The 71602-nt window shown below is 38.0% G+C and overlaps 3 protein-coding genes and 1 long non-coding RNA gene across 4 annotated transcripts; 3 read left to right on the forward strand and 1 right to left on the reverse strand.

Moving 5' to 3' along the window:
• The first annotated feature begins 1096 nt into the window (after nt 1-1096).
• On the forward strand, nt 1097-13852 carry LOC141514774 (keratin, type II cytoskeletal 1b-like). Its single transcript, XM_074225858.1, has 9 exons — nt 1097-1741; nt 5218-5432; nt 7067-7127; nt 7918-8013; nt 9192-9359; nt 9777-9902; nt 10972-11192; nt 11973-12007; nt 12228-13852. Exons 1-9 carry the CDS (start codon nt 1211-1213, stop codon nt 12548-12550), a joined length of 1776 nt encoding a protein of 591 aa, XP_074081959.1. The 5' UTR covers nt 1097-1210; the 3' UTR covers nt 12551-13852.
• A 378-nt stretch (nt 13853-14230) lies between these two features.
• On the reverse strand, nt 14231-19764 carry LOC141514775 (uncharacterized). Its single transcript, XR_012476115.1, has 2 exons — nt 19439-19764; nt 14231-18411 (listed from the first exon to the last, which is right to left on the reverse strand). It is a non-coding gene; the product is annotated as an uncharacterized LOC141514775 (long non-coding RNA).
• An 8656-nt stretch (nt 19765-28420) lies between these two features.
• On the forward strand, nt 28421-36646 carry LOC141514776 (keratin, type II cytoskeletal 1-like). The gene is made up of 9 exons (XM_074225859.1): nt 28421-29088; nt 31362-31576; nt 32621-32681; nt 33096-33191; nt 33335-33499; nt 33586-33711; nt 34504-34724; nt 35444-35478; nt 35599-36646. Exons 1-9 carry the CDS (start codon nt 28510-28512, stop codon nt 35949-35951), a joined length of 1851 nt encoding a protein of 616 aa, XP_074081960.1. The 5' UTR covers nt 28421-28509; the 3' UTR covers nt 35952-36646.
• An 11309-nt stretch (nt 36647-47955) lies between these two features.
• Nucleotides 47956-55284, forward strand: LOC141514779 (keratin, type II cytoskeletal 1-like). The gene is made up of 9 exons (XM_074225861.1): nt 47956-48567; nt 50656-50870; nt 51860-51920; nt 52379-52474; nt 52612-52776; nt 52890-53015; nt 53882-54102; nt 54770-54804; nt 54914-55284. The coding sequence occupies exons 1-9, from the start codon at nt 47956-47958 to the stop codon at nt 55282-55284; spliced, it is 1902 nt and encodes a 633-aa protein (XP_074081962.1).
• The last annotated feature ends 16318 nt before the right edge of the window (nt 55285-71602 follow it).

Here is a 71602-nt window from a genome sequence, read left to right on the forward strand (position 1 = left end):
TTCCCATATTCTCCTAATTTGCTTAAAATTTTTCTTTGATTTGGAAACAATCTCTCTGCTTTTTTACTAGCAGACTAATCTTCCTTATTTGATTTGGTTCATGTGGATGCTATCATAAACTTATATTTCCTTGAATTTACACTGGCTAATAATTGGCATATGCAGAACCCACTAGAAATGTCAATAATGCTTGAGATAAGTGATAGGCAGAAATGGAGATCTGGCTGCATGTCAAGGGGATACAATTAATTTATAAGGATTTCTTTATTTAGCATTCTCAACAGTACAACATATGTAATAGTTTCTTATTGAAATTCAATAAATGGGGTTTGGTGGCTGGGAGTGAGAAGCTTGGAGACATCAAGAGCTTTCTTAAAGATCACAAATAAGATCTGTGTGGAGTTGGGTCTGTTTACAAAGTCATGTATTTTAGATAATTTTATCCTTACAATAATCCTGTGGGAATGGACGTAGGTTTAAGGTAATTGAGGATTAGAGAAATTAAATGACTTGCTCCAAGCTATACAGTTAGTGATGGAGCTCAGGTTCATTCCTCTCTCTGTTCCACTACTCTACCTCTGACTCATATTGCTCAAGGCTCCCTATCCTTTGTGGGATATAATCTAAGGCTTTGCCAGTAATAACAACACACATTATAGGAGTGAGGTGGGAAAGACAGCAGAGGGAACCTACCAAAAATCTTGGGGAGGGGGGATTTTTTTTGCCAGAAGTTGCCAACCAACCCCAGCCCTATTTATCAGTACTCTCAAAACTTGCCCCAGATTTCAGGTAAGACCTCCAAACAAATGACTCTCTTAGGGAGTTGTTTGGGAAAAAATGATCTAATGTTTTTTGGGGAAATGATAGAAGAGTTTTCGGCCACCAGATCCTGGTATATCATTTCAGTTGAATCTCTAAACAGGTAAAGAGAGATGAAAGATAAATGAGCAAGTTTGGGAAGTCTGTCTGCAATGGAGTTTTTGCAACTCCTAGGTATTAGTTTTGAACCAGACTCATTATTGACAGGTAAACTAAATATTATTCCACTCCCAAGGGTTGAAGAATGGACCCAGCCCAATTGCATATATAAGGGGCAGTGCCAGTTTTCTTGTCAAAGGAGTTGTGTCTCCTTCCAGTTCTGATCTCCTCCTCTTCCTTCCTGATAGGGCCTCTTCTCCTTCTACCTGTCTCTCTGGATGCTTGAGAAACAATGAGCCGGCAGTTTAGTTCTAGATCTGCCTTTGGCCTGGGGAGCAGGAATGTTTACAGTACCAGTTCCTCTGGGGCCTTTGGTGGCAGATGTCAGGCTGGTGGGTCTGTGTGCGGAATAGGTGGGAGGAGTGGGAGTGGTGGTGGTGGTGGTGGTTTGGGGGGATACAGTCGGCTTAGGGGCAGTTACACTAGCCAAAGTCTCTATAATCTGAGTGGCAGCAGAAGTATCTCCAGTAACCCGGTAGGGGCTGGAACAAGTGGTTTAAGGCAGAGCAGAGGAGGAAGAGCTTTTGGAGGTGGTGGTGGTGGTAGACGAGGCTTTGGAAGCAGGAGTTTTGGGGGTGGTGGCTTTGGCCTTGGGGGTTTTGGTCCTGCTTGTCCCCCAGGTGGTATTCGTGAGGTGACCATTAATCAGAGCCTCCTTCAGCCTCTTGCTGTGGGTGTGGACCCCGAGTTTCAAAAGGTGAAAAGTCAAGAGCGTGAGCAGATCAAAGTTCTCAACAACAAATTTGCTTCTTTCATTGACAAGGTGAGTGACTTACTGCTTCTGGGAGTGATAGAGGGAGGTCCCAACTCCTGGGACTTGCCTGGCTGACTGGGGCAAGGTACTCCTCAGTGAAGATGTCTGCTTGTTATCTCCCCCCATTAGATTGTGAGCTCCTTAAGGGCAGGGATTGTCTTTTGTCTTTCTTTGTATCTTTAGTGCTTAGGATAATACAAGACATGTGACTAACTGAATAACCATCAAGCCTAGTCTGACAATAGATTATAGCATCCTATATTCAGAGCCAGAATGAACTTTAGAAGTCACAGAGTGCAGCTTGCCCATTTTATAGATTAGGAAACTGAGACCAGGAGAGGTTGAAGGTTTGCTCAATGTCACAGAACTAGTAAGTGTCTGAGGTATCTTTCTGGTAGGAAACCAGATCTGTCAGGAAACCAAGATCAGGATCAACTACACCAGATTTTGTGACCTGGGGGAAGCAACTCCATGCTGTAAAGCCTCTAATACTCCTCTAGGAGATGCTTTAACTTTGTTCCCCCCACCCCTCCCCATTCCCTTGGGAAGGAAAGGGCTTATTCATTGAGAACAATAGGGTCATCTCATCCCTCCCCCTCACTTTTCTTCTCTTTAAAATAGAACCTTGGACAGCTCCCCAGAAAATTTTTTTTTTTAACCTGGGATCCAAATATAATTATTTCCCTTTGTAATCTAATATATTTTATTTTATGTATTTAAAAACATTATCCTGAATAGTCCAGAGCACAACCAAGTTTAAGGACTTCTGTTATAAAGACTGTGATGATCTGTCAGGAAAAAGGATCTGGTTTCCTACCCACTTTCTTTTTTAAAAAATTTGATTTATTTAAGGAAATGGGGTTAAGTGACTTGCCCAAGGTCACACAGCTAGGCAATTTATTAAGTGTCTGAGGCCAAATTTGAACTCAAGTACTCCTGACTCCAGGGCCGGTGCTTTATCCACTGTGCCACCTAGCTGCCCCTCCTATCCACTTTCCTGCAAGGTTGGGAAGCTCTGATGGAGAAGATGGTTGACCTAGCAAGTGTCTCTGGCTAAATATAAGAGTTATTGTACACTTTATGAGTCTTCCTGTGTCTCCCCCTTCAGCTCTTTGAGGGCCAACAATATGGAATCTCATAGAAAGAAAGGGGGAAACATCTCTTTTTTCCTTCACCCTCCTCTTCCTCTAAGACTACCTACTATAATCCCATTTTGTGTGTGGCTCTAGAAGAGAAATTGTTAAGTGATTGGCAGTCTAGCAATCACAAAAGACCCATCCCTTTCTCTGCCTTTCCACTTTGTGAACTGGGACACAACATAGGTGGTTGTTGCACCACTCCTGGGAGGATTCCCAGAAGGTGGAGATGACTTTATTTTCTTCCTCCTGGCTATGGGGCAGTGAAGAAGCAGAGGTCTAGAAAGGTTCAATCACATCCCAGAGAAGTTCAGCCACTTTTCATATAGTATGACAGTGCTAGAGTCTAAACTGAGAACTAAACTCTGTATATTAACCATGCCTATAAATGTGCACATATAACTATTTCAGCAGCAGAATTTTAGAGGGAAATTGGAAAAGAGGAGAGCAGACACTGGGAACAGGACAGAGCAATTGGGGGAGGACATAGGAGTACATGGAAAGGAGAAGTCTGTTGGAAGTTTCCTTCTTGGTTTGAGTTCCCACTGGTGAAGAAGTTCTACTATTTCTTCTTCTCCTCCTCCTCCTCCTCCATCAAATTTACTCATTTCATAGGTGATAAAATTGTAGACAGAGAACAGGTTAGCACTACTTTGTGAAAATGTTTTGTAATCTATGTTCCATTTGATATTGGCCAAAATAATCTTTTTTTAAAGAAAGATATAAATTCCCTATTACTTATCATCTGCTTAATTCTTACCTATTCCACAAACATTTATTGAGTATTGTGTACAAGACTTTGTACTTAGTAGTGGACTTTCTAGGATGAAATAAACTGTATGATTCTTTATATCCATCTCTCCACACTTTTCACAGTGCTAAACATGTTGTAGAAGCACAGCAACTCTTCTGTTGATCAGATCAACTCTCCCTATGCATTTGTAAGAAGGCTGGGCATAGAATGCCATAAAATGGAACTACATTAAAATCTCTGCTATTTACAAGTCATGTGATGTTTGGAAAGTCCTTTAACTCATCTTGGTTCCATTTTCCTTCTTAATAAAAAGATGGATGGTTAGATTTATGATCCTGAAGTTCCCTTATCAGCTTTGACATTCTTCCTATGAGTAACTGCAGGATAAAAATAGGTTGTTGAGAACTGAAATTTCTCACGGAGTATCTTTGTGAACAGTCTCCCATTAAACAGATCATTCTGACACCACCCTTGGAAACCTCTTGCTCAATCCCTTTTCAAACTGAAATAAACAAGAAAGGAATCATGGGAGATTTTCCTTTATGGAATTTTTTGCTATCTCCAAACAATATTCGGTAAAACTCTATCCTTTCAAATACAAGGGACTGAGATTTAGGGGCTTCCTGGACTCTCTGAGTCTAGAAGTATTATAGAGTTTTGCTTGAGATGGGTGCCACCATTGTCACCTTCAATAACAAAGGGTTTGCTACTAGCCCTACTCCTTTTGAAGGGCAGCTTAGTAGTGCAGTGGATAGAGTACTGGCCTTGGAGTCAGGAGGATCAGAGTTCGAATCAGACCTCAGACAACTTACACTAACTAGCAGTGTGACCCTGGGCAAGTCACTTAATCCTGATAGCCTCGAATCCAGAGCCATTTCTAGTCATCCTGAGTCATATCTGGTCACTGGATCCAGATGCTCTGGAGGAGAAAGTGAAGCTGGTGACTTAACATAGTACCTCCTCACTCAAATCCAATTCATGTACTTGTCATGGCATCATCCCCTGATGTCATGGTCTTCGTTTAGAATCGATGACAAACATTATTACTCATTTTGGAGGATATGACTTGATGCTCGAAGGGAGAGGAAATGAGGATTGGGAAGAGTCTAGGAGAATGTGGAGAGGTGGATGGATACATTCTGAACCCTGCTTGGATAGGGAAGCAGTCATTTGCTGACCTAGGGAACTAAACATGAGTTAGTAGGGGCTGGAGATAGCTTAAAATACAGAGTTGAAGGGAAATAGGAGAGCTTAATGAGTAGCTAGGGAGAACAGATATTATGAACAGTTCCTATACTCAATAATAAGAATAATTTCTCACATTTCTTTATTTACTGAATACTTTCCCCATAAAAAGCTATCAAGTATTATATTCTTTTTATAGAGAGGAAACCAGTGAATAAAAGAATGAATGAAAAATCATTTATTAAATGTTTCTTTTGGGTCAGATATTTTGTTAAGCACCTGGGATACAGATAGAAAATGAGACAGTCCCTATCTTAGTAAGCTTTTGGAATGCATTTCAGGGGTTCTGCTGTAGGGCCAATTGGCAAGGCACAGAAAACTCCAGTACTATAGTTCTTTTGCCATTTTAGGTGCGATTCTTGGAGCAACAGAACCAGGTATTGCAGACAAAATGGGACCTGCTGCAGCAGGTGAAGACCTCCACCCAAAGCAATAACCTGGATCCCCTCTTTGAGACCTATATCAGCGGCTTGAGAAGGCAGTTGGAGAATCTGACAGGGGAGCGCATGCACCAAGACTCTGAGATAAAAAACATGCAAGACTTAGTAGAAGACTTCAAGGCCAAGTGAGCTTGGAAACCCAGGGTGGTAAGAGGTGGGGTATGGGACATGTTAGGAAAACCTGTCAGAGCAAGGAGGGAAATTTGGTTTTGGGGAAATACTAGTTGCATTATCTGTAGGTCACCTCCCCTTTATGAGGCTTTGTTCTCACCTATAGAATGATGATAATCTTTTCTGTCGAACCTATCCTCAGGACAGTTTTGAGGTTGCAATAAAATAATCTACATAAAAAACTTCATAACCCAAATAATACTCTGAAACCCTATCATGTCATGGAGGTTACCCCACATTATCAATTCAAGGACACTACAAGCAGAGGCAGCTAGGTGGAGCAATGGATAGAACATCCATCCTGGAGTCAGCAGAACTTGGGTTCAAATTTGACCTCAGACACATAAAAATTATTTAGCTGTGTGACCTTGGGCAAGTCACATAACTTCATTGCCTTACCAAAAAAAAACCCCTCTAAAAAATAAAACAAGTAGACTGCAAGCTCTATCAACTGCTTCCAAGTTAGAATGAATTCATGTCACATTAGAGGAGCAACCAGAGAGCCCTCCACCAGTTTGACTTCAACAAGATGAATTTTCCAGGCAGAATACCACAGAGACCATTTACTTGAGGATAGAAGGGTTTTTGATGTGCATTGACTGAAAGAGTTCCCTCACTCATCTTGGGAGGCAGAAAGACCTGAATTTAAATCCTGCCTCAGTCTATTAATAGCTGTGTGATCATAGAGAAAGTCACTTAGCTTCTCTCAGTCTCAGTTTCTTCAGTTGTAAAATGGGAATGATAATAGCACCTCAGGGTTGTTGTGAAGAACAAATGAGATAACATCTGTAAATAACCTTGTTAATTTTAAAGTACAACATAAATATTAGCTATTATTTTTTAAGAGCTATGATAAAAACAACCCAGTAATGCCTATGCATGATTTAATTATCAAGTGTTAATCTCATATTAACTTTCCTCTGTAACTTACTCCAATTTTGAACTACCTTTCATGGTGTGTTCTTAGGAAGCTTATCCTAACGAATGTCCCTAGAATCAGATAATACAACTATAAATATGTCATAGTGGTAATGAGTACATTGGAGTGTTTTATAATTACCCAATTATATAATAATAATAATAATAGTAAGTGAACACTTTCCAAGAGTATAATTGACATTTTTTAGATTAACATATTAGATTAACAGCATGATATAGTGGAAAGAATGCCAGACTTAAATGGATGATGGAGAAAAGAAGTATTTAATAAGTGCCTTCTATATGCCATATACTCAGTTAAAATATACTGAGAAGTGGTGTCTAGAGAGGGGAGACTTGGTATGGACAGGTCCAGGGATGGTGAGTGGAACCTTAATTTCCACTCTCAATTGTAATATTTATTTGGTTATATCTTCCAGAATAAGAGTGACTTGCCTAAGGTCACATAACTAATAAATGTTTGAGGCTGGATTTGAACTCTGATCTCCCTGACCTCTAGTTTTAGTCTAGAATGCCACCTAGCAGCCTCAGTCTGGGGATGATGTTCAATCCCATGGGCAAACATTTATCTGACTGTTGTATTTGAAGGGGATACCTCAAGGATCCATGGTTTGCCCATATATGTTTTTTTGCACCTCTATCTTTGCAGGTATGAGGAAGAAATCAGTAGGAGGACCAATGCTGAGAATGATTTTGTCGTTCTGAAGAAGGTGGGTGGCTAGAGAGGGCTAAGATGCCACTTGGAGAGAGACTGGAAGGTAGAGCCAAGAGTGAGAGTTGTGGATATGAAAAATAAAGTCATAGGATTTTGAGTGGTAAGGGACCTTTCATTTGGTATGAATCCCTCCCCACCCTCAGTACATGAGGAAATTGAGGCCCAGAGAATTAATTTTCTCAAGGCCACAGTGGTAGTTTAGAATATAGATGTTCTGACTCTAAATCTAGGGAAAACTATATTTCAAGAAACAGAAGGGAACACACTCTTAGATTCTGATTTGTGTGGTCCTGGTCCTGAGTGATGCCGGATTCTTGGAGTTGGGAAAATGAACAAGTTGGCTCTGAAGTATCTCTGCTATCCAAATAACATCAACTCCTTAGATGAGAAAAGTTGAATCTTTGTTCATTCTGAAGGTGGGACATATAAGAGATTGTTTTAAATCTCTTAATTCTTATTTCCTAAGAGCTACATTAAAATCACTAATAATCCTTTTGATTATGCAGATCTGGGGAGGGTGGTGACTATCCAGGTAACAGAGAATTAGGCTGAACTTAGTAGTACAGTTGCAAAGACTTCACCTTTTTCCTTCCCAAGGCCAGATCTTGGGTCAAAGCTATTTGCAAGCAGTCACACTGACAGATTTGAAACTTCATTTCTTTTTTTGTAGATCTTATTCCTATGTTCAGGTTCAAATCCAAAATTAGGAAGTCAAGAGATCTGAATAATCCACTGTTTGCTCATCAACATTATTGAGGTCAAAATATGTCTAATCTTTTGTTCAGGATGTAGACGCTGCCTATATGAACAGAACTGAACTGCAGTCTAAGGTGGACACGCTGAGTAAGGAAATGGATTTCTTGAGGTTCCTGTTTGAAGAGGTAAGGTCTTTGTCCATAGAAAATTAACTTTTCCTCTTATCAAAAATTATGATTGTGGTGTGATTCTCAGGGGGAAAGAGTCTCAGTCCTTGGGTCTTTGGGAATGCCCCTGGATTTATTCCATAATACACAAACTCAGAGGAAACTTTCTGAGTGTTAAGATGGATATCGGTATTGGGGTGGTGTTTTTACTTTTTTCTAGAAGTCTTTAAATATCTCAACAAGGATCTAAATCTTGGATATATTAGGAGTTGTTACCTGCTAGTCACTGAACTTCATTTCAGTCAACAAATATGTATATGTATAAAGATATAATATATAATTTAAATATCACTAGCATTTCTAACTTCTCCTATCATAAAATCACTCCCCAGCAAGAAAAAAATCAAGAAACATTTATTAAGTATCTGCTAATGTAAATATAAAGATCAGGCAGCTATACAAAGTAATATATGATGGTGCTCTCTTCTCAAAGAGTTCATATTCTATTAGGGCAGAAAAATATGTATACATGTAACTGTAATGCATGGGAGAATGAAAGAAGTAAAGGAGGGATATGGACAAAGGACTCTGAGAAACTGAAATAGGGAGAGAGGTAACCTCTGAGTTGAGCCTTGAAGGAAAGGATAGTTTCGAACAAATTAAATATGGGGAAAGGCATGATCAAAAGTAAAAGAATATAAGAAGACTAAATGAAAACAGGAGATGAAGGGTAGTCCAGTTTGACTGAAACACAAATATGGTAAAGGAAAGAGGCATAAGACTCTAAAGGTAGGTTGCAGACAGATTATTCAGGGCACGGAGTGCCAAGATCAAGAGTTTATACTTTATTTGGTAGGTAATAGAGAGATGCCTCCCTACTTTTATGTAGATCTTTGTCTCTGTTGTTGAGGTAGTGATTAATTAGAAACAAGTGGCAACATAATTCCTGCCCTCTAGGAACTCCCAGTCTGCTGGGGGGTGGGGGAGGAAGGGCACACACTTAGGGTATAGACAGAGAAAATAGAGCTATAGGTAAGTAGCAAAATGAAACTCTATAAAAGATTTATGTACTTGTTGGGATGGGGGGGGAGCTTCCTGGAGAAGTATGGAGAATGTCATTGGAGGGAAGATGGAAGTAAAAGTAGAATACATAGTGAGCAGCATCTGCTCTCTCACTCCCCCCCTCTCTCTCACAGGAGTTGGACCAGATGATGCAGACTACTACCACTGACACTAACGTCATCCTCTCCATGGATAACAACCGTAGTCTGGATTTAGATAGCATTATTCAGGAGGTCCAAGAACAATATGAACTTATTTTCCAAAAGAGCAAGAATGAGACTGAGGCTAGGTACCAGGATAAGGTGAGTGACCTTATAGCCCAAAGCCTATCTGTATCTTGGTTCAAGGGTCAAAGTGAAAACAGTTCTTTCAAATGCCCCATTAGAGGAGTGAGTAATAAGCATTGGTACAAATTTAAGGGGAAGGTCACATGGAAGAATGGTTGGTAAAAAGACACAGAGGTGGAAAAGGTTAGGTGAAGGTGAGGAAGAGGGATCCAATTTGCCTGATTAGAGCAGAGTCTGAGTCAAGGACTTATGGGATATAAAAATATTTAGGTCAACCATTTTAAAGACTGGGGACAAGTCTCAGTTGAAGGCAATCTTAGATAGGGCATTTGGCTGGTTGTCCCTTTGGAAGATTGTCTTTGATTCTCAAATTTAGGCTTAGGGCACCCAAGGTGAGCTGTCATTGAGTATGATGTGGTCTCTGGCCCATAGTACAAGGAGCTCCAAATTACAGCTGGCAGACATGATGATGACCTGAAGAACATCAAGATGGAGATTTCAGAGCTCAACAGGACTATCCAGAGGCTAAAATCAGAGATTGGAAATATAAAGAAACAGGTAGGATGAGTTTTCAGCTTTAGTTTACAAAATGGTCCATTCCTTCCTCCCTTCCTCCAACAAGATTTCAGAATCAAATGTTTTCATTCTTCTATTATCCTTTTCCAAGATACCCCATTCCTGTCTACTCCAGGACAATGGACCTGACTCCAAAACAAGAGTTGAGATGAATTAGGTCTTGCTCTCCAGGATAGAATTTCATGACTCTTCCTTTTAACAGATTGATGAGTAGTATTTTTTAAGGGTGTGTGATACCACCAAGGAAGTAACTATGGACACCTTGTAAGCAGAAGAGAGTGTATCCAAATACACAAAGGCACTACATGAAGCAATTAATTTCTAATTTTTTTTTCTATGGAGGAGATGGAACACAGAGAATCCTAAATAGTGAATCTCAAAATATACCTATTTCTATTGGATTTGGGGTTGTGGTTTTGCCTTCATGCATAAACATGAGAGATTTAATGAGAGACAGCTAATACCTCTTTAGATAAAAGACAAAATCACTTGAGGAGGTACTGACTGGGTTGATAAGAATTAGAAAGTCAGTAGAGAGCTTTACATCTCTTAATGTCTCCTACTTCTCTTTATTTACTCTCTCTTCCCACCAACTTTGCCCTCTAAGATGGAAGTGGACAGTTTTGGGAGCATATAAAAACAGAGCTGTCCCTTTCTTCTTGAATACTAAAGATTTCACATATATGGAAGGAGGATGGTAATAAAACATTTGGACATCAAAAGCATCCTCTAAATCTGTTGAGCTGCAGGGGAGGGAGTAGGTGCAAAAATGTAATGACTAGCTAGAAGAAGAGAACCTGTATAAATTATCTTTACCTACATATTTACTGAATCTAAAGCCACTCTCTAAGTCTTTACTCCAACTCACCCCCAGCCACTGAACAATTTTGGACACATCAGTCATGTTTGTGGGCCTTAGTTTCATAGTCTATAAAATTATTCTATTAGGTTCGTGATCTCCAAAGTCCCTTTAATGCTAAGAATCTTGGTTTCTGTGAATGATGCATGGGGCTACATCATTGGCTCCCTTCCTGATTATACTCTGACACAGAATGGCCAAGTGCATTCACTCATTTCGGATGCTGAGGAGAGAGGGGAACAAGCTCTCCAAGATGCCAAAGAGAAATTGCAAGATATGGAAGAAGGTCTCCAGCAGAGCAAGGAAGAGATGGCCCGCCTTCTGCGAGACTACCAGGAGCTGCTGAGCACCAAGCTGTCCTTGGATGTTGAGATTGCCACCTATAAGAAGCTATTGGAGGGAGAAGAGATCAGGTGGGCATGGGTCAGCCAGAAACTTGTCTCAGTGAACTGAGTGTACTCTTGGGAGGTCAGCTTCTCCATTTAGATGAGGTTCTTTCTAGTGTCTTATTATCCCTGAAGGATGGCAGTGACAACCTCTCTCAAACTCTCTAGTGTTCTCTAATAAGAAATTCCTCCTTGGGTTTAAAATTCCTGTTTTAGGTATGAATATATTCTCCAGGGATAATGAAAAACAGCATTCTGAACTAAGTTTTCTTGGATGGGGATGGGGGTAGGGTTATACACTGTACAATTAAAGTTTAACTATAAAGTTTCCCTATAAAGAGGAAAGAGCACTGGATTGGGTAATGAGAACTGAATTCTATTTGTTCTTCCACCATTAACTATGTACAAATTATTTCCCTGCCTTACTTTTTTCCATCTATAAAGATAAAATTTTGGACTAAATGATGTCTAAATTCCCTTAAATCTCATGATTCCATCCTGACTCTGATTTTTTGAGTCATTGTCTTATTTCTTTGTTAAGAAGCTACATCATGGGACTAGGAAAACCCCTGGGCTTTGATGCTTCTTTCCACATTTAATAGCTGTGTGATCCTGGGCAACCTGCCTAATCATTCCAAACCTCAGTTTCTCTTTCTATAAAACAGGGGTAATAATGACCTCTAATAGAGTGTCATGGGGATCAAATATGTCAGGTACTTTATAAAACTTCAAGCACCATATATTTGTGAGCTACTTTTATTTCAGGTTTTGTGGACCAAACTGATTTAGCTTTGTTTTGTTTTTCAGGATGTCAGGCGAATTTCAGAACCCTGTTAGCATCTGTAAGTAGCAATGTTTGTGTGTGTGTGTGTGTGTGTGTGTGTGTGTGTGTGTGTGTGTGTGTGTGTGTGTAGGACTTAAGGATTGTATGCAGCAAATATACCTCCATGAAAGATGCTACTGGTGATTGAGCAGTGTGAGAAGAGGGTCACCAACACATGAAGTGGCATCTCTGTGTAGACCAACTGTAAGAAGCCTTTTGGCCTGGTCTTTCCCTTGCAGCCGTGCAGAGCAGTAAAATCACCATCGGAGCCGGCGGCGGTGGCGGAGGCAGTGGGAGCTATGGAGGAGGCGGCAGCTATGGAGGAGGAGGCGGCAGCTATGGAAGCAGCTCGGCCCGAGGCTCCGGAACCTTCAGCAGCGGAGGGAGCTATGGGGGAAGCAGGGGTGGCGGCGGAGGGTCTCGAGGAGGTGGTGGAGGAGTTTATGGGGGGCGTGGGGGATATGACGAAAGCACCAGAAGCAGGAAAAGTGGGGCCAGTTCCTCCAGAGTGCAGATCATCCGAACCTCTACCAACACCTCCAGCAGACATGTCATCGAGTAGTGTAACAAAGGCCATTCATTGTCTGTCTACGATTTTCCCGTTTACTGTTGCCAGTTTCTCATCTCACCTACCCTTCAAATCTTTCCCCAGCCCCTCTCATTAGCATCTTCTTGATTAGCCCCAACAATTTTATATGTCAATGGTATGGGATATTGGTAAAATTAAGCTGCTGGGTGGAGGTGGGCTTGGGTGGAGGAGAGAAGTTAGAGGAGCAATATATGGTTGATCCCAAACAACAGAGAATTCAGAGAAAGACAGACACACACATACAAATTCTCAGACATGTGTCAGTCTGCCCTATCTTTCCATTTGAGCCCTTCCATTGAAATCTAGAGCCTAGTTTTGTGATGGATAAAAGGAGGCTTCATGCAATCCCCAATGCAGTTAATTGAGAGAAGACTGTATGTACGAAGTGTCTCAGCTCCAGAGGTTGAAATCCTTTGTGACTCTTTCAATTCCTTGGTCTATGGTTTGTATAACAACATGATTCATAGTACAGGTATGAACATTTACTTCAGGGGAGTTATTTGCAAGACTGGAGAAGGCAGTATCTGTCATTTCCAGCGTGCTTGAATTGTAATTAATTAACTTCTCACTCATGCTGAGGACCGGAGACTCTTCTACCCATATTAAAGGTTGAAAATGATCTACGTGATCCTGAGGCTTATTTGGGGGTAGGCAATAATATTTCCTAGGGGGAAGGATCCCAGGGACCATTGGTAATGGGTCTTTCTTCCACAAGGAAGAAATTCCGTTGTGAATAGGAGGGATAGATATGGGAAGAAAGAGAATAACAGATACTTGTCATTGAGTCCTATTTCTGCCTTGCCCTCATGTCATATCCCCATAGACATCCCCAATCTCCATATATGCCACTAGAAGTTTTGTCTATGTTGCTGTTATTTTGAAACCACACAGCCTTTTAGCTGTCTTTCCTTTTGCCTCTCCTGCCTGCTCCAGAGTTCTCTAAATAAGGGATATTTGTATGCCTATGTGGGGGGGGGGGGTCTCAGATGAGATTCTTGAAACAGTCTAAGGGATTCTGGGGATTGGGGGTACTGACTTTGAAATACGGAATATAGTTTAGTTACCAAGACATGAATTTACCTTCACTTTCTTTCTTATTGTGATATAATACCTCTTCTTTCTTCCTGAACCCCACTCCTGGCTTTGAACTCCCTTCATTGCTACTGATAGGCACAACAGTAGTGTACTGCCATTGGATCCATTTTGTTGTTCAGGCTTGGTCGTTGAAGCATTGATATTTTGGGTGCTTTTCCAATAAACTGTTCTGTGTATCAATCTGTTTGGTAACAAGAAAATCCTGCTTTTCCAATTCCCCAATGCATGCTGGGTTTTTCATCTCTGAGTACCTCTTTTTGGTCTGAAACACTTACAGGCATGATCCCCATTACTTTCCCTTGCATAGCATTGCAGCTCTGGCTACCATAATCCAAAGGTGGGAGGGATATAATTAGTCTTCACTTTTGGGTAACTCCTAGCCTGATATCAGAGATGGAGCATGTTTTAAGGGAATGCCCCACACATGTAAAGTCACTGCTCTGGATAGAACTCTTAGATTTTAGTTCAGGATGGGGGAGCATGTTAGGGAAGACTAGCTGAAGGAGGGATCTAAAGTAGAGAATGGAAAAATAGCAAGGACAGAAACGTTAGAGAAAAGTGGGAAAGGTATAATAGGTGGGAGAATGAATAATAGAAAGGCTAGGTAGTATTTGAGGGTGAAATATAGGTGAGGGATGGGGAGCTGTTTATTTTTAATTTTTTGTGGGAAAAAGGGTAGTATCTGAGTTGAAGAGTCAGTGAGTGAAGAGTGAGGAGGTTGGTGGGTGGAGACAATGGAGTCTGATAAATAGATAACAATCAGTTTTCCAGAAAAAAAATATGAAAGAAACATTTTTAAGTTTAATCTGCATCATTTAATCTCCATCACTTAAGTCTAGACAATTGACAAAAAAATAAATCAAGCCCTGAATTTTAGCATTTGCTATTTGGAGATACAATCCTTTCACTGAAAATCATCTAGAGCTGGCTCAAACTGGCTCCAGGATTAAGGGACTTTTAAACTCATGTTCCTAAAGAAGTAATTTATCAGGAAGGGAGAGGCTGGTAGTAGGGAAAGCCCTTTTATTCTCTATTCCATAGCTACTATTTTGGCCCACACTGTATTTCTTTGCAGTCACATGAAAGACATAATCTACGTTTTTTCCCCAGAGAAAAAAATACAGATAGAATACTGAAGCCACCCCAAACAGAAACAAAATTGATATTGATAAGATATTTTATTCCCAGACACACCTCATCATACTTTCAACTACCCAGCCTCCCTGAGAAACTGTCTAGAATCATCTGACTCAGCAGCAGGCCTGTGGGAGGATCTGAAAATAGAACTGATGGGCAGGAGTGAAGGGAATGAATAGGAGTATGAGTGAGTTTGGGTTAGAGCAGAGAGGAATATTATGTTCTTTTGGGAGAAAGTAGGACCCAGAGGATTTACTAAGTCATGTAGCAAACCAGAGTTAAGGCTGGAAATTTCTTTTGTACTAAATTCAATCAAGAAATGGAATGAAGATCTAGATAAGAACTGCATTACAACCAAATATCTCCAAATTAGTAATTAAAATAGTTTCCCTCAGATTAGCATTTTCTGTATTTCAAAGGGCATGCTTATCTAAATAAGGGATATTTGTATTCCCTGGGGGGGGGGGAGTGTAAGGGATTCTGGGGATTGGGGGTACAGACTTTGAAATACGGAATATAGTTTAGTTACCAAGACATGGATTTACCTTCACTTTCTTTCTTATTGTGATATAATACCTCTTCTTTCTTCCTGAACCCCACTCCCGGCTTTGAACTCCCTTCATTGCTACTGATAGGCACAACAGTAGTGTACTGCCACTGGCTCCATTTTGTTGTTTGAGGCTTGGTCTTTGAAGCATTGACATTTTGGGTGCTTTTCCAATAAACTGTTCTGTGTATCAATCTGTTTGGTAACAAGAAAATCCTACTTAGAACCCTGTGAAGCGAGTGTAATAGATTATGGAATTATAAACAGAGCTCAAAGGGATCTTAGAGACCATATTTTTTTTTTTAGGTTTTTGCTAGGCAATGGGGTTAAGTGGCTTGCCTAAGGCCACACAGCTAGGTAGTTATTAAATGTCTGAGACCGGATTTGAACCCAGGTACTCCTGACTCCAGGGCTGGTACTCTATCCAGTGCACCACCTAGCTGACCCTAGAGACCATATTTAATCCAACTGGCTCATTTTACAGATGGAAAATTGAGGCACAGAGAAAATTAAATGATTAACTGCTATATGTCATAATTATTTTAAATAGGATTTGAACTTGGGCACTCTGACTTCAAATTATTTTGAATCATTATTATTATTATTATTATTACTTTCCTCACTCTACCACATTGTATCATATTCATTTTACATCAAGGAAACAGACTGGGGGAGATCAGTTGGTGGAACTGGAACTAGGACTCTTTTTTTAAAAATACCTAATTTCAGAACATTTTTCATTATATAATAATGAAAAATATTTTCAATCTCTACATAATGTACTCCACTCTGCACTTCTTGGCTCCAACTTCATACTCCAGGGTATGTTAGCAAAATCTGGCTAGGGTGGGGCCAGGAGGGGTTGGAGGAAGAGACAACCAATCAATGTCCAAACCATTGGCAATCTCAAATCATAGACTGGGCAGGAGGAGGAGAAACTGAGCAAACAAGAAAAGGGAGTGCCTGGATAGAGAGAAGGATAGGAGAGGGAGAAAGGGAGAATAAATAGTGGTATGAGGGCAGAGAGTCAGCAGCAGACCCTTTTATGCCCTCACTTTTTTAGTCAACTTTTGAGGTGCCTCCCTCTCTGTCCAATAGCATTCTAAATATGGTGGAGAAGAGGGGGAGAATTCCTGCAGTTTTCCCCACAGCAAATGTCTTCAGGTATGCTACAGTTCCTGTTTCAGTGTTTAGAGTTTGAGGGACAGATGGAAATGAAACAGATTTGGGAAAATCTTGGCTAAAATCACAAAGAATGTTCCATATCTGATTCTACTATGGAGTAGAAAGTCCAGTGGAAGGAATATTAAGAACTGAGTTGGGTGAAGTGAAGATGAAAGAATTAGGAGAGATGGAAACAGTACAGCATAAGTTGAAAAAACACTAGAGTTAAATGATGAAGGGATTAAAAAATTTAGAGCTGAAAAGGAATTTAGAAATTATACAGTTCATCCCATTAATTTTTACAGATGAGGAGACTGAAGCACAGATAAGTTATATGATTTGTCTAAGCTAAAAACAGGATTTGAGCAATGTTTTACAATTCCAAATCATGTGTAAAGTTTCATTACTACTGGGTTAAAATCTTGACTGTAAACTCATTGCATATTGGTTTTGGTCTTAACCTCTTTGGGTCTCAGTCCCTTCTGTAAAATGAGGGGCAATCCAGATCACATTTAAGGTTTCCTCCAGGGTTACATTCAATGATCCCATAATCAGTGGAAGGAGTTTCAGAATAGAAATTATGCATAGAAAGCTGGACAAAAAAGAGACATTATACTGCCCGAGAAAAGTTTGAAGAAGGTGATTTTTTGATGCTGGCTATAGGATTGCTGGGTAAAAAGACAGATTATTCAGAAGGCATTGCCATCACCCGTTATGAGATAATCAATATCCCTCCTGACTTCAGTGGTGACCTTGGAATGCTTTGAGAGAAGGAAGATATTCCAAGGGAAATGAAGAAATACTCCTGTTGGACCTTGGAGAAATCCCCATTGAAATCTTCCATCCCTTATAAACCAATATAGTGCTGCAAGAGAGAGCACCAGGAGGCCAAGTCTCATAATTCATATGGGAGGTAGACAGTGCCCAGGGCAGTGTGAGTCCCAGGGCACAGCTTGCCAACTGCACCTCCCTGTCAGGCTGTTCTTGGGGAGGGGCACTCTGGGAATCTGCTTTGAATTCTATTAGCTTCCCAACTGAGAAAGTTTCTATCTTCAGAGGTGATTTCTTAGAGGGAGGAGTCCTTGTCAATTTGGTATACATCCAATTTCATCCAACCTCATCCAATATGTTTACTTCCTTGTCTGGAACATTTCTAAATAGAAGGAAGAGTATCTAAAAATTTATTTCACTATAAGCACATGTAACCATTTGGTCCTGGATCTGGTCTTAAAGTCACCAAGATAGGTGCTAAGGCAAAGCAGCTCCCATGATTATGGTCAGGCTGGCTGCTCTCCACTATTATCAACTTCTTAATTTGAGGAGCAAATAATCAGATACAAGTTCATGTCAATGGCCATGGCCCCAGGTATCTGGACTCTGAATCATCAAAATAATTAAGTCTTTCTTGACCTGTTTTTTCTTTCTTTTTTATTATTACTTTATTTATATCATTCTTTTTTTTTTTTTGCTTGCTTGCTTTTTGTTTTTTGCAAGGCAATGGGGGCTAAGTGACTTGCCTCAGGTCACAGGGCTAGGGAAGTATTATGTGTCTGGGATCAGATTTGAAATCAGGTACTTCTTACTCCAGGACTGGTGTTCTATCCACCATGCCACCTAGCTGACTTGATTTTAATCCTAGGAAGGAACTTCTAAAAAAGAGTCATTGAATCCATGACACAGATTCCATGCACCCTTTCCCTTAAAATATCTTGAGTTAGTTACTGCCCAGGGCTCCAAGGCTTCCAGGGAATTCATTCCATAGTCCTTCATTCTTTGGTCCTAATAGTCTACAATAGCCTTACTTATGGAGAGAAGAGTTTGGCTCAAGTGGATCCTGTCTACCTCTGGCTCTAATTTGCATTTGCTTCATGATGGTCCAATAAGTGGAATCCTGTGAATAGAAAAGTTATTTCTTTACTTTCAAATTCTAAGGTCAAACCAACCCAACTCATTTTATTTTTTTCATCAATTCTCCTTTCCAGAACTTCCATCGTATGTATGAATTTTCTTGGGTCCTCCCAATATTATAGCTCACAGTTCTCTTCAATTGGGGAGCCTATTCTTTAGAAGTTTCTTTATCCTTTCCTATCTCTCATGAAAGCATCAAGTACTAGATGCATAAGAATAATAATTGACAACTGATTTTAACTTTAACTTTAACCAAAAAACTCTAAGCTAAATCCCAAGAGGAAACAAATCAGATTCAGATAGTAAACCTAAAAATCTGTAGACATTTAGATGGTGCAATGGACAGATCAGTGATCTTGGAGTCAGGAAGACCTGAGTTCAAATATCACTTTAGACACTTTGATAACCTTGGGTAAATCACTTGACCACTATTTTAACCTCAGTTTCCTGCTTTGTAAAATAGGGGATTCAGTGAATTCTAAAATCCTCCTCTAAACCCATAATCCAATGTTCTAAATAAATTGTCCTACTTTTTGTTTCCCACAGTTGGCATCTTAGCACTCACCTTTGTGCCTAAATTGGATTGTTCTGCTCACCTCTGCCTCTTAGAATCTTTAACTTCCTTCAAAATTCAGTGTCATTTTCTATTTGAAGTCTTTTTTGACCTCCCTATTTGTTAGTGTTTCATCATCTACTTGTATCTGTTTACATGTAGGTATTCTTCCATAAAATATAAGTTTCTTGAAGGTAGGGGTTGTTTTTAATTTTTTATCTTTACATCTTCAGTATCTAGTGTAGTGCCTTTATGTAATGGATATTCCCTAAGTGCTGACTGAATTGAATTGCATCCTAACCCCAACCCATAATACCCTTAACTAATAACCAAAATAACCCTAACACTGATAACTCGGACTCTAATCCTAAGGTGATGATTATTCTAAATTTGGTAATTCTAACCTTGATTTGATCTAAACCTTGTAATCATGAAGCTGAAACTCCACAAGACTTACAAGATTTCTCTTCCGTCTTTCACCATTCCTTCTGCTGATTCACAAAGCACATCTCTCTCCACCAAAGTTGAGGTATCTTATCTTGGTGAATGGTTGTCTCAATGTAAGCTATCTTTCAATCCCTAAATCAGTGAAGAACTTTCTTAAGGCGAGAGAGGTTCCCCATTTCTGCATTTCTTTCTTGATTCTGTTTGTCTCTGTCTGTGAATCTCTTTGTTTTCTTGATTCTGTCTGTCTCTGTGAATCTCTTTGTTTGACTCTGTCTCTCTCCTATTTCATCTTCATTAGTCTCTTGGATCTTCTTTTCTCTCTGCATTCCTGGTGAATGTTCCCCCCAGTTCTCTGTCTCTGTTCTGATATCCCTTTCTCTTACAGAAATCTTAGCTCCTCCTCCTCTAGTTGTCATCTTTCAACATCGTTCCCCAGGCTGGCCCTCCCTGTCATTGTTTTTGACTCCCCTCTACTCCACCCAAATGTCATTTCTCCCTGATCCTTGTTTGTTACCTTCTCCCAACCCTGAGGCTGGGCCCCATTGGGTTGAGGTAGCCTGCCAGTGCATGTTTCTCACCCCATCTTTTTCCTCAACCTCTTCCTTCAAAATATCTCTCAAACCATCACCACACCCACTTATGCCCATTCCCAAAGTCTCCATTTGTTGCATCCCATTCAACAATGCCCCTGTACTGAATGACAAGCCCTGGAGACTGGAGGTAGAAGTTTGTCCACTCTCAAGGTTCTGTCAGTTTGTCAGTCAGTACTGATTGAGAACTCATTGCAAGCACTGTATTAGACACTCTTGGTGGTGGTAGCGGCAATAGTGGTGATTACAGTGACAAAATGAACATAATTTATGTTTTTATTTAGACATCCTTTATTTCAGAGATGTGAACAAGGCTCAATCAATGAAAATTACAGGAAGTTAGTACTCATCAGAATTGCTCACAGTGTCATAGACTTGCCAGCTCAAAGAGTTGGACACAATTAGTGAAAGAACATAATCAAGAGACCTAAGTGATAATTTCAGCTCTACCATTAACTCACATGTGAGATTGCATCTCTTTGGGTCTTTGTTTCTACATCTGTAAATGGATGGAGTTTGACAACATGACATCTAAAGCCCCTTCTAATTCTGGCTTCTTTGAGTCTATAAATCTGCAATCAGTCTAATGTGTATAAAGATCTTCCTTACACTAAGATGTCATCTCTCTCCCTAGTACTTCCATCTGTTGGTCCTGTAATTGAGCGTTACAGTGGAGTAGATTGCCACACGAGAAGGTGCTTGAGCACAAACCAGATGAGAGTTTGTTAGGGATGTTTGAAGTAGAAAATCTGAACCTTATATTTAAGTTACTTATGATTTAGTCAGGGAGCATAAATTGAACACACACAGGAAAATAGCTCCATATATCCCAAGTACAAATACATCTAGCCCTATCTGTTTAAAGAAGGACTACAAAATAAAATGCAGAATTAAGCTAGTAATTGGGCAGTCATAAGTCAAGGAAAAAGTAAGAAATAATGGATATAGATTGGTCAAGAGAATCTATTCAAAACCAAGGAGAGGAGGGAGAAAATTATGGATGAAGATAAAGAGAGGAGACATGAGCAGTAGATGAGGCTGGCAAGTCTGCATGAAGGGTTTTTGTTCAGGGAAAATGAGGAATAAATGGGTGAGGTGAATGGAGGGTGATATTGTTTGGGGAGCCTTGAAAGTCTAATCAGGCTGAAGAGATGGCTACCTAGTTTTAGTTAGGACATTGCTGAGATCTGGAAGTGGAAGTGAGATTTGGGGAATCTGTATAGGGCAGTACTAAAAGAAGAAAAGCATTAAAAAGGTTTATGTTAGGAAGGCATTCTAAAAGAGAAGATTGTGGAATAAGATTTATGGACATGATTCTGAGCTTCATCTTGAGCAGCAGTAGGCCATGAAGGAGATAATCCTCTCAGCCTTGTTCAGGCTAAATAGTAGAACAATTATCCCATAGGACCTAAAAATCATTGAGTGCAATATATAATTTAGATCAAATTGCTTGCCTTCCCAAGAAGAAGAGAGGGGAGAGAGGGAGAGAGAGAATCTGGAACTCAATTTTTTAAAAAAAATATATGTTGAAAATTGTTTTTAGATGTAATAGGGGAAAAATAAAATATTAAACAGAAAAAAAACTAATCATTGAGTTCACAAGAAAGCATAAGAACATTAGTTCAGAGCTAGAAAATATCTTGGAGATCATTTAGTCCAAACCCCTCATTTTATAGATGAGAAATTTAAGGACCAGTAAAGTTAATGGCTTGCCCAAGATCTCTAATTTAGTAAATAATAAGACCCTAGAATATTATTTTCTCTTCCTCTGCTGGACACACTCATTTGACCTTTTTTCTGTTTTTACAAAATTAGAATATATAGATAATTCCACCTGTGGTACCTATCTAACAGAGTTGTTGTTAGAATTGGTTGAGATAATGTGCATAAAGCACTTTATAAACCCCAAAAGACCATGTAAATACCAACTCTTATCATTGCTTTCTTCATTGCCCTTTTCTAATGTCTTATTATGATAAGGCTGACCCTGGGGTCTTGAATGACCCTGAGTTCTATGTCAGTGAAGCATAAGTTCTGATAGGCTTTACTGTGTGGGAGAGATGCTCATTTCAGAACCATATATATATATATATATATATATTTATGAATGAGAGGCTCATTCCAGAAGACTGGCCATCAAAGGGAAGGATATTTCTATCTCATGAAATAATTGACTCTATTGTTACTTTCAGATCCAGAAGTAGTATCCAGGACCACAGAGATTCTAGGGGGAGAGAGATGACAGTTCAATATCAAGAGGATTTTTTATGCACTAGACTTATCATGGACTCCTAGGCTCAAGGAACCTCAGAGATAGAATGGACTTTATAGGTTCACACTTCTCATGTTTATCTCAAGTGAAAGGTTTGCATTGGTGGAAAGAGTGAGCTTTGACACTGATGGCATCAATGAAGTCACTGAAGATTTGAAGTTCTGAAGTACTGAAGCTTTTCAATTTAATTCAAATCATTTCCATCTAATTCAATTCAATCAACATTTTTCAAATGACTGCTACTGTTAATGGGAATGACCAAAAAGTTATTGTGCATGGGGGAAAAAAAGCATTGATTCTGGAGTACTGGACCTGGATCTGAAGATTAGTTATATGACTTTGAGTAATTTAAAAAATTTCCTTAGATATCAGTTTCTTCATCTGTAAAATGGAGGTGGAGTGGAATAGGACTAGATGGCTTCTGAGGCACTGTTCTGTTCTTAGGTGCTGGAATTACAAAGATAGAAGAAAAAATAAAATCAGTATTGCCCTTGGGGCAAATGATAGAGGGAAATATCATGGGTGAATAGATAAATAAAGCTAAGATAGTTTGGGAAAGAGAGGAGAGGTCAGAAAATACCCCAGTAGAGAGTAGCATTTGAACTGAACATTGAAGGAAGCCAAGAATTCTAAGCAGTAGAGATGAACATTCCACATATAGGAGACAACTTGTGAAAAGGCAAACCTGTGGGTGATGATGGGTTGCCAGAAGTGCAGAGAGTAAGCTAGGGCACAGAGTGTGGGAAGGAGGGTAACATGAAAGGAGTCTGTAAATATAAGCTGGAGCCAGACTGTGAAAGACTTTCAATGCCAAACAGGGAAGTTGGCATTTGATCTAGATGTGATATTGAAGACTTTTGAAAAGTGTAATGAGATGTCCATCCCAATGCATTAGGAAGCTTATTTTGGCAACTGGAGGTTGAATTGGGGGGGGGGGGGAGACTAGGAAAGAGAGATTAATTAGGAGGTTATCACAGGAGTCCAGCTATAGTGGTGGTTTCATGAGTTTGAAATTAGGGAATGGATGCAAGAAGTATTGAAAATATGGAATTCTGGTTGGGAATAAAAAGGAAATTTAAGACAAAAAGCATCTATCAAGCATCTATTTTGTGCAAGTTAATGTACAAAGAACCTGTTCTCTGGAAATTTATGTTCCACATTTTTTCTTCTGTAAATTGAGAGAGCAGGTGTGGGAAAACATTTTGTTCTATTATTTGGTCTCTGTTTGACTCATGCATAGCCCATGGAGCTATGGTCATAAGTGAATGAATATGGGGAATCCACAAAGGGGAATCCACACCTATTTAGAATTTTGGCCCATTCTCCTAGCACATTTCTTCTATGTCAAAATGGGCACATGATAGATGCTTAATAAACTTTGTTGATTGGGTAGCATTCCTCCTAAAAGCTATGGTCATGCTATGTCATATGAAATGCAATCCATCAGAAATTAATGTTTTGATCCTTCACTCTGCCACCAACTCTATGACCTTAGGCAAGTTGCTTTATTTTGGTTTCCTCATCTATAAAATGAGAGAATTGGACTCTAAGTTACATTTATATTGAATCCTACAGATATAAAGTATTGCCCCATTATGGGCCTCCAAGAAAATGAGTGCAAGGGAGATTTCAGGATTACAAATTCAGAATCCAACTAGTCTACTCTCCTGCTTTCATTATTAAAATATATTCATCCCTGTTTGATAGATGACAAAACTGAGGCTATTAAAGTTAGACACCCAGTTAGTGTCAGAATCTAGATAATGAATTTGGTTTCAGAGGATGATAGATAATGCACTCAGAAGCTAACTAGTCTATCTTCCAGCCCATTTTGCAGATGAAGCAATCGAAATACAAGGTACTTAGGTGACTAGACTAAAGATAAGATGCTTTTCCTCTTGTGCCATGGTTTTCTGATTTTTGATTTCAGGTTCTTTCCATTGCACTTTATACCCTCTCCATAATCTCTCAGGTCCCCCCCCCCAGCTCTAAAATGGAATGATTCAATGTATCCATATGCAGTTGGTTGGATAAACAGAATACTTCCACCTTTTTGTTTGTCCCCTCTTCCATACCTGCATGTTCTATTCTTTTTATTTCTTCTTTCTGGCTACCTTCGTGCTTGGAATCAGCCTTGTACAAAGTGAGAATTCATGGTCACAACATACTTAAAAATTGATATGGTGGGTCTTAAGATTTGTCTGTCTTCTCACCAATTGCCCATGGACAAGGGAGATCTCAGATACACAAAGGACCAGAATTGGTGGGAACCCAGTCTTTTTTCCCATAGAACTCATTCATGAAGGTGAAATACATATAATCCTTCAAGAGTGCTAGAAGGAACCTGATTATTTCCAGTGATATGTATCATTAGGGAGTATGCTGAGTTGAAAGACATTTGGTCCTGTGACAGAAAAAGTGATGCAAGAAAGGTTGCCACATCCAGGGTATCCTCCCAGGTCTCCAGTGTTACAAGATGGGGGCAAACTCTTGAATTACTCATAATAACCAAGATGGTTCAGAAACCATCCTGTAGCCATGATACAGACACACAAAAACAAGGGCAGAACCCAGATTAGTTGGATAGAGTCCTAAATATCAGCTCAGCCTAGTGGGGGGGAGACCTTTCTGGAGAAGGGGAATTTTGAGTAGCTTTTAGAAGGAGGGGAAGGTTAGAGTTTGATGGCTAGAGATGAAGGAGAAGAGTGATATCTTTATGTCTGGGTGTAGTGGGAAGAATTCTAATCTGAATAGAAGACTGAGAGTTGAGACTTTGAACTTCAAGGACCATATGAAATGTAAGAGAGTCTCCTTTGCTTTCTGAGGTTCAGCTTACTTTTCTATAAATAATAGTTTACAGAAACAATAGTGCTTGGCTTGCTTACCACTTCGTAAAAGTGAAAAAGAAATGGGACTTATTTTTTACTACTTAGGGTGGCCCCTCTTAGCTTGCATATCTTTTTTTATTCCAGAGAATTAATTTCCCTGATAACCAAGGATAGTTTTAAAACACATAGTAGATAACTTTCACAGGGCTCTTTGAAGTCATCTGAATTTAGCCTTGCTCACTGTATCCTATTGTGGTTGCATACCAACCTGGTGAGAACTCCAGCTTTCCAAGAAGTCAGATAACAGGAACATGCACCAGGTTCTGATCTTTCCAAATCTCAGTACCTCTATTGCCTATTAACACCAATCTGGTGTTGCTCTCTCCAGAAAGCAACTGTGATTTTCCTAGTTAGATGCATTCATGTTTGATAAGTGTGTAAACAAACCATGGCAAAAGTCACTTACCAGGCTCTACAGCTGTCATTCAAACCAAAACACGGGTTTTCTTCTGGGATCTCCGTTTATCTATGTCAGCATACCTTTGGTCTTAAGTTCCTGGATGATAAAGAATGTCTTAGAGGGCTTTATAGAGGAGAATGGTGTTCAAAAAGATACTTTTCCCCACATCTAGAAGATTTGAACTTGACACTCAAGTACACAAATAAACAGAAAGGCTATCTTTATCAAAGGTTGTTTTGATTCCAACTCTTCCCTCATACATCATTTAACAAGTACTTAATAATTGCCTACTAGATGCCAAGCACTGGGGACATAAAAGCAAAAAAGATCCTGCCCTTAGACAGGCATTCTATGGTATGATTGGATGTGGGGAATGGGGAAGATAACATGTACTCAGATAAGTAACACAATAAACAAATACTGGACAAAATCTTGGGAGAGGGACTGGATATGGGAAATAGGGAATTTGGAGCATGAGGTAACTTTTAACAATGCAGACGACATCATCTTTGACATCTCTTAGTGAAATGCCCAGAGTGTTAAGAGAAATGACTTGACTAAAATGATATGTCAGTGTTAGATTCAAGACTTGGACCCAGGTGTTCCTTGCTTTAGGGACTGGTTCTCTGTTTACTAGTGAGTGCAGGGAGGGCAATAGAGAATCAAATTGGACTTCATTAAGCTTTGGGATTATATTTAATGACTATCTTCTCCCCAGATAGATTAATTTGAATGAGCCACTCTAGTTAAGACCACTTGTTTTCCTAACAGCTCAAATGAAATGTGAGCTCTGCCTTTCAAAATTTTGGTCAAAATCATTTTGTCAAGCTTGGATTCCCTCCTTCTTCTTCCAAACCTTGCTGTCAAATTCTCTTCTCATTAATCAGTTTGGCTTAAAATGCAGTTTAGATTTTTTTCTTTTAACACGTACTCTGTGCTGCTTGGGTCACTATCCTGGATAGCTGTCTCATTTGCCATCATGCTGTTCTACTTTGGGGACAAGGAGCTCTCAAAAAGGGATGTGGTCTGGTGCTTCCTATTGACAAAATTGCAACACTTAGGCTGCTCTCCTTCCTATAAGGGGAAGTTCAGGACTTGAGTACTTTTCTAATTGTCATTATCCTTCCATTTCTTCTATGGGAAAATGCTTTCTAGTAGGAAACTCAGGACTCCTTCCTGATTAAGTTCAATGGAATCCTATCAGAAAATGATATTGTTGTTAGAGAGAAAAGGGATATAGCCTAGGCCTACAATTTCACTGGCAGAGGAAATTCCTAGGTACAGAATATTCTTCTGTCAAGGCAGGTTGTCACATTCTTTGAATCTTCTCTTCTCAGGATGTTACTTGGAACCTTGAGAGGTAAATGAAGATAAACCTGTATGCATCAGAAGCAGATCTTGCTTGAACCTAGGAAAGAAATGATTAGTTTCTCCCATCCCCTTATCTCCCAACCCCTTTGCACTTTCAGACTCTGCTCAGGCTCAGGACATATACACTGGTCCTTATATTCATGATTCCTATGACTTCTGACTTCATTGAGACAGGCATCCATCAAGTTGCCCTCCTCTTCATGATAGATACTCAATACCAGAAGGTAACATCTTCTTGAAGTGGGGTGAGGTGGTCTGTGCTAGTACTCTTCATAGCTAAGAATTGCTGACCTTATAGCCCTTTAAAGATCATAGAGTTCAATAGGTGTCCAATTTCATTTGATTCTTTCATCAGCCTTATGGGAGCAGAGAGTAAAAGAATTTCTGTCCCCATTATATGGAGAAGGAAACTGATCCAGGATCTATATCTAGTAAGTGGTATTTGAACTTGGGCAGGAGAAGAATGTCAAATTCAAGTCTTTTGGATATGGGGGAAGGTCTATGCCCAAGGTAGGGGAGAATTAATGGCAGCTGTCACATAGTAATTAACCTTTATTTTAAGCTTTGGGGTTTACACAGCACTCTTATCTCAGCTGATTAAAAAAGAATGGGTGACTTATCCTACAGCCAATAATTAGGTGAGTCTGGATTGGAACTCAGGTCTTCTGGATTCCAAGTCCAACATTCTATCCATTATGTCACCTAGTTGTTTCATACATACTTTGATCAGTCTGGGATGGTAGAGAAGAGAGTTGTACCTGGAATCAGGGAAGCTAAGATTGACTCCTATTATTGATCTTTCTAAGCAGGTCTTTGTGACTAGGAGATTCTGGATTAGCCCTCTTTGAGTTTCCTTCCTGAAAGTGTTCTTGACTGTGAAATAGGAGTACTATCTCACAGAGTTGCTGTCAGAAAACACCACCTAAGTGGGAACTATTTTCTGTTTTGATTAGGAAGATCTTTCTAGAGGGGCTGGGATTTGAAAACTGTGGCAATGAAAAAATGGAACTATTGAGGTAGAGTCTTAGAGAGGAAGGCAGCTTTGAAAGGATGAAAAGAATGAGGATATTTTGCAATAGAGGGGCTAGTGGATGGAATTGGAGGACAGCTATCCTGTGAAGTGAAAAGCAAAGAGCTGAAGTAGAGTTTGCATAACTTTCAACAAGACACATTGATGAAAGACCAAACAGAGGTACCAGGAAACAGTTTTAGGGTCCTGCTTCCCAAAGAGCAAGTGCTTTTGATGAGGAGAGATCTCTTTGATAAACTAATTAGCAACTGAATAGATTTTGCAGGAGTAGCAATTTCCAGGGCCCATCCTGGGAGTTAGGTGTGTAGTGTTTATTGTATCGTTGAGGCTCGTAAAGATCTTGTATGGCTGCAAGGCAAACCAAACCCTTCAGATTGCTCTAAATCTGCACAGACTCCTTGGGACCAACCCAGTTTCCCCAATCTATATATAAGGAGGAAACCACTCTGCTCCAAGTAAAGGAGTGCTTAGCTCCTTCCTCCTTCCTTCTTTCTCTATTCTTTTGCTGTCTATCCCCTTCTTGGATCAACATGAGCCGACAATTTAGTTCCAGATCTGGCTATCGCTGTGGTGGTGGTGGTGGTGGTGGTTTCAGTTCAGGCTCTGCTGGGGTCTCCTGCTCTCGCAGAATAACCAGTAGCTCCACCATTCGCAGAAGTGGAGGAGGTGGGGGAAGATGTTCAGGAGGAAGCTACAGAGCTGGTGGTGGTGGTTTTGGCAGCCAAAGTCTGGTTAACTTGGGAGGCTCTAAGAGCATCTGTCAGAGTGTTGCTGGTGGAGGAGGAGGTTTTGGAAGAAGTGGTTTTGGTGGTGGTGGCTTTGGTGGGGGTAGCTATGGTGGTCGTGGATTTGGTGGTGGTGGCTATGGTGGTGGTGGCTTTGGTGGTGGTGGCTTTGGTGGGGGTTTTGGAAATTTTGGTGGAGGTGGTTTTGGTGGAGGAAGCTTTGGGCCAGTCTGTCCCCCTGGAGGCATCCAGGAGGTGACCATTAACCAAGGTCTCCTACAGCCACTCAATGTGGAGATTGACCCTGAGATTCAGAAAGTGAAGACTCAAGAGAGGGAACAGATCAAGCAACTCAACAATAAATTTGCCACCTTCATTGACAAAGTGAGTGCTTGTGGTTTGCTGGTGTTGGTAGTGGGTACATTTTGGCTTATTTAAAATAGATGAAGAAAAGTAGTGAGGTTGGGGACTGGGGTTGAAAAGATAACTTTGAATCAATCTATCTTCATTGGAGAATGGATGCTTGTGAGTGATGCTAGTGTCTTCATGAACTGAGGAGGCAGATGAGAGCATCCTTAGACTTTGGTCTATAAAAATAATAGAGGATGGAGAGGCATTGCTATTAATGTAAGACCAATCATTTTGGTGCTGAACTTCAAATATTGTTCTATTGAATTCTCAAGTCATTTGTGACTTTCCTAGAGAGGACTATGTGTTTCTAGGGAAAAAGAAGAATAGATCTGAATCTGTGAGAACTGGTTTTGGGTCTCTGGCATTTACCAGATGAATAATCCTGGCCAACTTCCCTAATATGTCTGAACCTTGGGTTCTTTATCTATAAAATAGAAATATGAACACTTTGCACTATCATTTTTATAGGAAGAACTCTATTATAAAGAAAATACCTTGAAAACCCTCTGAGAGAGATTATTATAACTATTATTATATTGAATAAGAGGCTGAAGTAGAGACTTATGGAGGTCTTAAAATGATGGCAAGGGGATAGGTTAAATTATCTGAAAGATGCAAAGGATAACTTTGATAACTCCAGTAGAATTGTCTGGAAGTCAGCTTGGATCCTACATTTTGTATTCAGACCTGAGTTGAAATCCTACCCCAGACACTTACTAGCTGTGTGGTCTTGGGCAAATCACTTAACCTGTCTGTCTAAGTTTCCTCTTCTATAAAATGGGGGTAAAACTACTGCCTATCTTCCAAGGTTTTTACATAGTTCAAATGAGATGATATTTGTAGCATGCTTTGCAAACCTCAATGTCTTACATTTTGTTTTATTATCATTATTATCACGATTATTGCTATTATGCTCATTTTTATTAAACCTGGAGATTGAAGTTATTTCTTTTAAATAGCCCTGTATATGGAAATAGTATTCTTAGTGACCTGTCAAAATTTGTATGCTAAACTCATCAGGGAAACCTGCCCTCTGGGCAGCTGAGTGGCTCCATTGGGATTAGAGACTTCTTTCAGTTTATCAACCATCCAAATTATTATGACATCTTCCTGGACGCTTAACTTTATCATCAATACAGTTAATTACCAATTATCAATTGTTGATTCCAGGTATCCTAGCTGGATTTCTTGGGCTTTTTGAAGCTCTAGGACCATTCCATCGCCAAGGGACACTAAGGATCTACTAAGCCTTGGGAATGTTCTCAGGAAAAGCAAACTTGTCTTGAAAGTCATTCGGGAGCAGCTAGGTGGCACAGTGGATAGAGTACTGGCCCTGGAGTCAGGAGGACCTGAGTTCAAATTTGACTCCAGACACTGACTCCAGTCACACTAGCTGTGTGACCTTGGGCAAGTCACTTAATCCCACTGTCTTACAAAAACCAAAAAAAAAAAAAAAAGAAAGTCATTCAGGCAAAACCACCATACTAGTGAATATCAACTGATAAAAACACACCACTTTCAATTTTTTGCCTAGTGTTAACATACATTATCTCATTTCAGCCACCAACACCTCTAGGAGGTGGAAATTGCAGATATTGCTACTACCACTGTATAGAAGAGGAAGTTGAGGCTCAGAGAAGTTATTGATTTGCCCATAGTCATAGAACAGGTCCATTTGATGACTGAAAAAAAATGTTAGCACTTTATTTAACTCTAATTATGGAAATTGTTATAGAAAATGTTATAGAAATGGGAACTGTTGAATCAAAATGATTTTGCAGTTTCTTTATTGTTTGGGGCTTCTTTTGGGAGGGGAGCAGGGTCTAAAACTTTCCTATAAATTTCTAATTTAAATTAATTGGAATCACCAGTATTAGGGAATGTGTAGCTTCTCTGAATGGAAATATGGATTTGGGGATTATGGCTTTGAATGAATGAAGGAGAGAAGAAAGGAAGGGATAAAAATATTTTTATGATACAAATACAAAAGGAAGACAGCCCTATTCCTCAAGGAGCTCCCAATCGTCTGGGGGAGATACTAAAAGAAAAGGTCAGCTGTAAGTCTGATGGGCTATTATGCCAGTTGATTCATTTTATTCTTTCTTTCTTGCCATGGTTTGAGAATTAAGTAAGAAAAATGATTCTTTGTCTTGTTTCTGAGTTTTCCTCTGGGATTTGACTTTGGCACCAGTACTTCCTTAGTCCCAACCATTGGATAAAGACTTTGGGGGACTTGGCATTTTCAGGTGCAGTTCCTGGAGCAGCAGAACCAGGTGTTACAGACCAAATGGGAGCTGCTGCAGCAGGTGGATACTTCAACTCGGACCCACAACTTGGAGCCCCTCTTTGAAACCTATGTGTCTGGACTTAGGCAGAAGTTAGATCAACTGAGGAATGACCGCTCGCGGATGGAATCAGAATTGAAAAATATGCAAGACATGGTGGAAGACTTCAAGGGAAAGTATGGACTCAGCTGTTCTTCTTGTGTGCCCCTGTCCCAATCAAATCACTAGAACGATTTCCCAGAGAATAATCAGAGGGGACTCTAGAGTTTATCAGGTATCAGAGATGCTTAATTGGATGGCATTGCTGCCCTCCTCAGAAGCAGGCAGATGGTATAGTAGACAGTACAGTGGTTTGAGAGTCAGGAAGACCTGAATTTAAATCCAGCATTTTTTACATATTATCTATTTGACTGTAGGTAATCTTCTCAATATAATTTCAGTTTCTCACCTATAAAATGAGAGTAGTAATAGTAAGTACCTCCCAGGTTTATTTTGAGAATCAAATGACATACTAGTTTTAAAAGCACTTAGCATACTCCCTGAACATGTTGATGATGTTGTTCAGTTGTTTCAGTCATGTTTGATTCTTTATGAACCCATTTGGAACTGATATGGCAAAGATACTGGAACAATTTGCTATGTCCCTCTCCACCTCAGTTTAGGTGAGGAAACTAAGGCAAACAAGGCTAAATGATTGTCCCATGATTACACAGCTAGTAAGTATCTGGGGCTGAATCAGGTCTTTTCGACTTGGAACCTGGTATCTATCCACCATGCTACTAACTGCCCCTTCTGGAAAATAAGAGATGCTCATAGAATCCATTTTTATCTTCTTCCCTATTTCCCTGCCTCCTTCTTTTTGTTTTTTTCTTTTTGTCCATCAGTCCTTCCTTCCTTCCTTCCTTCCTTCCTTCCTTCCTTCCTTCCTTCCTTCCTTCCTTCCTTCCTTCTTTCTTTCTTTCCTTCATTTTCAGAGGCAAATCCAACTATCTTTTTTAGAAAGTCTTATTCTCATAGCAGTATCCCTTAAACAAAGTTGAATAAATGTGTTGTCTAAAAGTAAAGAGATTGATAAATGACATTTCCCTGTCGGTTTGATTTTACACAGAACTGCAGAGCTAATAATAGTCTATAGTTATCTTCAATTTCAAGAGTTCAACTCTAGGACTTCTCCTTCCCCAAAACCTCCCCAATCAATCTGTCTTTTTCCCCCCTGACAGATATGAAGATGAAATCAACAAACGTACAGATATAGAGAATGAATTTGTGACCATCAAGAAAGTGAGTCAAGTCAATAGAATGAAGCTCATATTTTCATCCAGGAAAATACATACTGGTACTAGCCCCAAAAGAAGGAAGAAGAAGAATCAAAATATATAGATCAGTGTATCATTCTTACCTAATTCTCTCTGGTCTCCATAATAAGTGTGCCTGCAGTGTGGTAAACTAAGGCAGAAGACATTCCCTTTGCAAGTGAGGGAAATTCCCAGGACACCAAAGGGTGGATAGGATTTTTTACTGAAGAAAAGATAAGGACAGCTCAGGAGTCAAGTTCTTCCCTTCTTCAATAACATCATCTTGGAAAACTCCTTTTAATCCAGAGGCCATGCCTTGCAACCATGGGAGGTTGGGGTGGGGTGGTTGTCTTCCTCTAAATGGATAATTATTCTTTGACTCCTTACTTTAACTATACAGGATGTGGACAGTGCTTATATGACTAAGACTGATCTTCAGAGCAAGGTGGATCTTATGACGGATGACATCAATTTCACCAAGTTCCTCTTTGACACAGTAAGTTGGCTCATGAACATCCACATGAACCTACCTTTTCACTCTATGTGACACAAACTCTGGGAAAATCACATGTATGCTGGTGTCTATTCATATTATGTCTCTGGAAAGCACACAAGTCACAGTCATATTGTATCTTGTAGGAACTATCACAGATGCAGACTCAAATAAGCAACACCAATGTCATCCTCTCCATGGACAACAACAGGAACCTGGACTTGAGTAGCATTATTGAAGATGTCAAGGCTCAGTATGATGAGATTGCCCAGAGAAGCAAGGCTGAGGCTGAGACTATGTATCAGCACAAAGTGAGTGGATAGAGAGTCTCTCTTACAGATCTCTAGTTTCCCTGACTTTGTACTCATGTGTCTTCTCTTTCTTCCCTTGTCTTTAGTATGAAGAGCTCCAGATCACTGCTGGACAACATGGAGACCAACTGAGAAACACAAAAACAGAGATTTCTGAGATGAACCGAATGATTCAGAGACTCAATGGTGAAATTGATTCGGTGAAGAAGCAGGTACTAATTTCTTTCCCCCTCCTCCCTTGAGCTACCAGGGGTTGGAGTAGATGACTTGAAAGTTTGAGATTCTGGTCTTGCAGGAATATCTACCTGGACCACAGTTCCAGTAGTGACAAGGGTTTCTTTGAGAGAATCTTGTAATCATCCTGTGATGAGGAATTAAAGGCCAAAGAACTTCTAACCAAGAAGAACAGTTGACAAATGAATTCACTCTTGTGAGGCTGGAAGTGACAGCAGTAGGGGATGTAGGGAGAGAATATAATATAACAGATGTTCTGAGGTATATTAGATGTGTCTAAGTTTCTGTTACATACTTGAAGATACTAAGTCCTATCTGGAGGCTGAAGGTTGGAATGACCTTAATCACAGGTTTTGGTTTTTTTTTTTTTTGGAAACATTCTAGGCAATGGAGAAAGCGACTGGGCTTGAGTTTGAAACCTGCCTTGAATGCTTACTAGCTGTAATCATTGGGCAAATCATCTTTATCTTTCTCAATCTCTATTTCTCCATTTGTCCAGTATTAGCAGCTATAATATAATATTGGCAGCCATCTTGCAAGGTTGTTACAAGAATCAACTAAGAAGTGTTGCATAAATAGTGGTTATTGTTACTATTATTGCTGTTCTATGATGAGAGTGAACAATGCTCCTGATTGAGTCAGTGTGGGTGCAAATACAAATTTAGATTCTAGATTCTAGAAGGTTTTGAGCATGGTAGTGACTGATAGTTGTGGTGAGTGGGAAGTAGAATGCCTAATCTATATGCATAGTTTGCTGTCTGTTCCTGTAGATTGCTCGGCTCCAACAAGCCATTGGTGATGCAGAGCAGCGTGGGGAGAATGCCCTGAAAGATGCCCAAAACAAACTAGCTGAACTGGAGGATGCAGTGCAGAAGGCCAAGGAGGACATGACTCGGCTGCTGCGAGACTACCAGGAGCTGTGTAATACCAAACTGACCTTGGATGCTGAGATAGCTACCTATAGGAAGTTGCTGGAGGGAGAAGAGAGCAGGTGAGTGTGCACTGAAAACTGGTGAATCACACTCAGGGGATGGCTGGGGCATTTCCTGCTGGGAGGAGCTCCCTGAGACTGAATGAAGAGGAATTAGCACTCCTTGAGTTTAGCACTGTATAGAAGAACTCCAGGGCTAGAGAAACCCAGAATCTAGAGGTGAAAGGAACCTCAAGGAGTCTAACCTTCTTGTTTTGTAGATGAGGTCCCTGGGGACCAAAGGTATTAAGTGTCTTCCATAGTAGTCTTTCAAGTGTCTTCCAAGTTCCCATAGCAGTCAGCTGCAGGTCAAGTATATGCTCAGTTCATAAGAAGCCTCAATTTTGAGATGAAAGAGACTATAGAGGCCATTGAATCCCCCCCCCCCCATTTAACAGATAAGGAAATCAAGACTCATAATAGTGAAGTGAATCATCTGAGATCATCTAGTCAGAGGTTCTTTGACTCCAGTCCCATCCTCCCTGTAGTATGGCCTAAATCTACTAATTTTAAAGCATTACTGGACTATCACTCATGCTTGTTGGAAGAAGTTTTTGGTACCAAGGCCTACCAGAAATTTGAACTGTGATAATGATTTCTGTAAATTGATCCATTATTTGAAGGGCAGAAGGGACAGATTTAGGTTGTGTGTTGAGGAATGGTTATGGGAAAGATCAGTAGTGTCAAGAATGAGTTGGTTGATCTGAGTCAAAGGAACTGTCTTTTAATCTTCCTTTTAGGATATCTGGAGAGTGTGTTCCAAACGTGAGTGTGTGTAAGTATCAAAAAAAAAACCCAACTCATACTTTGGGCCCTGGAAAGACTTCTTAGTATGGGGTGTACTTTGCACAGTGATGGGTGACACCAAATACAACAATAGAAATTTCTTCCACAGCTGTGAGCACCAGTCATGTCTCTGTTTCTGGTGGTGGAGGAGGAAGATACGGAGGTGGTGGCAGCTACAGTTCTGGAGGTGGAGGTGGCAGCTACGGTTCTGGAGGAGGCAGCTATAGTTCTTCAGGAGGCCGGGGCTCCAGTTCTCGAGGAGGAGGAAGAGGGTCCAGTTCTGGAGGAGGCAGCTATGGTTCTGGAGGAGGCAGCTATGGTTCTGGAGGAGGCAAAGGCTCCAGCTCTGGAGGAGGAGGAGGCAGCAGCAGCTCTGGGGGTGGCTCTGGAGGTGTCAAGAGTTCCAGTGGGAGCTCTAGCACAAAATTTTTCTCTACCAGTTATTCTACAGTCACCAATTAATATTTGAGGCCCTTACCCTGCCAGTCATCCCTCTTTAGATTGACCAAATATCCTGATGTCTGTTTTCATTGTCAATCAATTTTTGAAGTCAAAGAACTCCAACTTTTCTTGAGGAAAATAAAAATTGATGGACTCCAGCAGTTCATCTTCTTTTCCTAATTTGATTCTTAGAGGTTTTTTTGAGATGTCCAATCCGTGTGCATATCAATACCATGCTTTCCCTGAACCTTATCTCTAGTTGTGCCTATGGAAGGTAACTGATGATCCTGACCTTTGAAAATCATATTCTTTACTTTTCTCTCTATAAGGTATTTTTTTTATCCTGGTCTTCATCATCTGGAGACTCTTCCTAAGTCTCAAATGGTGAAACCAATTCTGAGTTAGAATTAAACTTCCCTTGGTTAATCATGAGGCTATAGCCTGAAAAATCTCCCCATCATCACTGTGCATTCTACATTTCAAGAGTTTTTACCAATCCAAGCAGGAGAGCTATTCAATTTAGAGCTTGTTGGGAATGCATCTCCAGAGTATGTTTCAGGAGGTTTGCATACCCAGTTCATATCCACTAGAGCAACAAATTCTGTGCTGGGTTCTCTTTTTTTTCTGTATAAGGAATAAACTGGTTGATCTTCCTGGAGGAGGTCTCATACTCTCCATTTTCTTGTGTTGTCTGAAATAAATTGCATTTGAAATTCTGCAAGTTTGAATTGAGTGTTTTGTGTAACTTTCCTATCCAATTTTCTTTCCTAAGATCCACTGGTAAATTGTATTGTAAATTCCTGGTGGGATTGAGGTTTATAATATGGATACAGAGGGATAAAGTCAAAAAAGGGGAAAGGGCAATAAAGAGTTAGTAATTATAACTTTGAATGTGAATGGAATGAACTATCCCATAAAATGTAAGCAAATAGCAGAGTGGATTTAAAATCAGAATCCTACAATATGCTGTTTACAAGAAACTTATTTGAAGCAGAAAGATACATACAGAGTAAAGGTAAAAGACTGGAGCAGAATATATTATGATTCAACTGAAGGGAAAAAGACAGGAGTAGCAATTCTTATCTCAAACAAAGAAACTGCAAAAAAAAAGAGATTTCATTAAAAAAAGATCAGGAAAGAAACTATGTTCTCCTAAAAGGTACTATAGACAATGAAGCAATTTCAAATCTAAATATGTGTGCACCAAGCAATATAGTATCCAAATTTTAAAGGAGAAGCTGAATGAGTTGCAGGAAGACATAGACAGGAAAACTTTACTGGTGGGAAACTGCAATCTCCCTCTCTCAGGATTAGATAAATCTAAGAATAAAATAAACAAGAAAGAAATTAAGGAGGTAAATAGAATGTTAGAAAATTCGGATATGATAGACCTTTGGAGAAAAATTGGATGGGGATAGAAAGGAATATACCTTTTTTCTGCAGTATATGGCACCTACACAAAAACTGACCATGTACTAGGGCATAAAAACCTCATTATCAAATGTAGAAAGGTAGAAATATTGAATACTTCCTTTTCAGACCATTATACAATAAAAATCAAATGCAATAATGGACCATGGAGAGATAGACTTGAAACTAATTGGAAACTAAATAACCTCAATTTAAAGAATGAGTGGATCAAACAACAAATCATAGAAAGAATTAATGATTTCATCCAAGACAATGACAACAATGAAACAACATACCAAAACTTATGAGATACAGTCAAAGCAGTTATTAGGGAATATATTATATCTCTAAATATTTACATGAATAAAACAGAGAAAGAGGAAATCAATGAACTAAGCATGCGACTAAAAAAGTTAAAGAAAGAACAAATTAAAAAAACCCCAATTAAATAGCAAATTAGAAATTCTAAAAATTAAAGAAGTTAATAAAATCAAAATCAAGAAAACTATTGAACTAATAAATAAAACCAAGGCTTGGTTTTATGAAAAAAACTAATAAAATAGAGAATTAGTTTATTTGATTAGAAAAAGAAAACCAAATTACTAGTGTCAAAAATGAAAAAGGGGAACTCACTACTAATGAGAAGGAAATTAAAATATTAATTTGGAACTATTTTGCCCAACTGTCTGCCAATAAACTTGATATTCTAAGTGAAATGGATGAATATTTAAAATATATAAATTGTTCAGGTTAAATGAAGAGGAAATGAAATGCCAAATAACTCTATCTCAGAAAAAGAAATTCAACAAATCATCAATTAACTTCCTAGGAAAAAAATCTCTAGGACAAGATGGATTCACAAGTGAATTCTATCAAACATTCAAGGAACAATTGGTTCCAATTCTATACAAACTTTTTGGAAAAATAGGTGAAGCTGGAACCCTGTCTAATTCTGTCTATGACACCAATATGGTGCTAATACCTAAACCAGGAAGAGTCAAAGAAGATAAAGAAAATTATAGACCAATTTCCCTAATGAATATGAATGTAAAAATCTTAATTAAAATATTAGCAAGTGATTATAGAAAGCTATCACTAAGATAATACACTATGACCAAGGAGGATATATTCCATGAATGCAGGGTTGGTTTAATATTAGAAAAACTGTCAGCATAATTGACTCTATCAATAACAAACCTAACAAATCATATGATTATCTCAATAGATGCTGAAAAAATATTTGACAAAATACAGCACCCATTTCTACTAAAAACACTAGAGAGCATAGGAATAAATGGATTATTCCTTAAAATGATAAGCAGTATCTGAAACCATCAATAAGTATTACATGCAATGGAGATAAGCTAGAAGCGTTCCCAATTAGATCAGGGGTGAAACAAGGATGCCTATTATCACACCTACTATTCAATTTTGTATTGGAAATGTTAGTTTCATCAATAAGAAAAGAAAAAGAAATTGAAGGAATTAGAATTGGGAAGAAAGAAACAAAACTCATATTCTTTGCAGATAACATGATGGTATACCTAGAGAACCTCCCAAAATCATCCAAAAAATTACTGGAAAGAATTAACAATTTTAGCAAAGTTGGAGGATATAAAAGAAACCCACACTAATCCTCAGCATTTCTATATATTGCTAACAAGATACAACAGCAAGAGTTAGAAAGAGAAATCCCATTTAAAATATCTTCAGACAACATAAAATACTTGGGAGTCTACCTGCCAAGGCAAACTATGGAAACAACTATAAAACACTTCTCATACACATAAAATTAGAACTAAATAAATGGCCAAATACCAACTGCTCATGAATAGGCCAAGGCAATATAATAAAAAGGACAATTCAACCTAAATGGAACTTTTCATTAGTTCCATACCAATCAAGCTTCCAAAACATTACTTTAGTGAAGAAAAAATTGTAACTGCATTCATATGGAGAAACAAAAAGTCAAGAATACCTAGGGATTTAATGAAAAAAATGCAAAAGAAGGCAGTTTAGCTTTGCCAGATCTAAAATTATATTATAAAGTATGTCATCACAACTGTTTGGTATTGGCTAAGAGATAGAGTGGTGGATCAGTGGGATAGATTAAGTGCAAAAGAGACAGCAGGAAATGATTATAGTAGTCTGCTGTTTGATAAACTCAAAGAGTACAGCTTCTGGGATAATAATTCATTCTTCAATAAAAACTGGAAGATTAGACTAGGATTAGACTAACAGCTCACATCCAAAATCAAAATGGGTGCAGGATTTAGACATAAAAGACAATTTTATAAGCAAATTAGGAGAACAAGAAATAGTTTACCTCTCAGTTCTATGGAAAGGGGAGCAGTTTATGACCAAGGATGAGATTGAGAACATTATAAAAGCAAACTGGATAATTTTGATTACATTAAATTAAAAAAACTTTTGCATAAACAAACCCCTCTAAACCAAGATCAAAAGAAATGTAGTAAATTGGGAAAATTTTTAAGAGTAGTATTTCTGACAAAGGACTCCTCTCAAAAATATAGAGAGAACTGAGTCAAATTTATTAAAATAAAACAAACAAACTAGTCATTCGGGGCAGCTAGGTAGCCCAGTGGATAGAGCACCAGCCCTGGAATCCAGGCCCTGCATTCAAATCTGACCTCAGATACTTACTAATTACCTAGCTGTGTGACTTTGGGCAAGTCACTTAATCCCATTGCCTTGCAACCCCTCCCCCCCAAAAAACAAAAACAAAAACAAAAACCAATTGACAAATGGTCAAAGGATATGCAAAGGCATTTTTTAGACAAGAAAATAAAAGCTAACTGCAGTCATATGAAAAATTGCTCTAAATCATTACTGATTAGAGAAATGCAAATTAAACAACTCTGAGGTACCACCTCATACCTATCAGATTGACCAATATGACCAGAAAGGACAGTGTTCAATGTTGGAAGGGATGTGGGAAATCTGGGACACTAATACATTGCTAGTTGAAATGTGAATTGATCTAATCTTTCTGGAGAGCAATTTGGAGTTATACCCAAAGGGAAATAAAATAAGCATATCATTTTATCCAGCAATACCAATCCTGGGTCTATATTCTGAAGAGATCATGTAAAAAAGTTCACATATACAAAAATATTCATAGCAGCTCTGTTTGTTAGTGGCAAAGAATTAGAAATCAAGGGGATGTCCATCAATTGGGTAATGGCTAAACAAGCTGTGGTATATATATATGTGATGGAACACTTTTGTTCTATTAGAAATCAAGAGGGATGGAATTTTCTTTTTTTTTTTTTAGTTTTTTTTGCAAGGCAATAGGGTTAAATGGCTTGTCCAAGGCCACACAGCTAGGTAATTACTAAGTTTCTGAGGCTGGATTTGAACTCAGGTACTCCTGACTCCAGGGCTGGTGCTCTATCCACTATGCCACCTATCTGCCCTGAGGGATGGGATTTTTAAAGATGCTTAGAAAGACTTGCATGAATTGATGCTAAGCAGAAGAACAATGTACACCTTAACAACAATGTGCAGTGAAGATCAACCTTAAAGGATTTGCTCACTCCATCAGTGTAATAGTCAGGGACAATTTGGGGGAGGGGGGGATCTGTGATGGAGAATACCATCATTATCCAGATAAAGATCTGTGGAGTTTGAGCAAAACCCAAAGATTAATCTTTAATTTTTTTTAAAAAACAGTTGTCTTTAAGTATTACATAATTTTACTATTCTTAATATTTTCTTTCTTCCTTAAGGACATATTTTTTTCTCTCAACACATTCAGTATTGATCTATGGTATATTATGAAAACAATATAAAGATGATCAAATTGTCATTTATTGGGGGGGAGGGGGAAAACAGCAAAATTTCAGAACCTTGTAAAAAAATCGATAGAAGCTACTGTTGTATATAATTGGAAAACAAATATGTGAATAAAAAATAAAAAGCAGGACACTAGTGTAGAAATTATAAGAAAGCTTATAAAATAGTGTCAGATACAGGTGGATGAACACAGTATAAATCAAACCTTTATATATATAAGACATTGAGTAAATTGTACTGAGTGAGGCTAAATAGAACAGGTTTCAGAGGGTTAGGGACTTTGAAGTGACAAGAGGGGATAGAGCATTAGAAGTGGAGTCAGAAAGACATGAGTTCTAATCCAACTCAAAAGTTACTAGCCTCACATCTGGACTATTGTATTCCCTGCTGGTTGGTGTCTATGCCTCAAGCATCTCCCCATTACAGTCTATCTCTTACTCATCTGTTCTCTCTTGAACTCGGTTCTGTCCATGCTTCACTGGTTTCCGGCTGCTTTCAGGAGCAAATACAAAATGCTTGTTTGTCATTCAAAGACATTTGGAACTTAGCCCCTTCTTTGTTGTTGTTGTTCCTTGGTTAATTATGACTGTGAAGTATTGTGTGAGATATTCAGTGGTTCCTTAGTTCAAAAGTAATGCCACAATAATTACCTAGCTGTGTGGCCTTGGGCAAGCCACTTAACCCCGTTTGCCTTGCAAAAAAAAAAAAGTGATGCCATGACAAACAAGTAAGTTGGATTTAAGTGAGGGAGGATTGGTCAAAGTCACCAGCCTCACTTTCTCTTCCTGTACCATCTGGGTCCAGGGGTGTACCTTTTTAGTCTCCTTACTCCCCACCAAGTACTCTTCCAAGCTGTGACATTGATCTCTCGGTTATTCCTCACACACAACACTCCTTTGACCAGCTCTGAACATTCTCATTATGCCTGGAATATCCTCACTTATCATCTGTTTTTCCTGACCTCCCTTGTTTCCTTCAAGTTCCAGTGAAAATCCCACCTTCCAGTGAAGATCCCGCCTTGTCCTAGTCTTAATTTAAGTTCCTTCCCTCTGTCAATTATTTCCTATACATCCTGTTTTCCCAGTTTATTGCATGTTGTCTTCCCCATTAAACTCACTAATAATTGAAGTTTTTAGTGAATTTTCTTTTGTCTTTTTTTTTGCATCTCCTGAACTCAGCATAATGTCTAGCATATAGTAGGAGACTAATAATAGATAGCTAACTGCCTGACTTACCTAAGGTCACAGAAGTAACATATAAGGAAACTTACACTCAATTGAAAGTTGGGGGGGGGGATCTAAATTACCCATGATCTTGAAATTGCCCAATAGAATCATCTTTTTTTAAAATTCTCATTCTTTATGTTTGTGCTGTATTTTTTTTTAAAAAAGATGACATTCTTTCTTGGTTTTCCTTTTGATATCTCCTTTGCTAGGTTATCTTCCATACTTCACTCCAATTGTTAAGTATACTTGCAAGGGGCTGTCCTAGTCTCCTTTCTTTTCTCCTTGCTATTTCTCACTTGGTGCTCCCATGATTTCTATCCTCTTTCCCTTTGTAATTTCTTCCTTTGTCTCTCCTCTGCTCCCTTTCTATATCTTCATGTCTTTCTCTGTAATTTTCTCTTTATCTATGTCTTTTTTTCTCTTTCTTTCTCTCTGCTTCTCTCTCTTCTCTTTCCTGAACTCCAAAATGACTTAATCAACTGACTATTGGATGTTTTTCATCTGGATGTCCCTGAGACATAGCAAACTTAATATGTTCAAGTCAGACCTCATTATTCTCTCCTCTTCCTCCCCTCCCTCCCCAATACTCCTATTTCCCATTTACTTTATTTCTGTTGAGGATTCAGCACCTTCCTAGTTCCTATATTCATAACCGAAATCATCTTCAACTCATTACTCTCTCCTATGTCTGTCTGTCTGTCTGTGTCTGTTGTCTATCTACCCAGTCATTTGCAAAATTTTATCATTTCTTCCTCTACAACATTTTATAGCTCTCCTTCTATCTACTCATGCAGCATCATCCTAGATAGACTCTCGTTTCTTATCTGTGTTATGAAGTCAGACTCTACTGACTCCACTGAGATCTAACTATGCTATTTCCTTATTTAATCAACTCCCTTTATCTCTAGAATCAAATAGAAATGTCTCTGATTTACATTTAAAGCTCTCCACAACATGAACCTACCTTTATTTCTAGATGTTTTACACTTCATTCTTCTCCATTCATTCTGAGATCCACCCTAAATGACCTGATCAACATTTTCCCCTTCTATTTCTCTATTTGCCCTCTCTATGTCTTTGTACTGGCTGCCCCCATGTTTGGAGTATTCTTTATAAACTCTAAACTCTGCTCCTTAGAATTCCTTGACTTGGTTCATGAATGTGGTATCATTGATTGGTTAGTTTTTCAGCTGGGCTCCCAGGGTCTACTCTTCTTTGCAGCTTGATTCTTGTCTGGCTATTGTCTGGGCTAGCTCTACTTTGAAGTCACATTTGATTTTCTTTTACACAGCAATTGCCATGCCTAGATTGTAGATGTGTAATTCATATTGCACAAAATTATTTCTGAAATGACTCATCCTAACATCTTTGTTAAAATGTTCTGTTGTTCTGATCTTAAGAAATATCAACAAACTTGAAGGACAGAAGCAGAAACTTGTTTTAAGAAACCATAAATTTTTATTATTGACAGCTTGCATTTTATTATATTTGTATTTATTATGCTTGTATTTTAAATTTCTCTAATAAATTCAACATATTCAAAGATGATATGTTTATTTATCTCTCTCTCTCTGAATTTCTGTTTTGTTACTTATAAATATTAACAAGCATTTTATTTTCTCTTTCTTATAACTCCCATTCTTTGAACTGAAAAAAAAGGGGAAAAAACCATGACAACAAATATCCCAACATTGGTCATTTCCACATACATGTGTCTTATATTTATTTGGCCAACTGTCTATTAGTTACATATCTATCAGGACATGGGTTGTATTTTTCATCATTAGTCCTTAGAATTGGTCATTGGATTGATTAGTGCTGGTAAGTTCTTCAAAGGTGTGAATTTTCACAATTTTATTTTTATAAATAAAATTTGCCAAATTTTTATCATTTTTCTTCATAGTATTTCTCATATATATGACATTTCAAAAGGAAAAATCTAAAGACTTAAGCCAAAAATAATTTATCAGGAAATGCTGAATAACACTTATTTAATGGTATTTTAAAAAATCATAATATAATTAATGTAATAAATACACTAATTATTTAATTATCCTGGTATTTCTGAGAATAGTATTGGGGAATGGAAAGGATAAACCTTTAAGAGAATAAAGGACTTTTAAAGTACCCCCAATGCAAATACCAAAGTTGATAAGAAATTTCTTTTTCTGGTTCTAACCACTTCACTTTCTATCAATTTATACACATCTTCCTAGATTTCTGAGACATTGTTTCATTTGTTGTTTCTAACAGCACAAAAATATTTCTTTACACTATCTTTTACTTTCACATACCATAATATGTTCAACTATTTTCCTTGTTGAACATCTTCCTCATTTCCAGTTCTTTCCAAAAAATAGAGAGATACTATGAATATATGCATTTACACACATATATGTGTGTGTGGATGAGTCTGAAGGAAAATTTATTTTAGACCAACACTTCATACCACATACCAAAATATAGTTTAAGTCTAAACGTAATATACATAGAAAACGCAAAGAAATTAGAGGACAAAGGGAAAATTACTTTTATCTCTGACTATAGAAAGAGTATTAGTCCAAACACTGGATAAAGTAGGTCACAGAAGATGAAATGGATAATTTTGATTGTGTAGATTGAAAAATATTTTCACAAATGAATAAGATGCAGTAAAATTAGAAATAAAGCAGGTAACTGCAGCAATTTTCACTGAAAAGGGTTTTATTTTTTAAATAAAAAAGAATTGATATAAATTTGAATGAATAAGAGCCATTTTCCAAGCAAAAAAGTAATAAAAATGATATGAATAGGCAGTTCTCAAGGGAAAGAATACAAGGTAATCATGACCATTTGAAAAAAAAAAGAATTATCAGAATAAATAACAGAGAAATGCAAACTAGAGCAACTTTAAGTTTCATATATATATATATATATATATATATATGTATATATGTATATACACATCATTGATACTTCTTTCCTTGGTTTTTTAATTCCTACTCATTTTCACATTAAATCCTGTGTATACATGAAGTCCTCCATCATCAATTCAGATAAAAAGTGAAATTCATGAGATGTTCATTTTTCCTTTCAGTTCTTCTATTTTCTTTCTGCATGTGTGTGTATTTTTCTCATATATATATAAATTATGAGAAATAGAAAGTTTTCCCCCTTTTCCTCCAATTTCTTCATTAGAAGAAAGCAATCCATTTATTTTATTTCTTCTTTTAAGATAACCAAAAGTTCAAAATCAATCTTAGGTTTTTTTTTTATCTGTCTCATTTCATTGTGCTTATGACTTTGGAAGATATTAGGGTTCCAAAGGACATATGTCTCTTCTTCACTTTTTGTTGTAAGAAGTTCATTGTTGTTCAGTCTCTTTTACAAATACTAAGAACATGAGCTGGTGGGTTTTTTTGTGTTTTGATTTTTGTTTTGTTTTTTACAAAATTGCAATACTTAAGCTGCACTCCCTTTCATAATGTCTGTGACTTATTTTTCTGGACTTAAGAGCCTGTTGTACTTTACCATCTCAATTAATTGTTAGTATATTTCCATCTTTTCCATAGGAAACATATTTCTAGTAGAAAACTCAGAGCTCCCTCCTATTGAAGTAAAATGGGAAGCTATCAGAAAAGGATTTTGTTAGAGAGAGAACGGATATGACCTAGGTCAGCAATTTCATTGAATAGGGAGTTCCCTGGTAAAGATCCTTCATCTCCAGTGCAGGTTGGCACATCTATGTACCTTCTAGTCTCAGGGTGTTGCTTAGAGCCTTGAGGTAATGATGAAAACCTGGATGTGTCAGAAGCAGGACTTGCTTGAACCCAGGGAAGAGATCTTTGGATTCTCATAGGTCTGTCCGCTCTGGCCTTATGCTTGTGAGTCTTCTGGCTTCATTTAGATAAGAATCCATCCAATTGCTCTTCTCTTAGGGATAGGTTCTCAATGTCAGAAAATAGGCATCTCCCAGGTTGCAGTGGGTGGTTATAGTGGGCTAGCACTTCTAAGAGCTAACAATAGCTGACCTTTCTATAACACTTTAAAGTTTACAGAGTCTATCAAGTGCCCAATTTCATTTGATCCTCTCACCAGCTTCATGGGATCAGGGAGTAAAAGAATTTCTATCCCCATTGTGTATAGAAAAGGAAACTGACCTAGGACTTACATTTATCAAGAGATACTTGAACTTAGAGAGATTTAAGGGGGGAGGAACAAATGTCAAGTTCAAGTCTTCTGAATGTGTCAGAAGATCTTTTTTTGTTCCTGGATACCATTCTCCTCTATAAGGCCCATCAATTCAATCTAATCTCCTGGAATTTAGGACCAAAGGTGTGCTGACATGGATAACTGAGAAGAGATCACAGCAGGAAAAGCAAAAAACAAAGCACTAATGGACACTAGCCTATTTATGTCATAGATGAGAGAAGAGAGAGAGTGACTTTGGAAAAGGGAGTTTAGTGTGGAGCTGAGCATTATGAGACAGTATATAAGGGAATTCTATATTCAAGATAGGGGAAAATGAAAGGCAGTTGTCACATAATAATAATAATAATAACTACTAGTTATTTCATGCTTTGAGGTTTGCACAGCTCTCTCTATGGTATCTCATCAGATTTACACATTAACCTAGGGAGTTAGGTACCTGATTTTATTCCCATTTTACAGATGAGAAAACCAAGAATAAAACAATTGGATGTTATCACATAGCTAATAAGATGATGAGGTTGGACTGGAACTCAGGTCTTCTGGATTTAAAGTCCAGTAGGTTACCTAGCTGTTTCACATATCCTTTGATCATTCTGGGATGGTGGAGAAGAGAGCTGAACCTGGAATCAGGCAAACTGAAACTGACTCCTTCTTAGTAAGTCTTGTGACTGGAGGAATTAGGACTGGACCTCCCTGAGCTTCCTTCCTAAAAGTGTCTTGACTGTGAAACAGGAGTACTATCCCACAGGGTTACTGTCAGAAAACATTACCTAAGTGTGTACTATTTCCTGTTTTGATTAGAAAAATCTTCCTACAGGGACTGGGATTTGCAAACTGTGGCAATAAAGGAATGAAGCTGGTGAGCTGGGAGTTTGGAGAGAGAACTGGGAATCAGGAAGGCAGCTTTGAAAGGATGAGGAAAATCAGGATGCTTTTCAATTTAGAGAATAGCCTTCCTGCGGGAAGTCAAAATTTGAAATGGAGCTTGCATAACTTCAAGACAAGTTGATGAAAGATCAAGCAGAGATACCAAGAAACAGTTTTGGGGTCCTGCTTCCCAAAGATTAAATGAGTTTAATGAGGAAATATTCCTTTGATAAATTAATTATTATTTGAATTGATTTTGCAGGAGAAGCAATTTCCAGGGCCCATCCTGGGAGTTAGGTGTGTAATATTGTATTGTTGAGGCTCGTAAAGATCTTGTATGGCTGCAAGGCAAACCAAACCCTTCAGATTGCTCTAAATCTCCACTGACTCCATGGGACCAAACCCAGTTCCTCCAATCTATATATAAGGAGGAAGCCACTCTGCATCAAGTAAGAGTGCTTAGTTCCTTCCTCCTTCCTCTTCTCTTTTGTTGTCTGTCTCCTTCTTGGGTCAACATGAGTCAACAATTTAGTTCCAGATCTGGCTACCGCTGTGGTGGTGGTGGTAGTGGTGGTGGTGGTGGTGGTGGTGGCTTCACCTCAGGTTCTGCTGGGGTCTCCTGCTCCCGCAGAATTACCAGTAGCTCCACCATTCGTAGGAGTGGAGGAGGTGGGGGAAGATTTTCAGGAGGAAGTTACAGAACTGGTGGTGGTGGTTTTGGCAGTCAAAGTCTGGTTAACTTGGGTGGCTCTAAGAGCATCTGTCAGAGTGTTGTTGGTGGAGGAGGAGGTTTTAGAAGAAGTGGCTTTGGTGGTGGCAGCTATGGTGGTGGAGGATTTGGTGGTAGCAGCTATGGTGGTCGTAGTTTTGGTGGTGGTGGCTATGGCAGTGGTGGCTTTGGTGGTGGTGGCTTGGGTGGAGGCCTTGGGAGTTTGGGGGGCGGTGGTTTTGGTGGAGGAAGCTTTGGACCTGTCTGTCCCCCTGGAGGTATCCAGGAGGTGACCATTAACCAAGGTCTTCTGCAACCACTCAATGTGGAGATTGACCCTGAGATTCAAAGAGTGAAATCTCAGGAGAGGGAACAGATCAAACAACTCAACAACAGATTTGCTGGCTTCATTGACAAAGTGAGTGCTTGTGGGTTTTTGCTAGTTATGGTGGGTGCATTTTGATTTATTTAAAATAGGATAGGTAAAAGTGTGAAGTGGGGGGGAACTAGGGTTGAATAAGATGAGTCCTAATCTCCAATTCCAGGATTTCATGCTTGGATGACCCAAAGGGTAACTTTGGATCAATATCTTGGTTGGAGGATGGATGCTGGTGAGTAATGCTGGTACTTAAATGAATTGAGGAGGCAGTAGAGAGCATCCCTAGTCCATAAAAATAACTGAGGATGGAGAGGCACTGCTATTATTGGGAGACCAATCATTTTTGGTTTTCTATTGAGTTCTCAAGCCATTTATGACTTAGGAGAAGAGAGGACTGTGTGTTTCTAGGAGAAAAGAAGAATGAATCTAAGTCTGTGAGACCATGGGTTTCTAGTCTGGCACTTACCAGATGAATAATCATGGCCAACTTGCCTCAACTGTCTGAACTTCAGGTTTTTCATCTGTAAAATAGAAATAAGAACATGTGCACTATCCTTTTGATAGGGAGGACTCTGATATGAGGAAAGTACCTTGAAAACCTATGAGAGAATTCATTATAATTATTATTATATTGAATAAGAGACTGAAGGTAGAGACTTGTGAAGGACTTAAAAATGATGACAAAGAGGCTGGTTAAATTTTCTGAAAGGGGCAAAGTTCAACTTTGAGAAGGTCTTCCAATAGAATAGTCTGAGGGCCAGCCACAATCCTGGATCCTAGAGCTTGAATTCAGGAAGATATGAATTGAAATCCTATCCTAGACACTTAATAGCTATGTGATCTTGGGCAAGTCACTTAACCTGTCTGCCTAAATTTTCTCCTCTATAAAATGGGTATAATAATACTACTACCTACCTTCCAGAGTTTTTGCATGGTTCAAATGGGATAGTATTTGTGGCATACTTTGCAGTCCTCAATGCCTTATGTTTTATTATTTTTATTACTATGAATATTTTTATTATCTCATTTTAACCAAAATATTGATATTCTTTCTTTTCAAGAAGCCTGCATATGGAAATAGTGTTCACAGTGACCTGTCAACATTTCTAAGTTGAGCTCAGCAGATGTATCTGCCCAATGGGCAGTTGAGTGACTCCATGAGTTAAAGACATTTTCCAGTTTGTCAACTCTCTAAATTATTGTGCTATTTTTCCTGCAATCTTTGCTCGCTCATCAATATGGTCAACTCCCAACTATTCATTGCTAATTTCAAGTATCCTAGTTTACCTTCTTCCAATCCTTGCTTCCCTGATGTCTTGGCTTCTACCAAACCTTGGGAATGTTCACAGGAAAAATAAAATTGTTTTGATAGTCATTCAGGCAAAACCCACCATAAATAGAGAATTACAATAGCTGGTATAAGCATACTTGTTTTAACTTTTGCCTAGTGTTTACATATATTATCTCATTTCAGTCACCAAACACCTCTAGGAGGTGGAACCTGCAGATATTAATATTACCACTGTATAGAAGAGGAAGTTGAGGCTGAGAGAGGTTACTGACTTGTCCACAGTCATACAGAAGGTCCATCTAGCACTCTGTTTAACTCTTAAGTGCTATAGAAAGGAACTGTCATTCCAATTAAACCAAAATGATTTTGTATTTTCTCTACTGTTCAGGATTTTGGGGGAGGAGTCTACTGCTTTCCTGTGAATTTCTAATTTAAATTAATTGGAATCACTTGTATTAAGGCATGTGCAGCTTTTCTAAATGGAACTATGGAATTGGGACTGAATGAGGGAAGGAAAGAAGAAAGGGGGGATAAAATATTTATTAAGTACTTACTACAGGCAAACGTCTAGGAATACAAATAGAAATGGAAGACATGCCCTATTCTCAAGGAGCAACTAGATCTCTGGAGTAGATACTAAAATAAGGTGTCAGATGCAAGTCAGATGGGTTGTTATGCCATTTCATTCATTTTGACTTTGCCATGATTTGAGAATGAGGAAAGAACAAAGGTTCCCTGTCTTGTTTCTGGGTCTTCCTCTGGGATTTGACTTGAGCACCAGTACTTCCTTAGTCCCATCCCTTGGATAAAGATTTTGGGGGACTTGGTGTTTTCAGGTGCAGTTCCTGGAGCAGCAGAACCAGGTGTTACAGACCAAATGGGAGCTGCTGCAGCAGGTGGATACTTCAACTCGGAGCCAAAACATGGAGCCCATCTTTGAAACCTATGTGTCTGGACTTAGGCAGAGGTTGGATCAACTGAGGAATGACCGCTCACGGATGGAATCAGAATTGAAAAATATGCAAGATATGGTGGAAGACTTCAAGGGAAAGTACGGACTCAGCTGTTCTCCCTTTCCCAAACAAGCAAATCATTAGAAAAGCTTTCTGGAGAGTTCCAGAGGGAATTCTAGACAGTGTCAGGAAACAGAGGTAGTTTAATTGGATGGCATTTCTGCCCTCCTCGGAAGCAGGCAGGTGTGTAGTAGACAATACAGTGGACTAATGGTCAGAAAAACCTGAGTTCAAATCCAGCCTCAGATTTATATTGTGTCATCTTGACCAAATCATTTAATCTATTGAATCAATATAATGTAATCAATTTAATCTCAGCTTTCTCACCTATAAAATGAGTGTGATAATTGTACCTACCTCCCAGGATTGTCTTGAGGATCAAATGAAATAATAGCACAATAGTGCCCGAATATGTTGATGGTGTTGTTCAGTTGTTTCAGTAATGTTTGATTCTTTGTGACCTCAGTTTGGATTTACTTGAAAAAGATGCTAGAGTTGTTTGTCATTTCCTTCTCCAGTTCATTTTACAAATGAGGAGACTGAAGCAAAGAGGTTAAATGACTGGCCTAGGGTCATACATTAAGGAAGTATCTGAGGTTGGATTTCAACTCAACTCTTTCTGACTTTAGACTTGGTACTCTATGCCTTATACCACCTAAATTGCTTCACCTGCAACATAATAGAAGCATAATAAATTCTTGTTCTTTTCTTCCCTCCTTCCTTCCCTCTGTTCCTTCTTTCCTCCCTCTTTCCCTCTCTTTTCCTTCCTTCCTTTCTTCCTTCCCTTTTTCCTTTCCTTTCTGCCTTGTCAGAGAAAATGCAGCTTTATTTTTAAGAAACAGAAATTTGATCATTTGCATGGATCAGAAGGAAAGAAATAGATAAGATGACATTCCCAGGTTGATATGCCTTTACATAGAACTGAGGAAACCAATAATCTATCATTACTTTCAGGCTTGAGTGTACAATTCTAGGGTTCATTCTTCCCCAAACCTCCCAGTTCAATTTGTCTTTTCCCCTCCAACAGATATGAAGATGAAATCAACAAACGTACAGATGCAGAGAATGAATTTGTGACCATCAAAAAAGTGAGTTAATAGAATGAAGCTTACATTTTTTATTCAGGAAAATAAGTAATAGTTACCATACTAGCACCAAAATGAAGAATAATAATCAAAATATGGATTCAGTTTATAGCTAAAGAGAAATCTTAGTATTTCATATCATTGTAACATCCTTATCTAGCTCTCTCTGAGCCCCATAATAAGTTCCTTCCCTGAATTTCTGCCTGCAATGTGGTAAATAGAAGCAGAAGACTTTCCCTTTGCAAATGAAGGAAATTCCCAGGATACCAAAGGGCAGGTAGGGTTTACTGAAATAAAGAGAAGGGCAGTTTAGGAATCAAGTTTATTCTCTTCTTCACCCCCATCATCTGGGAAAAGTGTAAACTCCCTTCCATTCCATGCAACCATAGGAGATTTGAGGAGGGGGATCATCTTCCTCTGAATGGATAATCATTATTTGACTTCATACTCTACCTGTACAGGATGTGGACAGTTCTTATATGACCAAGGCTAACCTTCAGAGCAAAGTGGATCTTTTGATGGATGAAATCAACTTCTTCAAGTTCTTCTTTGACACAGTAAGTTGGCTCATGATCATCCACATATGAACCTATCTTCACTCAGTGACACAAATCCTGGGAAAATCACATGTATGTGTCAGTTCATATTATATTTCTGGAAAGCATACAAGTCATAGTCATGTTGTATCTTGTAGGAACTATCACAGATGCAGACTCAAATCAGCAACACCAATGTCATCCTCTCCATGGACAACAACAGGAAACTGGACTTGAGTAGCATTATTGAAGATGTCAAGGCACAGTATGAGGACATTGCCCAGAGGAGCAAAGCTGAGGCTGAGACCATGTATCAGCACAAAGTGAGTTGGATAGAGAGTCTTCTCAATAGGTTTCTGAATTCCCTCAACTTTTCACCTATGGTTCACTGTGTTTCAGAATACTCATGTGTCTTCTTTTGTTCTCCTGTCTTTAGTATGAAGAACTCCGGATCACTGCTGGGCAACATGGAGACCAACTGAGAAACACAAAAACTGAGATTTCTGAGATGAACCGAATGATTCAGAGATTCAAAAGTGAAATCGATTCAGTGAAGAAGCAGGTACTGGTTCCTTTCCCTCTCCGCTGGGCTGCCAAGGGGTAACTTGGGTGAAACTTTCTCTGTTTTGAAATCGAGTACAGTTTGGAGTAGATGATTTGAAAATACCCTGTCAATTTTGAGATTTGGTTTTGTGGGAAATCCATAAGTCTAGTAGTGACTAGCATTTCCCTTGAGAGAATCTTGTGTCATATGAGGACTTAAAGGCCAAAGAACTTCTAACAATTACAAATAGCCAAGATTAACAAATGTTGAATGAATTCACTCTTGTGAGGCTGCAGGTTATCTGTTACTAGGAGTGCTCAAACAGAGGCTATAGAACTACTAGTGGAAGATGTAGAAGATGCTACAGATGTTCTGAGATCATATTAGGTATCTCTAAGATTCCATTACATACTTGAAGATTCTAGGTTCTATCTGGAGACTGGAGGATGTAATGACCTTAGTTAGCCACAGGTTTTTTTTAAGTCATTCTAAACAATGAATAGAGAGACTGGACTTATGTTTGAAACCTGCCTTGAATGCTTCCTGGTTGTGTGACCCTGGGGACATCAATTTTACCTTTCTTAGCCTCATCTGTTAAATGGGGATAATAATAACAGCCATCTTGCAAGACTGTTACATGGATCAACTAAGAGTATTTATAAACTTTTAAAATGTTGTATAAATGGTAATTATTGTTATTACTGTTGTAATATTATTATTGATGATGTTATTGTTACTCTATGATGAGTAGAGTTAATGCTCCTGATTGAGCCAGTGTAGTTGCAAACACAAATTTGGGTTCTGGATTCCTAGAAGGCTGAATGGTAGTGAGTGAGAAGTGTAATATCTGATCCATATGCATGATTTGCTGTCTCTTCCTGTAGATTGCTCGCCTCCAACAAGCCATTGGTGATGCAGAGCAGCGTGGGGAGAATGCCCTGAAAGATGCCCAAAACAAACTAGCTGAACTGGAGGATGCAGTGCAGAAGGCCAAGGAGGACATGACTCGATTGCTGAGAGACTATCAGGACCTGTGTAATACCAAATTGACCTTAGATGCTGAGATAGCTACCTACAGGAAACTGCTGGAGGGAGAAGAGAGCAGGTGAGTGTGCACTCAAAATTGGCAAATCACACTCAGGGGATGGCTGGGGCATTTCCTGCTGGGAGAAGCTCCCTGAGACTGTATGAAGAGGAATTAGCACTCCTTGAGACTAACACTGTATAGAACTCAGGACCAGAGAAACTCAGGATCTAGAGGTATTAGGTGTCATATCCAAAATCCCATAGTAGTCAGTTGCAGAACAAGTATGAACACTCTGGTCATACACAGATCAGTTTTGAGATGAAAAAGACCTTAGAGGTCATTGAATCCACCCCCCATTTGACATTTAAATAAATTGAGGCTCAAAAGGGTGAAATGAATCATCTGAGGTCACTCAGGAAGTGTCAGAAACAGTACTGGAAGCAAGGTTCTTTGACTCCAACCCCATCTTACTCTCCTCATTGAAGTATGACCTAAATTCACTGATTTAAAAGCATTATTGAACTATTTTCCAGGCTTGTTGAAAAAATCTTTTGGTGCCAAGGACAACTGGAAATTTGAACTGTGATAATGATTTCTGGGAATTGATCCATTATATGAAGGGTATAAGGGACAGATTTAGGTTGAGTGATGAGGAAGGGTTATAGGAAAAATCAGTAGTGTCAAGAACGGGATGGAAAATGGATTGGTTGGTCTGAGTCATAGCAACTATCTATTTTCCTTTTAGGATATCTGGAGAGTGTGTTTCGAACGTGAGTGTGTGTAAGTATCAGGAACATTCTTTGGACACTGAAAAAGACTCCTTGGGCTGGGGTAGATCTTGTACAGTGATGGGTAGTGCCAAATATAACAGCAGAAATTTCTTCCTCAGCTGTGAGCACCAGTCATGTCTCTGTTTCTGGTGGTGGAGGAGGAAGATACGGAAGTGGTGGCAGCTACAGTTCTGGAGGTAGAGGTGGCAGCTATGGCTCTGGAGGAGGTAGAGGTTCCAGCTCTGGAGGAGGCAGCTATGGTTCTGGAGGAGGCAGAGGCTCCAGCTCTGGAGGAGGCAGCTATGGTTCTGGAGGAGGCAAAGGCTCCAGTTCTGGAGGAGGCAGCTATGGCTCTGGAGGAGGCAGAGGTTCCAGCTCTGGAGAAGGAGGAGGCAGCAGCTCTGGTGGTGGCTCTGGGGGTGTCAAGAGCTCCAGTGGCAGTTCTGGTGTGAAGTTTACCTCTACCAGTTATTCTACAGTCACCAACTAAAGTCAGAGTTCCCTATTCTGCTAAGCCATCTTTCTTTAAATCAATGTCTGTATTCATTGTCAGCCCCTTCTTGAAGTCATGACTTCCAATTTTTATTGAGGGGAAAAAAGTGATGGATTCCAGAAGTTCATCCTTTTTTCCCAGTCCCTGCTAATTCCATTCCCTGACCTTGATTCCAAGAAGTTTTCTTGAATTGTCCAGTCTCCTGGCTTCCACAGATTTTCATCTCTGTGAGTGCATTTGGAGGGTCACTAATGATACTGACCTTTGAGAGTCAGGTTCTTCTCCACTTTTCCCTCTTCTAGCTATTTTCTAGCCTGGCCTCTGTCATTCAGTTTGCCCTCTTCACTTGTCTCAAGTTGGGAAGTCAGTTCTTGTTATGGAAGAGCATTTCCTTTGGTCAATTATGAGACTGTAGCCTGAAAAATCACCCATCATCACCGCCTACTCTACATTTCAAAAGTCAAGCCAAATGGAAGAGCTACTTTAACCTAGTGCTTATTGGGAATGTGTCTCCAGAGTATATTTCAGGAGGCTTGCATACCCAGCTCATATCCACTATAGCAACAAATTCTGTATTGGTTATTTGTTTTTCTGTGTAAGGTGTAAGCTGGTTGATCTTCCTGGAGGGGGTCTCAAACTCTCCATTTTCTTGTGTTGTCTGAAATAAATTGCATTTGAAATTCAAGTTTTGATCTTGAGTCTTTTGTGTAAAAATATCCATCTCTCTTTCCTAAGATTCACTGGAAAACTGTATCATAAACATCCTTGTAGGAGAAGGGCTTATGATAAAGCCTAAAAGGCAGGACACACTAATGTGAAAGTTATAAGAAAGTTTTAAAAGTAACATCAAATACAGGTAGATGTAGACAGTGTAAATCAGACAGATATATTAAATGGAGTAAATGGAACTATAGTACTAATTACAATAGTCTTCAGAGTTTTGAGTTGAATAGAGCATTAGATTTAGAGTTAGGAAAATCTGAATTCCAATCCAACTCAACCACTAACTGTGTGACCCCGAGTAAGTAAATTAATTTCTCTGCTTTAATTTCCTCAACAATAAAATGGTAATATTAATACCAGCTAACTCCCAGGGTTGGTGTGAGGATCAAATGAAATAATATTTGTAAAAGTTTAGGCAAACCTCTCAGTGCTATATAAATATGAGCAATTATTTTTATTTGGAAGTGAAAGAGATCTCAGACATAATCTAATGCATGTCCCTTATTCAATGGATTAGGAAAGTGGATGGGGGGGGGCAATCTCCAACTATCTTTTAGCTATCTCCTGTTGAATGACCTTTAGACTATTTAAACATACTCAAACTGATCATGATCTCTCTCCCTAAAGCCCTCCACTATTCTTCACTTCCTTATTACTGTCACTAACACCCAGTCACAACTTTTCTTCAAATCCTCATTTTTTCCCCATCCCACATCCTTTCCAGTCAGTTGTAAAGTCCTTCCAATTTTTACCTTCATAATGGTCAGAAGAACCATCACAAGGAAACACCTAATATCTTTCTGAAGCCTTTTGGAATTGATTGTGTGAAATGGGAGACATTGGCATAGGACCATCCAGCATGGCATACTCTCATTAAAAAAGGTGCTGTTCTCTATGAGCAAAGTGGGATTGATTAAAAAAATGTGAGTTGTAAAAATTTAGAGTTCATCCCAAATGTCCACCTGGACCATTTGTGTTTGAGCTATGGTAGAGTATTCTGAGCTTCTATTAGCTTCAGATAATAGAGCACATTGTAACTTGACTCTAACATAGTAATGTCATTTTGGTTCTCTTCAAGAACGAAGGGCAACCAACCAATCATCTTCAAGAGAGCTCTCATATGCCTTCTCTTCTCTGACACTGTAAGGTCATCCTGAGGAAGGTCCCCATCTCCTTATATTTGAGCTATTGCACTGACTTGCAGATTGGTCTCTGTTCCTCAAAGAATCTCCCCACTTCAGTCCATCTCTCACTTGCTGTCAAACTGATCCTTTCTCAAAATCAAGTTTGACCATATCACAAGAAACTTCTTTGACTTCCTATTGCTTCCAGGTGGAAATTCAAAATGCTCATTTGGCATTCAAAGTCCTTCAGAACTAAAAACCCCTCCTACCCTTCCAGCCATAAGTACTCTTTCATGCAGTGACACTGGCCTTATGGCTGCTACTCACATATAGTACTCCATTTGCCATCTCTGGACACTATCTTTAGTTTTCCTCAGTGCCTGGAATATTCTCACTTATCATCTCTGCCTACTGGTTTCCCTGGTGTTCTTTCAAGTCTCAACAAAAATTCTACCTTCTACAGGAAGTCTTTTTCCTATTCCTCTTAATTCAAGTGCCTTCCCTCTGTCAATTATTTCATATACATATATATATATATATATCCTATTTTCCTACAGTTTATTGCATGCTATCTCCCCCCATTAGATTCTGGACACCATGATGACAGAGACTATCCTTTGTCTCTCTTTGGATCTCCAAGGTTTAGTATGATGCCCAGTGCATAGCAGGAGTAAAATACATGTTAGCTACCTAACTGACTTGCCTAAGGTCACAGAGATAATACAGAAGGAATCTTACACTCAACTGAAGGTTGGGGAGGAAGACTCTCTTCCAAGTTACCAGTGAGTTTAAAATTAAAATTATCAAATAGAATGACTTTTTTTCCAAACCTCATTCCTCTTAACCTTCATGCTACATTTAACAGTTAAACATCTCTTTGATCTTTTCTCTTTCTCTCTCTTTTTTAAATGGTATTCTCTATTGGTTCTCTTCTACTTGTCTGATTGCTCCCTCTCAGTCTCTTTTGTTAGGATATCTTCTATACACCATCCCAATTGGTAAGTGTACCACGAAGCTCCGAACTTGTCTCATTTTTTTCTCTTTATAATATCTTTCTTGTTGATCTAATCATCTCTATCATCTCTGTGACTCCTGATTTCTCTCTCATTCTTGACCTTGCTCTTTTTTTCTCACTCATCTTTTCCCCACATTATCAATGACTATTAAACAGTTTTAACTGACTGTAATGATAGCATTCTTAAGAACTACAAACATTATTTTCCCTTATAAGGATTAAACAGTTTAACCTTATTAAATCCCTTATTATTAGTCTTTTATGTTTATCTTATGTTTCTTCTGATTTTTATAACTCATATTTTCTATTCAGTTCTGGTCTTTTCCTCAAGAATACTTAAAATACTTAAAAGGTTTTTAGTCAATAAATATTTTTTCTTTGTGTGCTAACACTTAGTTTTGCTGAGTAGGCAATTCTTGGTTGCAAACTCTTTTCCTTTGTTCTTCTGAATATTATATTCCATGTCCTTCATTCTTTTAAAGGAAAAGCTGCTAAATCTTGTGTTTTCCTGTCTTTAACTCTATAATATTTAAATTCTTTATTCTTAGTTGCTTGTAACATTTTCTCTTTGATCTGGGAGTTTGAAACTCAGCTATGATATTCCTGTGAGTTTTCATTTTAGGTTCTCTTTCAGATGGTGATTTTTTCAACTTCTATTTTGCCCTCTAGTTCTAGAACTTCAGTACAATTTTTCTTTATAATGTCTTCAAATATAGTGATTAGGCTCTTTTTTCTGATCGCAATTTTCAGAGTCCAACAATTCTCACATAACCTCTCCTTGATCTATTTTGCATGTCAGTTGTTTTACTAATGAGATGTTTCAAATTCTATTGTTTTTCATTCTTTAGATTTTGTTTTATTATTCCTTGATGTATTATAAGGTCCTTAGCTTCCTTTTACCCAGTTCTACTTTTTAAGGAGTTATTTACATTGATAAGTGGATCTTTTAAAAATTGATTTACTTTTTTTCATAATTTTCCTGCTTTCCTTGTATTACTCTTCTCCTCTCCCCCATTTTTCCTTAAAATTTCTTGTTTGATTTTTAAATCTTTTTAATGCCCTTCCAAAAATCATTTTTGGGCTTATGACAGTTTTACATTTTTTTTCTTGAAATTTTGAAACTTCAAAGCTGTTTTGAAACTGTTTTGTCTTCTGAGTGTGAACATCAATCTTTTCTACCATCATAGTAGCTATCTATGGCCAAGTTCTTTCTCTGTTTTTTTTAAATTTATTTTTAAATAGCCTATTTCTTGGTTGTTAGATTTATAGTTGAGCTCTTTTCCTAGGGTGTGGCAGATAATGTCCTAGTCTTAGGGGCTTTTGTGCAGTTGTTTTCTGAATTCTATCTGGGGATCTTTGATATCTTGTTTCTTACAATGTTTGATAATCTAAGACCTGTCTGTCCCTGTGTTCCTGAACAGTGTCCCTAGCACCACTGCCACCACAAATTCTCTTGTTCTCTGCAGTCCCTCCTGCAACACCAGCTTACCTTGATACCAAAACCTGGAACTCTACTCTCCTGTGAGTGATCACAACCATCAAGGTCCTTCCTTTCTTTGACCACAGTTACCACCATATGCTCACTCTTCCTCATCCCATAGCCACAACCTGGAATTGAGGCCAGTCAGCAAGTCTTGGTCCCATATCTAGCATCAGTGAAGCACTGCCCCCCCATTTCCTCCTAATCATCTGCTTGACTCCCACAGTCTCTGAGGAGAGAGCTCCCAAAGCTAAGTTTGAGCCTACATAGCTGTCCCTGTTGAGTGAGAGATATATGCACTTTAAACAATCCAGACCACCACCCTAGGGTGTCAGAACTTTCCTTAAGTCTTCCCAAGTTGTCTTGGATAGGACAACTGCTTTATCCCAAATTAAAATTATTTCTCCCACTCTAAATTGTACTTTGAGGCATTATTTCAAGTTATTTGTGGGGCAATTTGGGAGAGCCAGGTAGTTTCTTACCTATTCTACCATCTTCTCACAATTTCCTCTATGTCATGTAGCTATCTTAATCAGAAGTCCTTTTAGCATTCTTTAAACTCCAACAGGTTTCAAATTTTACCTGAGGGTAAAGCATATTTTATGACTTTCACTTTGAAGGGAGCTTTCAAGTAGAAGTCAGGTAAGCAAGGAGAAATTGAGAAGAAAGCATGAAAAGACTAAACACTTTATGCTAGTGAGTGATTGGAGAATGGTGGAAATTGGAATCAGAGAAGTATTCCATCTGTCATTTGTATACTGAAGTTGACCATCTTTATCTAGTGATTTTAGAAAGCCAATAGAAACTAAGGGAAGAATCCCAGAACTATCCCAGAAAGCACTTTATATTAAGTGGAGATCCTCTCATCTGTTAACTTTCTTTTATAGTCCCTCAGTTTTACCTAATAAAGGTAATGGAGAGTTGAATGTAAGGTAAGTCAGTCAACTTGCTGATGATTTTCTTTGGAGCATCAGACTGTAGCAAATTTTAAAATGATTATTTCTTTTTTAACAGTATTTTATTTTTTTCCAATTACATGTAGAGAAATTTTTAAACATTTAAAAAATTTTGATTTACAAATTTTTCCTTCCCTTCTTTTCCCCTCTCTAAAGTGGTAAGCAAATTGATGTGTTATATTTGTTATTATATAAAACATATTTCCATATTGGTCATGTTATGAAAGAAGAAATCAAAGGGGAAAAATGAAAAAATAAAATGATAATAATATGCTTTGATCAACTTTGATCATTCTTACATCAATTTTTTTTTTGCCCTGGGTGTGGATAGCATTTTCCATCATGAGTTCTTTGGAATTGCCTTGGATCAGTTCATTACTAAGTTATCCATAGTGGATCATCATGCAATATTGCTTTAACTGTAAAATGTTCTAGTTCTGCTCACTTCACTTTCTACCAGCTCAAGTAAGTCTTTTCAGGTTTTTCTGAAATCCATTTGCTCATCATTTCTTTTAGCACAATAGTATTCTATTAAATTTATATGCCACATCTTGTTTGATAATTCCTCAATTTGCAATTCTTTGGCACCACAAAAAATCTGCTATAAATATTTTGTCCATATAAGCCCTTTTCCATTTTTATGATCTCTTTGGTATATAGACTATTAGTAATATTTATGAATAAAAGGATATGCAGAGTTTTGATTGACTTTTTGGGCATAGTTCCAAATTGCTCTCAGAATAGTTTGCTCAGTTTACAACTCCACTAATAGTGCATTCATGTCCTAATTTTTCCACATCATTTTCAAAATTGATCATTTTCCTTTTTTTTATCATGTTAGCCAATATAATAGGTATAAGGTGGTACCTCAGAGTTGTTTTAATTTGAATTTCTTTAATCAATAGTTATTTTTTATATGACTATAGATAGCTTTGATTTGTACTGTCTGGTTCATCTCTGTCATTTAGCAGTTGGGGAATGCCTTGTATTATGAATTTGACTCAGTTTTTTTTATATATTTGATAAAAAAAATCAGAGATTTTTGCTAAAAAAAATTCCCCTAGTTTTCTTATTTCCTTCTAATCTTGGTTATAGTTTGTTTGTGCAAAACCCTTTTAATTTAATGGAACCAAAATGACTCATTTTACAACTCATAATGCTAATACTCTATTGTTTGATCTTAAAATCTTCCCTTTTTCTTAGATCTAACATATAATCTATTCCTTACTTCCCTAAATTACTTAAAGTATCACTCTTTATATTCAATGTACCCATTTTGACTTTATCTTGCTATACAATCTAAGATGTTGGTCTATATCTAGTTTCTGCAATATAGTTTTCCCAGCAATTTCCATCATAAAGTATTCCAGAGGCTGGTATGTACTGTCTTATGTACATAATCTATTCCATCGATCCACCAGCCTATTTCCTAGCCAGTACCAAATAATTTTGTTGTTGCTACATTATAATATAGTTTGAGATTTGATATGCTTAGGCAAGCTTCTTTTACATTTTGTTCCCATTAATTCCCTTGATAGTCTTAACTTTTTTGTTCTTCCAGACAAATTTTGTTATTATTTTTTCTAACTATAAAAAATAGTGTTTTGGTAGTTTTTAGTAGTTTTTCTAATCTAGTAAAATAGTTAGATTAGTATAGAACTGATTAAGTAATTTTGATAGAATTGTCATTTTTATTATATTGTCCCAGCCTACCCTGAGCAATTGAAATTTTCTTATTGTTTAGGCTGACTTTATTTGTGTAAAAAAGTGTTTTGTATTTGTGTTCATTCTAGCAGGTAGATTCCCAATATTTTATTTTGTCTAAAACTATTTTAGTGGAATTTCTCTTTCTATCTCTTGCTGCTGGACTTTGTTGGTAATATTTAAAAATGCTAATGATTTGTATGGGCTTATTTTATATCCTGCAACTTTGCTGAAGTTGCTAATTATTTCAGCTAGTTTTTTCAGTTTATTCTTTAGTATACCATCATATTATTTACAAAGAGTGATGGTTGTGTTTCCTCATTACCTATTCTAATTCCCTTTATTTTTCTTCACTTATCATTCTACTGAAAATTTCTAGTACAAAATTGAGTAAGATTGGTGATATTGGGCATACTTGCTTCACCCTTGATGTTTCTGGGAATACTTCTAGCTTATCCCTATCACAAATAATGCTAGCAAATGGTTTAAGTTAGATACTATATATCATTTTAAGGAAATTTCCAGAGAACATTATATACATTTTAATAGCAAAATTGTGAGATTTTCTATTGTGATGGGTGAAGCTCCTCTCAATCCTGAGAAAAACTGAAAAACCTGCCATCCATATCAAGAGAAAAAAACTATGGACTTTGAATGCAGAGCAAAGCATACTATGTTCACTTTTTAAAATTTCTTTTGTTGTTTTCTTTCTTTCTCATGATTCCTCCCCCCCCCCCATTATTTCTAATTCCTCTTTCACAACATGACTAATATGGAATTATTTTAAACATGACTGTACATGTACAACCTATATAAGTTTTAAGTTCACTGCCATGAGGAAGGACAAGGGTGATAGAAAAATGTGGAACTCAAAAGCTTGCAAATGAATGAATATAGAAAATTACCTTTGCATATAATTGGAAAAAAATAAAATTAAAAAATTAAACTTTAAAAAATGCAAAAAAGGAAGAAAGTTCCATTTATTCCTATGGATGCTACAATTTTTCAAAAGCTTTTTCTGCAACAATGGAGCTAATCATATGATTTTTGTTACATTTGTTATTGATATAATCAATTAAGCTTCTAGTTTTCCTTCAATTTGGATTTACTTAATTTTGCTTGGTATGATATTTTTGGCCATAACCCCAGGTCTTTTGCTCTTCAACAAATAGTGTTCCGAGACCTATGACCTTTTAAGGTAGTTGCTGCTAGGTCTTGTATAATTCTAATTTTGGATCTACTGTATTTGATTGGTTTTCTTATTGCTCATAATATTTTATCCTTAATCTGGGAGTTTGAAATTGGGCTATGATATTCCTAGAGAATTTCTTCTAGGATCTCTTTTTTTCTATTTCTAACATTTTAGTACAATTCAAAAAAAATTTTATTGCATCATTGAATCAAGATTCCTTTGTTGATCATAGTTTTTAGATAGTCTGATTATTCTTATGCTTTTCTCTTCTTCATTTGCTCTCCAGATAAATTTTTTATAAGATGTTTCACATTCTCTTCTATTTTTTCATTCTTTATATTTGTTTTTATGATTTCTTGGTGGCATAAATTCTGCTAGCTTCCCCTTGCTCAATTATAATTTTCAAGGAGTCATTTTCTTTCTTAAGATTTTGGATATCCTTTTCATCTTGACTGACTTTCTTTTCATAATCTTGTTTTTCTAAGTTTGTTCTTATTTTTAAAATTTTTCTCAATATGTCTTGATTTTTAAAAATAATCTTTACATTTTTCTTTTATTTACAATTATTAAAATTTTCTTATTTAAGTGTAAACACAATACCCCCTCCACCACAAAAATATAAAACCTCATGAGAAATAAAGTAAAAGAAAGAGAAAAATTGTGTTTCAGTCTGTGTTCTGATACCATCAGCTCTATTGTGGGTGGATCACTTTCTTTATCATAAGTCCATCATAGTAGTTACTTCCATATTTTTCCATAATTGCTGTTGTTGATTGTAACTCCTTCCATCTATTCCTCCCCACTACCATCTATTATATTTTCTCTCTCCTTTCACTCTGTCCCTTTTCAAAAATGTGCTGTGGGGCAGCCAAGTGGTGCAGCAGACAGAGGGGCTAAGAGACCCCAAACCTACGTCCCACTCCAGTGACCCAGCAACCACCCAGCCCCCATGGCCTGGACTGACCACCCAATCCCAGCATTTTGCAAAAAGCAAAAAAGAAAATGTGTTATATCTGATTATCCTCTCCTATGATCTACCTTCTCCTCTATCATTGACATCCCCTCCCTCCCCTCCTCCATCTCCCTTCTCTCCTTTTTCTTTTAGATGTCTATATCTATTGAGTGTGTATGTTGTTTCCTCTTTGAGCCATTTCTGATGAGAATGAAGTTTCCCTCATTTCCCCTCACCTTCACCCCTTCCATACCATTGCAAAAGCTACATGAAATATCTTTTATATGAAATATTTTAGTCTATTCTACCTCTTCTTTCTCTTTCTCCCAATACATTTCCCTTTCACCCATTGACTCCATTTTTACCATATATTATATCTTCAAATTCAGCTCTCTCCCATGCATCATCTATAAAAGCTCCTTCTACTTGCTCTATTAAATGAGAAGGCTCATATGAGTATTATCAGCATCATCTTTCCATGCAGGAATATACACAGTTCATCATCATTAAATGCCTCATAATTTACCCTTCTCATCCACCCTCTCTCTGCTTAACCTGAGTCCTGTACTTAAAGGTCAAACTTTCTGTTCAGCTCTGGTCATTTCAACAGGATCATTTGAAAGTCCCCTGTTTCATTGAAAGTCCATCTTTTCCCCTGGAAGAGGATGTTCAGATTTTCTGGGTAGTTGATTCTCAGTTGCATTCCAAGCTCTTTTGCCTTCTGGAATATTACATTCCAAGCCCTATGAGCCCTTAATGTAGTTGATGCTAAGTCCTGTGTGATCCTGACTGTAGCTCCATGATATTTGAAATGTATTCTTCTGGCTGCTTGTAATCTTTTCTCTTTGACTTGGTAGTTCTGGAACTTGGCTATAATATTTCTGGGGTATTTTTATTTATTTTTTGGATCTCTTTCTGGGGGAGATAAGTGCATTCTCTCAATTTCTATTTTACCCTCTGCTTCTCAGGGCAAATTTCCTGTAGAAATTCTTTAAAAATGAGGTCAAGGCTCTTTTACTGATCATGACTTTCAGGGAACCCAATAATTCTTAAATTATCTTTCCTGGATCTGTTTTCCAGATCAGTTGTTTTTTCAATGAGATATTTCACATTTTCTTCTAATTTTTCATTCTTTTGGTGTTAAACTATTCTGTCTTGATTTCTCACAAAGTCATCAGCTTCCTTTAGCTCCATTCTACATCTGAAGGATTTGTTTTCCTCAGACAGCTTTCTTATCTCCTTTTCCATCTGGCAAATTCTGCTTTTAAAAGCATTCTTCTCCTCAATAATTTCTTGAACTGTTTTATCCATTTGACCTAAACTGGTTTTTAAAATGTTATTTTCTTCAGCATTTTTTGGGATCTTGACTAAACTGACTTCATTTTCATTTTTTTTCCTGCATCTCTCTCATTTCTTTTACCAATTTTTCTTCTTTCTCCCTTACTTGATTTTCAAAATCATTTTTGAATTCTGTCATAGCCTGAGCTCAACTTCTATATTTCTTGGAGTCTGTAGATGAAGAAACTTGGACTTTCTCATCTTCAGATTGAGTATTTTGGTCCTCCATGGGACCAAAGTAATTGTATATGGTCAGGTTCCTTTTTTTCTGTTTACTCATTTCCCCAGTCTGTGCCTGGTTTGGGGGTGCTTCCTGAGCTTTTGGGTGTTATTGGGTCCCCCCCACCAAAGATCTCAATGTGTGAGGCTCTGACTGCTCTCCTGCTCTGTGAATGACCATAAGCTCACCCTTCTGTCCTGGAGCTGTGAGGGGGGCGTCCCTGTTCTATGGGGGGCCTAGACTATGACCAGGGTTGGAATATGGTCAAAGCCCCAGAGTCAGAGGACAGACCTCGGCAGTCTCCCTCCATTCCCTTGCCTTCCATGGGCTGAGCAGTCAGGGCACAGCTGCCTGGAGGCTCCTTTTGGGCAGCTCCACTGGTCTGCCATTTCCTGGGATCTGGGCTGCTGTGGCCATACTGAGTGTCATGGTCTTCCTGAGGGCCTGGGCTTTATGTTTTCTCTGGCAGGGGTCTCCCTGCTGATCTTTCAAGTTGTGCTTGGTATTCCTTGGGATGCAGGTCAGGAAACCACTTGGAGCCACTCTCAGTTGCCCTGGGGCTGTTCCCTGGAGGCTGAAGTTCTTTTGCTCTGGTGTGGTGCCACCCCTCCAACCCTGTAGAACACAGTTTTCCCACTATTTTCCAGGTTACCTTGAGCTGGAGAATTGCTTCACTGGATCTTTCTGTGGGTTCACTCCCTCAAAAATTAAGTTAGAGTCATAATTTTAAGGTTTTTGAAATATATTGGAGAGAGCACCTAAGAGAGGCTTTTCACTTGCTGCCATCTTGGCTCTGCCTCCCCCCCCCCCCAAATATAGCTTGATTTTCAAAGTTTTTTTGAGTTATTCTGTAAGTTCTTTTTGGGCATTTGATGTAAGTTCTCTTTGTCCATTTGATGTAAATTACTCTTTGAGACTGGAGAGGTTTCTTTTTTCTTTTTTGCTTCAGAATCCTCCTTTGAAGATGAACCATGGTCTTCTCTACAGTATGGGGTCTTTCCCCTTGGTCTGCTTGTTTAAAATTTTAAAATTTAAAAAAAATTTATTTTAAGTAGTTTACTATTATAATCACCCATAATCCTGGGGTTTGGTTAATAGTGCTTCTGGGCTCAAGTACTTCTTACTGTTATGTTTTTGAACTTTGTTCTGGGCCCACGCTCTACAGCTTCCTTTTGCCTCCAAGTCACAGCTGGGACACCTATCCCCTCCTTTCTACTCTCCCTCTCAGTGACACTATGCTGAAAATGCTCTTATTTCCTGAGCACCCTCCAGTAGCTTTAACCTTAAGCTCTTCCTTCTGGCCTGAAACTGACATCAAGAACTTAGATCTTTTGTAAATGCCCAGAGCCAGCATTGACCCACTCCACTCCTTATGTACTCACTGAACGTGTGCTGGTTCCTTGTCAGCAGAGGTTCCCTCAATCTTCCCCAACTCAGACTCCCAATTCTCCACTCTGTCTGGGAAATGAAAATTTCTGTTATTGAGCTCAAGGCTTCTCTCAATCCAGCTACTCCCAAGGCTAGCCACTTGTTGATAGTGGCTCCCCAATAATTGAATTGTTTCTTTCTGGCAGCTTGTAGTATTTTCTCCTTGATCTTGGGATTCTGAAATTTGGGGATATTGTTCATTGGAGTTTTCACTTTGGAATGTCTTTCTGGAGGTGATCAGTGAATTCTATCAATGTCTATTTTATGCTCTGATTCTGGAATATAAGAGCAGTTTTTAAAAATAATTTCTAGAAGTATGATGTCCAGATTCTTTTTTTTTATCATGGCTTTAGATAGTCCAATAATTCTTAAATTATCTCTTCTGGGTCTATTTTTGAGGACAGTTGTTTTTCTAATGTGATATTTTGCAATATATGCAATGTTTTGCATTCTTTTGATTTTATTTGATTAAATTTTGATATCTCATCAATAGCTTACACTTTTCTAATTCTAATTTTAAGGAGTTTTTTTCAGTTTTTTTTTTAAACTTTCTTTTCCAGTTGGCCAATTCTACTTTTTTAGGAAGTTGTTTTCTTTGGTAAATTTTTGTGCATCTTATCTAATATACTTTTGCTCCATCACTCTGTCAACCAATTTCATGATTCTCTTGTATCACTCTCACTTCTTTTTTCCAAGTTTTCTTCTCCTTTTATTTGGTTCTTATGTTCCTTTTTGAGCTCTTCCAGAAGTTCTTTTTGGGCTTGAGACCAATTCACATTTGCATGTAGACATCTTGACATTATTATCCTCTTCTGATTTTTTGTTTTGTTCTTTCTGTTACCATTAATAACCTTGTATGCTCAGGTTCTTTTTGTTTGTTTGTTTTTGTTTTCATTTTTCTAGTCTAATTCCATTATTTTTATTTTTTTCTTTTAGAAAGATTTTATTTATTTTGAATTTTACAATTTCCCCCCTAATTTTACTTCACTCCCCTCCCCTTCCACAGAAGGCAGTCTGTTAGTCTTTACATTGTTTCCATGGTAGACATTGATCTAAGTTGAATATGATGAGAGAGAAATCATATCCTTAAGGAAGAAAAATAAAGTATAAGAGATAGCAAGATCAGACAATAAGATATCAGTTTTTACATAATAACATTTTTTTAAAAAATTAAAGGTGATAGTTTGTGGTCTTTGCTCAAACTTCACAATTCTTTCTTTGGATACAATTGGTATTCTCTATCACAGAAACCCCCAAATTATGGCCGATTGTTGCGCTGATGGAATGAGCATGTCCATTAAGGCTGATGATCACCCCCATGTTGCTGTTATGGTATACAATGTTCTTCTAATTCTGCTCATCTTGCTCAGCATCAGTTCATGCAAATCCTTCCAGGCTTCCCTGAATTCCCATCCCTTCTGGTTTCTAATAGAACAATAGTGTTCTATCACACACACACACACACACACACACACATATATATATATATATATATATATATATATATTTATATATATAATATATTATATCATAATATATATATATATATATATATATATATATATACATACATAACATACCAGAGTATGTTAAGCCATTCCCCAATTGATAGACATTCACTTAATTTCCAATTCTTTGCTACCACAAATAAGGCTGCTATGAATATTTTTGTACAAGTGATGATTATGCCCTTTTTCATAATCTCTTCAGGGTATAGACCCAGTAGTGGTATTGCTGGATCAAAGGGTATGCACATTTTTGTTGTCCTTTGGGCATAATTCCAAATTGGTCTTCAGAAAGGTTAGATGAGTTCATAGCTCCACCAACAATGTATTAGTGTCCCAGATTTCCCACATCCCTTGCAACATTGATAATTGTCCTTTCTGGTTATATTGGCCAGTCTGAGAGGTGTGAGGTGGTACCTCAGATGTTTTAATTTGCATTTCTCTAATAAGTAATGGTTTAGAGCAATTTTTCATATGACTATGGATCACTTTGATTTCCTCATCTGTAAATTGCTTATGCATATCCTTTGACCATTTGTCAACTGGGGAATGGCTTGTTTGTTAAAAATTTGACTCAGTTTTCTGTATATTTCAGAGATGAGTCCTTAGTCAGAAATACTAGTTGTAAAAATTGTTTCCCAATTTACTACATTTCTTTTGATCTTGGTTACAGTGGTTTTGTTTGTGCAAAAGCTTTTTAATTTAATGTAATCAAAATTATGTAGTTTGTTTTTAATGATGTCCTCCATCTCTTCTGTGGTCATAAACTGCTTCTCTTTCCATAGATCTGACAGGTAAACTATTCCTTGATCTCCTAGTTTGCTTATAATATTGTTTTTTATATCTAAATCCTGTATCAATTTGATCTTAACTTGTTATAGGGTATAGGTGTTGTTCTAATCCAAGTTTCTTCCATACTAACTTCTAATTTTCCCAACAATTTTTAAACAAAGATACAGTTTTTATCCCAATAGCTGGACTTTTTGAGTTTTATCAAACAGAAGATTATTATAATCATTTCCTGCCATTGCACCTAGTCTATTCCACTGATCCACAACTCTATTTTTTAGCCAATGCCAGATAATTTTGATGACTGATGCTTTATAATATAATTTTAGATCTGGTAAGGCTAAACCACCTTCTTTTGTGCTTTTTTTCATTAAATTCTTGGAAATTCTCAATTTTTTATTTCTCCAGATGAATTTACTCACAACCTTTTTCTAACTTATTAAAGTAAATTTTTGGAATTTTAATTGGTAGGACACTAACCAAGTAGTTTAATTTTGTTAGAATTATCTCTGCCTATCTATGAGCAGTTGATATTTGCCCATTTATTTAAATTGATTTTATTTGTGTGAGAAGTGTTTTGTAATTGTTTTCAAAAAAGTTCCTGAGTCTGCCTTGACAGGTCGACTCCCTGATATTTTATATTGTCTGAAGTTACTGTGAATGAGATTTCTCTTTCTATTTCTTTCTGTTTCATCTTGCTAGTCATATTTAGAAATGTTGAGGATTTATGAGGGGTTGTTTTATATCTTGTGCTAATTATTTCTAGTATTTTTTTAGATGATTTTTTGGAATTCTCTAAGTATACCATCATGTCATCTGCAAAGAGTGAGAGTTTTGTCTCTTCCTCTCCAATTCTACTTCCTTCAATTTCTTTTTCTTTTCTTATTGCTGAAGCTAACATTTCTAATACGATATTGAATAGTGGTGGTAATGGTAAGAATCCTTATTTTACCCCTGATCTTATTGGGAATGCCTCTACCCTATCCCCATTGCATATAATACTTGTTGATGGTTTCAGATAGATACTGCTTATTATTCTAAGAAACAGTCAATTTATTCCTACACTCTAGTGCTTTTAGTAGGAATGGATGCTGTATTTTGTCAAAAGCTTTTTCAGCATCTATTGATATGATCATATGATTTCTGATAGATTTGTTATTGAAATAATTAATTATATTGATAGTTTTCCTAATATTGAACCCACCCTGCATTTCTGGGATAAATCGTACTTGGTCATAATGTATTATCCTAATGATAACTTTTCTTCTTCTTCTTCTTCTTCTTCTTCTTCTTCTTCTTCTTCTTCTTCTTCTTTAGGTTTTTGCTAGGCAATGGGATTAAGTGACTTGCCCAAGACCACACAACTAGGTAAATATTAAGTGTTTGGGGCCGGATTTGAACTCGGGTACTCCTGACTCCAGGGCCGGTGCTGTATCCATTGTGTCACCTAGCTGCCCCTTCTCTCTTTTTTAAATCAAATTGACCAGAGGCATATTAATTTTATTGGTTTTTTTCATAAAACAAACTCTTGGTTTTATTGATTAGTTCAATAATTTTCTTGTTTTTTGATTTTATTAATTTCTCCTTTAATCATTGGAATTTCTAATTTAGTATTTAATTGGGGGTTTTAATTTGTTCTTTCTCTAATGTTTTTAGTTGCATATTTAGTTCATTGACTTCTTCTTTCTTTAATTTATTCATGTAAGCATTTAAAGATATAGTATAGCCCCTATATCCCCTGACAGTCGCCTTGAGTGTATTCCATAGGTTTTGGTATGTTGCTTCATTATTGTCATTATCTAAGATGAAATAATTAATTCTTTCTATAATTTGTTGTTTGATCCACTCATTCTTTAAAATGAGGTTATTTAGTTTCCAATTAATTTTGG

Source organism: Macrotis lagotis, chromosome 2, assembly GCF_037893015.1.
Source record: "Macrotis lagotis isolate mMagLag1 chromosome 2, bilby.v1.9.chrom.fasta, whole genome shotgun sequence".
In the NCBI taxonomy this organism is placed as follows: Eukaryota; Metazoa; Chordata; class Mammalia; order Peramelemorphia; family Peramelidae; genus Macrotis; species Macrotis lagotis.

Coding starts and splice junctions, on each gene's coding strand:
- LOC141514774 (XM_074225858.1), top strand. CDS start 1,211: ATGAGCCGGCAGTTTAGTTCTAGATCTGCCTTTGGCCTGGGGAGCAGG. Junction 9,903..10,971: donor TTGGAAATATAAAGAAACAG/GTAGGATGAGTT, acceptor ACTCTGACACAG/AATGGCCAAGTGCATTCACT. Junction 12,008..12,227: donor TCAGAACCCTGTTAGCATCT/GTAAGTAGCAAT, acceptor TTTCCCTTGCAG/CCGTGCAGAGCAGTAAAATC.
- LOC141514776 (XM_074225859.1), top strand. CDS start 28,510: ATGAGCCGACAATTTAGTTCCAGATCTGGCTATCGCTGTGGTGGTGGT. Junction 33,712..34,503: donor TTGATTCGGTGAAGAAGCAG/GTACTAATTTCT, acceptor CTGTTCCTGTAG/ATTGCTCGGCTCCAACAAGC. Junction 34,725..35,443: donor CTGGAGGGAGAAGAGAGCAG/GTGAGTGTGCAC, acceptor TCTTCCTTTTAG/GATATCTGGAGAGTGTGTTC.
- LOC141514779 (XM_074225861.1), top strand. CDS start 47,956: ATGAGTCAACAATTTAGTTCCAGATCTGGCTACCGCTGTGGTGGTGGT. Junction 48,568..50,655: donor TTGCTGGCTTCATTGACAAA/GTGAGTGCTTGT, acceptor TGGTGTTTTCAG/GTGCAGTTCCTGGAGCAGCA. Junction 53,016..53,881: donor TCGATTCAGTGAAGAAGCAG/GTACTGGTTCCT, acceptor CTCTTCCTGTAG/ATTGCTCGCCTCCAACAAGC.